Raw genomic sequence first — 72,089 nt, 5'->3', positions numbered from 1 at the left:
CCTCAACCTGCATGGGGCCTGCTCCGACTTCATGAGGGGCGGCTCCTGCGGTATGGGCTAAGAAGTGTACGAAGTGACACCTTTGCTTCTCTAACACCTGGGAGATCCAGGCGGATCTGCATTGGTCTTCCACCTTTATTTCTCGCTCGGGGGCGGATTGGGTGGGTTTTGATTTTTCCGGATCTAAGGCGGAATCTTCCTTAGGAAGTTCCTCGCATCTCGAATCGGATCTTCGCGACTGCGTCCTGCTCAGCGGCGGTCGCGTCAGCGCTACTTACCAGTGCGTTCCCGTCGGAATCGACGGTTTCGCCGATGAAGATGTGTATGCCGCCAACTGGGATGATGGAGAGCTTGACGGGGTCAGTCTTAGCCGGAATCCAGCACTCGTCCGGAGGGACGATCGGAAGATTTCCGGCGTAAAGGACGCGCCCCACAGCGATGGTGTCGTCGTAGCTTACCATGGCGGAACCCTCCCGGTTCCGGCCTCCGCACGCCGCCGGCCCCACGGTGGGCGCCAACCGTCGTTGCCTAATCGACGGTGCCTCGGAGGAGGGATCCTCACGAGGGGAGAAGAAGTAGGGGCCATAGGGCGGAGTGCACACGGGACGGTGGTACGCGATTTACCCGGCTCCAGAACACCCGCACGATGACGGGGCCTACTACGCTTGTCCGGAATTATCTAGGCGTTTTCGCGTTGTTACAATGAGTTGTGGTTGTGCCTCTAGGGCTCCCGGGATCCGGCTTATAAAGGCGCACCGGATCTAGGGTTTACATGGAGAGTCCTAGCCGGAATACAAGTTGCCTAACTACGGTACATCTGTCTTGCCGTGTACGTCAAGGATCCGCCTTCCTCTAAGAACGTGTCTGGATCCGGATACTTCATGGGCCTTCACGGATCCGGCCTCCTTCGTAGGTCGGTTGGGATCCGGCTTCTGTTCTCGGGCCGGACTTCATCCTTCAGGATCTTCAGCAACTGGGCCGTCCGATGGGCCACATGCCACATCACCGTCTGTAGGCCACCCGAGCTTGCCGGATCTAGGCCATACCGTTGATATACTCATAAAGTATACCCATATCAATTTGGGTGTCCGAAATACGTCGCGTCGCTGAAGATGTCTTGTAGCAAAGACATACTATATTACTATCACACGCACCCTAATTCAAGGCCGTGCGCGCAGGGCTTGTGCCTTTGAGGCGCGCCTCATGCCTCCGGCGTTTCTCCTCGCCACCGCACTGCGCCGCTGCCACCGTCCACGTCTCTCGCCGCCTGACGTCTGAACTTGTCGCCATCCCGGCACCGGAAACGGAAGCTTTGACACCTCTCCTCGCGCTCCTCCTCGCGAACCCCAACAAAACCCACAGCCAAAATCCACGGCCAGAATCCAAACACTCGCCTCCCAGAACCCAGATCACACCAAACCCTAGCGCCGCCTCCGCCTCCAAATCCCGACTCCCGGACGCTCCTCCTCCCCCGATGGCCGACGCCGCCCCACCCTCGCCCGCCATCCTGCCGCCGTCCGGTTCCGCCCCGCTCCTGCCTCCCGCCGACGCCCCGACCCCCGAGGCCGCCGCCAGGACCCCCAACCTCCCCGACACCCCCGCCTCCGCTGCGGATCCCGAGACCCCCTTCTCCGACGCCGCGACCCCCTCCGACGCCGACGCCTCCGCCCTCGCCCCGCCCGACGCGGCGGCCATGGACGACGCCCTCGAGGACGACGGGATCAACGACCCCTCGGGCGCCGCCAGGAAGCACATGACCCTCGCGCCGCCGGCCCCGCCGAGCAAGAAGTCCAAGAAGAAGAGCAGCTGCGTCTGGACCAGGCCCACCTCCCGCAAGGGGAAGAAGAAGGCCAAGCAGCCCAGCCACGCCGCCTCCGGCGGCGCCGGCGCCAGCTCCAGCGGGGCCGGGGGCCGCCCCAGGCCCTCCTGCGGCGAGGACGAGTTCCTCCTCACCCCGGCGCCCCGCCTCGCCGCCGACCGCAACGACGACGGGCCCGACCTGCCCATCCTCCTCTCGCGCGTCTACAGGTCCGAGAAGATCGAGCTCTCCGAGGACCGCCTCACCGCCAGCGGCACCAAGGGCTACCGCATGGTGCGTGCCACCCGCGGCGTCGCGTCCGGCGCCTGGTATTTTGAGGTCAAGGTCCTGCGCATCCCACCCATGGGCGGCACCCGCCTTGGCTGGGCCACCAGCAAGGCTGACATCCAGACACCCGTCGGAGCCGATGGGTACGGTTTCAGTTACCGCAACGTCGATGGCTCCAAGGTCACCAAGGCCTGGAGGGACGATTTCGCTAATGAACCGTATGGCGAAGGAGATGTCCTGGGCTTCTACATTTCTCTGCCTCAGGGGGAGCAGTATGAGCCCAAGCAACCTCAACTGGTTAAGTATAAGGGGATGCCTTTCCATGCACAACCTGCCAAAGATGAGAAGAAGATGGCGGATCCAGTTCCTGGTCAGTAATTCTTGTTAAGCCCCTCTCTCAAATGTTTATGTTTTTTTCTCTCAAAAAAGTTTTATGTTCTATGCTCAACTGCAGGAATGAACTATTTAGGTCTTATAAGGATAACACATTTAAGACAGTAATTCTTAAATGTACATATGGCTACTTGTTTCTGTATGTGTTTTAGTGTTAGACATACATACTAGAAAATTCTAATAAATCACTGTGTGCAGCAATTATGCACTTCGTTAGGAGAAGTCAATCGGTTCAAATCTACATTGCACATGTGGGAAATTAGTTTCATCCACTCATTCATGCTGTGATGTTTCCAAAGTATACAGAGCATCTTGCCTAGTCAATTTAGTAGGCGATATTGTTTCCTCTAAACTATGGAGGAGAGGCATTTGACGCAGAAGCATAATGATGGATGCCGCATACCGTCCATTAGCCAAAACATGAAAGGAAAAGCAATCAAGCAGAATAATTGCCATGCTCCTAAAGCGCAGCAGCTGTCAACTCTTAATATGAATTTACCTAATTGATTTCTGTTAAGCATGGTGTATAGTCTTTCAGACATAAAAAAATGTAGTCTTTTAATGACCCTTGCTCCCCTTCTGCACAAGTGCACTCCACATCACACTACTTACCACCCCTGATACATCAAAGCTATGCTGGTTGGTTGCTACTGCCCATTCTGATTTTCAAACAAAACCGTGTCTTAGTTAGCCCATTGGTGTGAATTCAAAATTTATGACGATGTAGTCTAAGTGTCTAACTTTTGTTCATGTTATTTTTGCATATCAGTCTATCGTAGCACCTTCGTGTCTTGCATGTTAGCTTCCATTATGTTATCCTGCATGGATAAAAAATATGCTTTTTCTTTTAGTGAATCAGAAATATCACCAGTAATGCTTAAAGGGATTTAGTTACCCCTATTATAGCCCTGATTGGGTATTTTTATTTCTGGGTGTTCAGCACATATACAATGATCAGCTGACCTTCTGTAAAATTGTATTGGACTGTGTTTTGCCTGCATGGGCATGGAAGATGTTTTCTTGTTTAAATAGTTGGTTTTGCATTTTGAAACCAGGAATCCTAGCTATGGTTGTATTGCACTTGCATGTCACTACCACTTACTAGCACCTGCTCTCTGAACTTCTCCAAATTCTGGCCGTTGGCTTGTTGTTGAATTACTGATTGTAATCTATAAATGCATATGTAGGAAGTGAGATTGTCTTCTTCAAGAATGGGGTATGCCAAGGCACCGCCTTTGAGGACATTCCTGGAGGACGTTACTACCCAGCTGCATCAATGTACACAATGCCTGGTGAGCCAAGTAGTGAGGTCAGGTTCAACTTTGGGCCTGATTTCGCGCTCTTCCCTGAAGACTTTGCAGGCCGCCCTGTCCCTCGGCCAATGAGTGAGGTGCCTTACCAGGCATATGAGCTGAAGAATGAAGGACCTGCTGAAAATGGTAATGTGGAAAAGGCTGGTTAGTGTAGTTATCGTGCTGTTTTCATTATTGCGTTGAACATATACCCCCTGGAGTCTGAGTAGCTATTGTTGTTGTTACTGTGTCGAAGCTTATTGATGAACTTATTTTATATCCTAGTTAAAAGTCAGCAAACAGGCTGATGGCTGTCACTGGTTTCTTGATTACCATGGAGAATTTTACTGAATATATTTTACTGCTTCCTGGTTAATTAGGAGCAGCAATCATGCTGATGGCTGTAGTCTGTTTATTAATTACATTGTGAAATTTATTCATGAACATATTACTGCTATCTGACTATAATGTGTGATACGGTGCGGTTACCAGCTCTTATTAGGATCTAAGTTACACAATATTGCTCCGCGAGATCATGAACCTCGATGGCGATTACCACCGCCCCCCTACGTGACGTTGAATATGTCATGGACGACTGTTGTTGGAACATCTCGGTGATATCATACGGCACGTCAAAGATGGGCGGTCAGCTTCTCAAGCAGGATCACCCTGCACATCTATCTTGTCCGTAAGACCATAGCAATGGCAGCTAGAGGGGATCGAGCAGTCCAAACACAGTTGATTACCTACTGAAGTTTGCAGTATGTTTTTTTTAGATTGGAGTACGAATTGACGTGTGGTGTCAGATGCAACGAGAAGATCGATCCAGTTCTTGTTCCACTTTGCAGTCCTTTGGTAAAATCTACTTACAGAATTCAATACCCGAGTGTTGCTATCTGATGTGTTATTATATAGTTATAGTCAGATTTCATATTATTCAAATATTCAGATTGTTACTTTGACTGTTTGTTGCTTCTTTGGCACGAATGCATGAGTGAACCTAGACACTGTGCACATATACCTTGCTCAGCAAAAGAGTATAGCTGCGTCAATTCATTATTGATCAAGCACTGCAAGTCACACCAGCTCTATAGATCACGGTAGGAGCAACGCCAATGTTATGGTTGTCAAGGGCACTGAAACAAGGAGCTGCCAGGGCACTCTTACACGTTTTTTGAATTCTGCAGGAGTTGAATTTTTTCCTTTGAAATTTCTGTATTCCAATTAGGCCATGCTTGTGTGAGTCAGCAAACAGTTTGCTCTGTCCATTTGTCTCTCTTAGTTTTCCACATCTTCTATCACCACTGATATGTGCTAAGGAGTGCCGCAACAATTCAAAAAGGGTGTGACTGTATTTGTATTTCTCAGTTGACTAAGAACTAACTTCGCTCTCAGTCAGATGATGTCATCAAATCTCAGTTGCAACTCATGTTTCAACTCATAACTAGCATGAATCACGATGCAAATCAAATGTTTTAGGATTTCACTAAACATGAAGTTAGTTCTCAGCTAGTTGAGAACTAGCAACTCCCATTCAAAAAATATTTTTTATTTATCTAGGTGCCGGTGCTCAGCTTTTTATCACACTAGGTCTGTGAGGTGTTTAGGTTTTAATCGCCCTAGGTTTGAGAATGCGGGTGCTCTTAGAGCGTGTCCGCTTTTTGACATGTTTTTTTTTACATGAGAGCGTGTCCTCTTAACTATTTTGTTAGCGTACCCAATTTGTTCGGGGGAAAGGGCTTTGATGTTTTTGTTGAAATTTGGAGTTCCACTTCTACTTTGTTGTTGGAATTTAGGAGTAGGTAGAACCTAAAAATGTTGAAAAATTGGAGCAACGCTTGCACAAGTTGTATCATGCCACATGTCACAATTGTTTTTAATCTAAATCAAATTTGTACATTGAGGTGAGAAATTTCTTTTTTATTTTGTAACTTTCCGTATTGATCTCTATACGATGTTGTTAGCAAACTTATCCTATCTAACCTTTACTGTTTACTATGTGCATCAACTGATGTTGAGGCTGAGGTTATCCCTTTCTAGAGAAAAAACCTCAAGGATGGATGATAACTTGATTTTAGAATAAACGCAAGCTGAACTAAGTGAAAACCAAAGCAAATGCTTTGCAGGGGTACCATGTTATTAGATATTCAACAAAAACAAGGGGTATGTGACTATTTCCGCACAAATATTGCTTCACCATGTTATGATTTGTGTGCGTGCATAATGTGACTGGTCTTGGCACCTATCTTAGGTAGTTGCTTTTGTATTTAAAATAGAAATTTGCAAAAAAAAATTTTTGGATCGTAGTCTTACTAAAACAAATAGAATAAGCTAAAGGGATTGGGGAGCAAGAACCAAACCTAAGTTAGTTGTCCTGCGTTGCTCCAATGGAGTCACTGACTAAACTGATTGGATATTCAGTTTCAGGTTTTTTGGACTATGTACAACAAGTTGGAAACTTGGAAACGAGGGGGTTGATAGACCAAGAATCCAAACATGTTTTTAACCGAAAATCATGAACCTGTTTGGCTCCACTATTTGGATTGTAGGTTTACAAAACTGGATATACAAAATACGATCTAATAATACAGAATACAAGAAGTTCGGACAAAATATGGATGGAAATTGAAGGCACGAGGTTCAAAACTGTCTTCACATAGAAATATGCATACTTGCACCAATAAAAAAATTCAATTAATAGATTTTATTGTAAAAATTGGATTGTAATAAAAATATCAATAGGAGTAAATGAAATAAAAAAAATTGGTTCAGAATTGAGGGAACATGAACTATATCTTGCCTCGGTATAGGCCATGGACAGTTGTACCTTTTGAATTTTAAATGGAAGCGTTTGCCTTTTTGGATGTTCGGATTGTTATCTACTACTTCAAACACCTAGAAATTAGAATCAAAGGATTATGGATTGAGTGTACTTGAAAACAATCAGCTTAAATTGGTGATTAGGTGTGTTTTTTTACTTTTGATTTTGTTTTTAAATTTCATGCTTTCATATTGCCATTCACAAGTACAATACATATAAGTTGGTATCATGGGGACCATGAGGGTTGAGGTGATTCGAGCTAGGGTTTGCAAATCCCTAGGTCGGTGAGAAAACCCGAGCTAAATGCTACTCCCTCCGTTTTGTACTAAATTAACAGCTAATATGAAACGGAGGGGGTCCTAAATTGTAGGAAATGTTGGGATTACAATATGAAAAATAAATACGTATTTTGCTAACAAATATAATGCAATCTTCTCTTAACATTCACTGGAAATAATAGCCAAACAATGTTCAAAGATTCAACTATTTTCAAGTTGAGCTTTATGGCTTGCATTGACATGCCCAATCCTACTTTGAACTAAAACCAAACCTACATTGACTTGATCCCAACTCAAAGCCCAAGACCTTCTGTTCTTGTAACTTAAAGCATACTAATGTTTAACTACCGATAATCGAAATTAAGAGCAGTTTTTCTTCTTCAAAAAATATAGCTCAAATTTATAGACCCAATTGAGGCAAAAACAAAACAGTGCATGACCAGTTTGGTATGTGAAAAGAGTGTTACAAATTTTTATCCAAGGCTAAATGTACACTAGGAATCAAGGTGGTAAACATCTAACTAAAATGAGCATATGGAAGATTCAATTTGTTATACAGCAAGTAAACCAGCTTGTATCAACTTTTTCCATTTTGGCATGGGCTTTATATATTGGTGAGTGGATTATAAATACGTAGGTAGGCTAGGAATCAAGGTGGTAAACATCTAACTAATTAGTGTACTTTTTCTTGAAGTTTGTTTTTTTACTTGTGTCTGTTGGACGCAATTAAACCCTTAAAAAAACTAGTCAAGCCTTTGGCTTCACCTCTCTAGTATGTTATTGTCAGAATCTTTCAACTCACTTCAAACTCATTCCCATATACTGGAGATTTTGGTTGTGGACTACAAAGATATATTGCAATATATTGCACCACAAATATATCTTTGTAGTCCACATGACACTTATGGGCTGGGCCACACACATGCTACAAATGAGCCAATGACAATGGGAGGCATGGTTGTAAGCCGAGAGAATTCATAAAGTTGTTGATCACTGATAGGTTAAGATAACATATGCAGTTTGACGTTCGCTTGTGTTGTGACAAAATTTACTGACTTGATGATTGCAAACAAGTATCGTTTACTTGATTAGGGGTCGGTTTAAGGTTGCTGAACTGAACTGTGGTGTGCAGAACTTTTTTTTTTTATCTACTGTGAGAAAATAGCCACACATAAGCAATAAGTTGGTTTGCCAGACAGGAAAATAGGCAAATGCACACTGGAAAATCTAGATTATACTCAGTGCCAAAGACAACCTAGACATGTCCCAAAATATTTGGGAATGAAACAATACACTATTTGTCACTATGTAGTTAACAGAAAAGATTGCATGGACCTGTTGTTACATGTGTAATGTGTTGTTTTCGGCACTAATCGCAGAGCATGCCAGAAACAAGAAACACCAATCGCTGGGTCTAGTTACTACATTTGTCTTATTTTTTTTTAGCATAGCAAAACTTATCTTCTGAATGTTGCATGTCCGTTCACTCTTTTATTTAATCAATCATTGCCTCTACTTTTGTGGTGCCTTTGCAGGAGCTATGCGTCGTGCTATGGTTCCTAATATCATAGTCAATTCTGACAACAGTAAACCAAATGCCGATTCATACATTGGCCGATCTATAAAAAAGGAAGAAAATGGCGATTTTGGGAGTAATGCATCAATGGACAGTGAAGGAAAAAAACCAAATGCCAGTTCTTACAATGGCCGATCTATAAAAATTGAAGAAAATGGCGCTTCTGGGAGTGATGCATTAATGGGCAGTGAAGCAAAAAAACCAAATGCCGATTCTTACATTGGCCAATCTATAAAAATTGAAGAAAATGGCGATTCTGGGAGTAATGCATCAATGGACACTGAAGGAAAAAAACCAAATGACAATTCTTACATTGGCCGATCTATAAAATTTGAAGAAAATGACGATTCTGGGAGTAATGCATCAATGGACACTGAAGCGAAAAAAATAGTCATGTCTCAAGAGCAACTAGCCAGGTAATGCAGCTATAAAATAGCCCTCTGAGCCATACTGCCTCTCCTGCATATCTCTGTACAAAATAGCATTTATCCAGAAATTGTAGATAGTCTACTCAAGTGGAAATAGCAAATCCAAAACAGAACTTCTAACGAACACATGTACAGTATATCTCAAGTGGTTGTGGAAAATAGTCAACCCCTTAATAAGTGCATTGGTTACATAATCTGACACCGTTTCTTCAAAATTCTGGCACCACCAACCCTAGCTCTTTTTCCTCCTTGTCAGAACACAAGTCTAACAACCGTTAGAACATCTTGCTATTGTAGAGTAAGCATATCTAGGTCCTCATTAATCCTGACATCACCAGATGCTATGTTTTCGCCCGCTGAAATTCAAGTGCTACAACCTACTTGTATTTTTACTTTAAAAAGGGCATGTGCTGCCCCATTTTAGTTAAATAGAAAAATGGTACTCCAATTCATATTACTTGACACTAATGTAGATGTATCTAGATACATTTTAATTGTAGATAGATCCATTTTACTGGCGAGTAATATGGGTCGGAGGGAGTACTCCATTCCTGACTATTGCATATTGTCTCTTCTGGATACTGCATTTTATTTGAAGTGCTACTGCCTATTTAACAGTACTTATGGTAGTTTCCTGTATCTGAGTAAGAGTTCATCTTACCACTAAACTGCTGTGGCCACTTTTTTTTTTACAGGAATGGACAGACTTTCATCAACCCAGCTCATGTCATTTGAACCTATCTGCCTTGCAAAATCCCTTCGAAGAAGTCGCCGCAGCTACCCAAAAGAAGATATCATGATTAATTAAATTGAATAGGGAAATAAGTTACTTAGGTTAAGTTTCTGTTACTGTTACTTCACCAAACCTGTTGCTGGAATTTGAACGATGTCAGTTTGTTTGTATTTTCGGAGCACCGCCATGTTTGGCTTCTTCCTGATGATGTAATTGGTGATGGTTACTCACTTCTACCACCTGAAAGATAATATTTTGAATTTGCATGAATCTTAAGAAGACAAAATACTCTCCGCAGGTTTTTCAGTTAAAGTTGTGAGTTCAGAGTACAATTAAATATTTCTATTTTGGCCGTATGATGGCTCTGTAGAAAATGTCAGGATTTGTTTGCCCCAGCTAGTTGGTAGAGAAATACTAAAAATCAGCATTACCCATCATACTGCTGAAGTTGTATTTCCATGTTAATGAAGTATGCCTGATGAAGAAAGTGGTTTGGTCCTTCATAAGATCAATCCTGACATTGTCTACAGAGCAACCTAAAGTTTGAGTTGTGCTAAATATTTTGGACATGGGACCTACTTGCTAAATCAATTAATTATGAAAATCAATTCAAAATCCATAAGGCTGATGAACTAAGTCTGGCAAATATAATTTAGGTTATATATTTATATTTTCGGCATGGCTGTTTGGGTAAGTGCATGCCAGTGCTTTGTTCTGTTTAGTAGGGTAATGTCAAAGATCTGTTTTATTTCCTTTGCCGTGTTGCGGTTGGAACTTGATAGGGGCAGCATTCAGGTACAGGTTTGAGTCAAAGTGGCCGAAACTGGCTGCAATGCGCTAGTTCTATTTCTTTTTATTAAATGTGACGGCAGTAGAAATGCTAGATTAAACTTTTGTACTGACTGTTTCACGGGTTGGAGCAAAGCCATTTGTGAACACCTCTGGAGGTCCATATAAAACATAATACCAAGAACCCAAGATATTGTTCTCCATTTTTAGCAAGAGAAGATGGATTCTGTGTAGCGTTCCATGAAACTTCACAGTTTAGTTCTTGAAAAATGAGATAATATAAGTGGTCCTAAATTTTGTGACTTGTGAAGCAACCCTCTATTAACATAATGTACATATGTAGCTCCAGGGAGCATTATAGAATTACAGTGCCATCATATGTGCACTCGATGCCACTGTCATAAACAACACACTGCTTTGTCGGTTTTGTGTTTGAAACTTTGAATAGGCAAAGGAAGTTTCCGATGCTACTTGTTTTCTTATCAAAGGAACTAAAAAGAACTGTCTAGTTTATCATGCTATATGTTGTTAATCGAAGTGCAATAAATGAACAGAACACTGCCTTGTGAACGTTGGTTGTGATAAATTACCTAGAGAGTGCATCAAATTCAGCAAGCGCGTATGTATGTGCACTATTGCGAAGTTGGCTATCAGATGATTCAAATGAGAGTAACGTAAGTGACCTGATAGATGCACATTGTATAAAGAAAATCCTTCATTGTCCTTCAAATAGATCACTCAACAATATCAATATGGAGAGTTGTCCATGAATTAAGGTGCCACCTTGCTGCATCTGAAAGAAAAAAAATTCAACAAAAAAATATACCAAGGGGATTTCAGAACATGATATCGTGAAGAAGACATTTCTTACAAAATGGGATACTGAACATTATCAACAGTTCAAACATCATAGAATTACGTGACACTCTTATGTGGTGCAGTAGAATTTTAACATAATAAAATTGACCATATCAAGGACTAATATTACAAAGAAAGCCTACAACAACACAAAGTACAATGAGACAAATATAGAGCAGCAGCTGCATGCCATAACCCTTTTTTGAGAAAGGTTCGGGAATTTCCGTAGGTAACAACATTTAGAATAAAATTTTCTCATTGCTTAGATACTTGTATTAATTGCAGTACCACAGTGGGCAGTGGGACCGACAAGGTTAGTGTTGGGGCTGGCAAATCTCATAGTTCCAATATGTAACAGTGAGTATTGAATTCATATTTCCATTTAAATCATTTCGAAAGGGACAAGATACCTCTTCTGTACTTCCCAATACACTCTCAATATGGTATATATGTCAAATTGGACGTAATTATTAAAACTAGGCTAGACTGGCAGTTTGGCCATAACAAACAGAAAAGAGGGAGAAATAATTCAAATCAGATGCAGAAGACAAGAATCGAACTTCTACCTATTGCTTCCCTCCATCCGCCGCAAAAGTGAAGAACAGTATGTCAGGCTTCTTTCTTTGGCATAATTTCCATCTATAGTATACTACTACAAATATTGGAGTTGGTGACGGTGTTGGTGGTTCACTCACCCATCCTGACACCAAGAATCTCTAACGAAAGACAGTAAGAAAAACACCACGCAACAACAAATAATTCGACACCAATTATGGCACGTGTCACAAGCTCTACTGGATCAAGGCCAATCACGGCAGTGGAAGCTCAATTCCAGCTAATCTGAAGGTCAATGACAAAAACTAATCGTATATGTTTCGTAATCATGCCTTAGACTAGTTTTAGTGAAAAATATGTCTTTCATATAATTGACTATGTAGTTACTTGAGAATTTTACCAAGGAAACAAAATGTTAAGATTGAATAACTAGGTAGGTAACAATTTTTTGCATCTTGTAATTTTCCCATTTATATAGTTGTTTCTTTCATACATGAGCCTTTCCTGGGCCAAACCAATGAAAATACCAGTTGCTTCAGTGCCAACCAGATAAGCCACAACCCAAACAAATAGATCAGGCAAGTTCAGTTGACGCAAGTTGAAACTCCACAGACCAAAATCAGGGACTCCGGCAATGCAAAGTCTGCTCAAGTTGACATTGTCTGTAATGAGCTTGGAGAAGCGAATGGATATTCGTCCCTATGAAAAATACTAAGTGAATACAGGTATGATTGCTCTCGAATGACCTTAAATGGTGTGTAATGGTATATCTCTAAGTATGCAAACTTCTTTGTGTTATATTTTAAATATAAAAAATAGTAACGGTGTTCCTCAAAACCATGAACTTAGAAATGACATATATCAAATTTACCCTGTAATATAAGGTTACACATGATTTGCATAAATACATAAGAGAACCCCAAAATAGCAATAACAAGATCAAAAGCTTGCAATAGGAAAAAAAAACAGTGGATTGATTTTATGTAAATAGGGAAAGAATACATATGCTTTGACAAAGGGAAAATAACAGGACTCTTGTAAAACAAAAGGTTGAAAAGAAACACGCTAACACGCTGGAATCAACACAACATATATGCTACTGGGAGTATTTAGAGGAGCATGTCATAAAGCAATAACCACCTTCAAAAGGGAACATCAAAGTTGTTCGAAAATTTTGACAAGACACCCAGAGTCAAAGGACAAAAATAGAAGATTCCAAAACTCTAGAAGAAAAATGTGCAATACAATTAGACACAACACAAATCAAATCAAGTGTTACTATGCATCTTTAACAGCATCAGAGAAAAAGAGACAACTAATCTCCGTTAGACTATGATCACCTTTAAAATGTAAAATGTCATACTGTAGCTTGTTGAAGCGTGTCAACAATTTCATTTCTTAAAAGGCAATAAACAATTACTCTCTCAACTGGGAATCAAGAAAGAACGAAACGAAGCCAGAAGCAAAGAAAAGACATGAAAAATCAGCATGCTGCAGATGTTTTGGAACTGGAAGATTTTTTTAACATGTTCTGGGCAGAAGATAAAATGTTGAAAGAGAAGTTAGGTCGATCTGTGTAAAACTCATCGTACAAAAAGGGGGAAACACATGTATTAAAATTAAAGAAACAAAATTGCCAATTTAAAAGGAGGAATATAGTACCAAATACTGTAAAATCAGTTTTGTCAATTTCTGGTGACTCCATATTTCAATTAAACAAACACAATTGCCAATTCAATCGTCCAGCTAGCAAATAGAAGTGGTATGTTTGCTACAATAAGGTGGAATACAAGGGGTTGGTTTTTATGTAACTTTGCCAGCTCAAAACCTTCTGTCAAGAAGCATATTTGCAAGGTACGCACATTAACTGGTGAGTTTTTCATTAAAAAAATGTATGTAGGGTAATAAAGACTGGGCGTATGGACTCAACACATTATTTATCTACAAGCACTATGGAGTCAACACATTTCTACGTGAAAAGAAGGTAATAAAAACTGGACACTGGGCTTATGCAAAATGATTAGTTAGCCGACAAACCTTGATTAAATGACTAGAGAAGGTAGGTCAACTATTGAAATCATACATCCAGATCATGAATCATGATGCTTCTTTACTTGATATGGTTAATCAACACAGCTTCTAGTAATAGCAAAAGATGAGGGACAAATTTCCTTGCGCTACAAGTAAATTTCAATAGCTGACGCTCAAAGCCAAGTTGCGCATACAAGCTAAAACATGTGGAATTTGAGTAACAGCTCAGTCTGAAATCGAAGAATTATGATGGTTACAGCTACTAACTGAGTAACTGTCACGTGTATTGACAAAATCTTTGATAAGTCATGTGAGATAAAATGGCCTCCTCACAAAGGACTCTCTGGCACCTCCTTCTATCTTGTCAAGCCGTCATTATGGAGTCTTAGAAAGAAAAAGCCCCTTTCAGTAACATGGAAATACAACTGCGATGCAGTATGATAAAGGCTGTTTGAATTTCTTTTCGTCTACATATATTCTAATCGTATTCACCAACAATAACACCTTTTTTTCATACGCAATCATGTACACTCTACAAGCCTGAGAATATCAGGTCAGCTAATTCAAGACAACTAATACTGTTCGGGGAAAAATGGACCATACAATATAACAACATAAACCAAGTATAAAGAGCTTCCTTTATAGATCACCACAAAGCAAGCACATAGACATACCACCATGCATAATGAAGCCAAGTGGGACAGCAAATAACAGCTCAATAACTCATAATGCCACCACACATGTCTAGTATAATTGGATTGAGCGAACATGTGTTAAAATACCTGTTATTAATTTCTTTACCAAAGGTGCTTACAAATCAGATCTTCTCTTGCTCTCCCAAAAATCACCAACTGATACTAAATAGTTAAGTTGCAGTCTTGTAACTAGATCCCAAGCAAACGTCGGCATGAATATAGGTCAACTCCGCCTTCCCCGAGTCAATCACTAAATGAACTCGGGTGATTTCGCCTAATGTTAAACCTAAACCTAGGTACCACTGCCCAGAACTATAACCGGGACGGGAAAGATAACGGCGAGGAAGGAGAGGGGAATCACCGGCGATGGAAGGTCCTTCTTTAGGGAGCCTCATTTTAACTTGCCAAGCCGCCATTATGGTGTCTTAAGCAAGAAAGAAAAGGCTCATGCCGTTAACATGGAAACACAACTTCAATGCAGTATGATAAAAGTTGTTTTAGTTTCTTCTCATCCACATATACTCTAACCGTATTCACCAACAATAACACCTGTTTTTTTCATATGCAATTCAAGCATGTATACTCTACAAGCCTGAGAAAAACAGGATGGATACTTCAAGACACCTAATATTGTTCAGGGAAATGGCCCATATGATAATTGAGCTGTTATTGTTGGTGAATACGGTTAAAGTATATCAATATATGCCAAGTATAAAACAGTTCCGATGTAGATCACCGCAACGCAGGCACATAGAGACACGATGCGACCTTGCATGGTGAAGCCAAGCAGGTGACAGCAAATAACAACTCAATTACGCATAATGCCGCCACACGTGTCTAGTACGTATGATTGGATTGAGCAAACATGTGTTTATTTAATACCACCTGTTATTAAATTCTTTACCAGAGGTGCCTACTGCTTACAAATCAGATCTCCTCTTGTTCTCCGCAGAATCACCAACACACACTAACTTAAACTGCGGAAGCAAGAGAGCCTCATTCCCAGGATAATTAGGTTGCAGTCAATCACTAACCGAACTCTGGTGGTTTCGCCTAATGCTAAACCTAGACATAACCTAGGCGCCACCGCCCAGAACTATAACCTAGGCGCGGGGAAGGTAACCGCGAGGAAGGATAGGGGAATCACCGGCGATGGAATTCGGTGGTGAAGAATACGTAGTCGCGTAGGATCGGAGTCTCCGAGATGAGGCGACGAGGTAGACGCCCCACCCGGAGCCGCCGCCTCCTTCTTCGCGGACCGGCGGCTACGGCTTCCCCAACGCCCCGGCCCCCACAGCCGCAGCCGCCGGCGAGGAATCGGCGGGGCTGGCCTCTCGGGATCTGGGAGGACGAGCGCCGCGCGGGGTATTGCCGCCGATAGGGGCTCGTCTCGCAACTCGCCGGAAGTGGCCTCGCTACCCCGACATCCCTTCACGGACGAAATTACCTTTTTTTTCTCTTGAGACTACAAAACAAATTACGAATTGGACTATAAGCCACGTCATTAACAGGCCGTGCTGGGCCGCGGATGATCATGCCGCTTAATGGGCCCCCAGCGTGGGTCCAATTATTCGGCAGCTGGTTGGTGATCCTCTTTTTTTTAACAGGGATAGGGTCAGAAGACCCTAGATGTTGCTGGTATTATCAAAGCGGCGAGTACATTTTACATAGAAGCCCCTACAGAACAGGGGAATTCTGTTTGCAGAAAAGATCCTAGAAAGATTAAGAAAAAAGCAATCAGGTCCTTCCAACTGAGCGCCGCATCTGATGGATGTCGTCGTCGACTTGCTCCGCCACAAAACTGACACCGGCGCCGGGGACGAACACTTGGTCCGGCGTCGTGGCTGGAGGAGTTGATCTTCCCCTCGGACTGCTTGGTCTCTGGGAAGTAGAGGTTGAGGAGGGTCGCCTTTCGACCGTAGGATGGAGAGGCAGGGCGGTGGAAGCCGCCGGCGTCGGTCCTCCGCTGAAGAGCTCCTGAGACGAGAGCACAGAGGCTCACAGTAGTAGCACCAATATCCCATCTCCACCACCCTTCACCCGATGAGTTGAAGCCGCCTCCCAACTTTCCCTCGCCGCCACGGCCGGTCGAGAGTAGAGAGGCATCAACAACATCTGGGAGAGGGCGACAAGGACAACGCTTATTGAGGGGATTCGCCATCGGGACGCCATCCAGCCCCTTCCACCTTGGAAGCAGGAGCATGGCCTCCATGAGCGCCCATCCCGGGCCGCGCCAAAGCACCAGGAGGGAGAAGCATCCCCGCACTCCTCCAGATCCCGCCGTCACGGAGCTACCTTTCTCCTCCCCCTCGCCTCCACGGCCGGCCAGGAGAAGAAGAAGCAGCACCGAGAAACAGCAGATCAAGAGGCAACAACATCGGGCCTTATTAGCGGAGATCCTCGAAGAAGACAGCACCACCACCCACTCCGGCCGCCGGAGCAGAGAAGAAGTGGAGCCGCATCTCGAGCTGCTCGGGGTCTGGCCAGAAGAACCCGAAGCCCTACTCCAAACTACCGGCATATAGCCGAAAACTAAAAAACTAAGCCTACTATCTACTCCGGCACCCCTCCTCCGCCATCTCTGGCCGGCAAAGCCGCCGGAGAAGGCTCGGGAGCGGCCCGGCCTCTCTCTAGAAGCTGTCAAGGAAGGGGAGAGGAGAGAGAGAGGAAAGGGGAAAAATGAGAGACCGTGTGCCGGTTGGTGATCCTGCAGCCCTTGGAATTTGAGCCTGGAATTCTGGATGAATTCCCTCCTTTTTTCCTTGTCCACGTCACTAAAATATTGACATGGATTTTTGAAGATGCTCTTACATACGCGCTCGTAGTGATATGCTTGGAACAGTAATACTAGTGGTACGAGACCGGTTAAAACTCGAGTTCGGTTCTTGGTGGGCATGATCACAACACTTGCCATTCGATAAATAAATTATTTATTCTCGTGGTTTCGAAGCTCTTCACAGGGGCACGACTGTTCCTTTAATGTTTGGTTGGATTATATTGTTTAAGTTAGTATGCCATGTGTCAAAACACAACTCTCATCGAGAGTAAAGTCTAAAATAATCTTGGAGTTATAGAACCATAAACTTAAAATTCCTGAAATCAGCACCAAACTCACTGATCCCGATCTAGTGTTGAATTTAGGCCGTTCCTAAGAATTGCAGATGTGCTAACGGTTCCATCATCTCTCTTTATACATACGTGGCTATCCTTTTTTCTCTCTATATATCTCTCCCTGACCTGACCTATCTCATAACGCCGATAATAATAAGCAGAAGAAAGGATAATGCGCCTTCTCCCCTACCGCTGCCTCCACCTCCCTTGATGGGTCTCTCCTTGGGGCCACCGCGCTACCAGGGTTCCTATGCCAACGTGCTGAGTTCCACTAGCATGGAGCGCTTGCTCGGGCAAGTGCTCTGGCTGGTGTTCGGCGGCCATGCGGCCAAGAATATCGTTGTCGATCTATTGTGGCTCATGCAGAAGATAGCCGCATGCGGGTGCGGCATAAAGCGCGAGGCCGATGTGCAAATCGGCAACCACGTGCTCATCATTGAGCTCACGTTCCAGGTTGCGCTGCTCCGACTAGCAGTGTTGGTGATTTTTTTAAGGACTTGAATCAATCTTGCTAATTCAGGGATTAGATCAATTAAATTAAAATTTAGTGGGGGCTTCGGACGTGGTGTTCATGGATAGGTAGAGGTGGTGGAGGCCCTTTCCTACCCTCCAATCTGATTTTCCTTATGGAATTTCCAACTTATGCTTCTTCCCGTGCTTTGCATGAAGTAGAACAAGTATGTCGATTTGCTTTGATTTATCTTCACCAAGGAGGTGGCATGGGAGGGCCTCGCGGGTAGACGCCATGACACACGTTGTCACCTCAATGTGTGTCGAAGCGAAGCTCGCAACGCCTACCATCACCAGCTGCAGCGCTATGGAGGCCGACATGTGTGGAGTGTCAGCCGAAGCCGTGGTGGCCGCAGCGTGCACGTCCTGGGTGACGACGAACACAGCAGAGCGAACGCTTTGCTAGAAGGACCACATTGAAGTATTGAACTCTTTTATCCAAAGTTGAGGTCCTTTGTGTAAACTGTACGTAATGTTTTGCACATTTATACAATTGTGAGGGTGTTGTTTGCATGGCATATATACTAGACTCACTCCTATGTGGCATGTTTAGTCATTTTCCAGTGTTGACTAGTGCCACATCAGCAATCCGGTCTGGAAACATGATTTCAACATCTTTAGACCGGGATTCATGAGTTTAGTGAGTCAGAGTTTAGAAGTTAAGGGTTTGATTCCAGCAGGTTCTATGAGTTCAAGGTTTATTTCAGACTTTACTATCATATATACCTAAGCTAACAAAGGTTGCCAATACTTGCCAGTACAGGAAATAAGATGCTCGTCCATGTGCTTATCATGCAAAATGCAACAGTGCTAAGCTAACTAACAGTTGCGCTGTAACATTCTCAACCACAAGATATGATTAATCATAGGATCTCAAGTGCTAAGATCAGTCCTAAGACTACAGCATTTGGTTGGCAACCAATCCCAAATTAAGACGAGGACACTGGGAGCCCTGCAAATATTACCCGAATTGCAGCAAGCAGCTCTGCCACGGAAGACTGATCACCTGCCAACTTCCCGCCGTTTTCAAATCCAAGAACGCCGCTGCTAGCTAGGTTCCCTGCATTCTCATCCATGCTCCCTGCCATGCATATATAAACATGGATGAATACTCGGAATTGTCAAGTCGATCGGGAAGCTGAGAGACATACCACGAGCTGAGCTGCTTGATCATGGCTGCTTCCATCTCGGGAACGCATGCTTGCTACCCTAGCGTCGCACTTAATAACGCCACTGGCAACCGCCGCCGCGGCGCCGAAAAGAACTCCTTCGCGCCTCCTCTGCCGGCGTCCAGGCCGTCGTCGTCGACGCTGCGCATCGGCGAGCAGTGGCCGGAGCTCCAGGGCGCCCGCGACTGGGACGGCCTTCTGAGCCCGCTGGACGGCGCGCTCCGGGGCGAGCTCGTCCGGTACGGGGAGTTCGTCCGCGCCGCGTATGCAAGCTTCGACTTCCAAGGACGTGGCGCGCCGACCTCCTACGGGTCCTGCCGGTTCCCAACCCGCTCCCTGCTTCGTCGGTCTGGCATCCCGGAGACCGGCTACACGGTCACCGGCCTCCTCCACGCGGCGTCTAGCTCGGCGCCGAGCTGGCTGCCGTCGTCGTGCACGTGCAGCTCGAGCTACATCGGCTACGTGGCGGTGTGCGTTGACGAGGGCGAGATGGAACGGCTCGGGCGCCGCGACGTGGTCATCGCATACCGCGGCACGGCGACCTGCAGCGAGTGGCTGGACAACTTCCACTCCACTCTCACCTGCCTCCCGACCACCACCACGGCCCCGCGATCCAGGGAGGAGGAGGAGGAGCCGATGGTGGAGAGCGGGTTCTGGAGGCTCTTCACCACCCCCGGTGAGGCGCATGGCAGCCTGCAGCACCAGGTGCGCGGCGAGGTGCAGAGGATCGTCGGCGAGTACAGCGGCAAGGGCATGCCGCCGCTGAGCATCACCGTTACCGGCCACAGCCTCGGCGCGGCGCTGGCGGTGCTCACCGCCTACGAGATCGCGGCTGCAACGCGAGACGCGGACGATGAGGCGCCGATGGTGACGGCCGTGTCGTTCGGTTGCCCGCGCGTGGGCAACGCGGCGTTCCGGCGCAGGCTGGAGGCGAGCGGCGGCAAGGTTCTCCGCGTGGCTAACTCGAACGACCTCGTGACCAAGGTGCCTGGGCTATGGGTCGACGAGTACGGGTCGGTGAAGAGGTGGATGGCCTCGAAGATTGGGTGGGCGTACAGCGACGTCGGCCGGGAGCTGCTGCTCTCCGGCCATGATTTGCCGCGCAACGTGGTCGCGTCGCATCACCTCGACTTGTACCTCAAGCTCGTGGCTGCATGCACATATTGAGTACTAGCCCCTTTTCTCGAAAGAGAACTAAAGCCCTACACTAACAAACGTGGTGATTCTTTTGTACAGGAAAATATCAAGAAGACATTAGTTGCCAGTCTATTTTGCATCAAGTTTGCCGCGTGGTATAGGACAAATATAGTGGCAGCTTTGAAGACAAAAAAATAGAGTACAAACATACCAATAACCCAAGTATAGTCTTGAAGATCTCGTCGGGGAAAACCCAAATGAATAGTCAATCGAATTTGCAGTTTGGGAGATACAATGTTTTCATTTATAAAGATCATAGATGTGTCAACATTATTGTCATATAGATGGATGCAAGATTGTCACCCTATCCCGTTGTTTACACACTCGTTCCGTCTACACACACAAAAAGCGCCACATTGTTGATATCTTGTAGCCGGTTGTTTTTCAGTTCAGCAACAATCAAATTTTCCTTCCATCGATTGTCTTTGGAATCGATCGATGGTCCTTATCTATTTTACTCGTCTTTTCCCAATTTCAGAACTTCAAAAACACCCAAAGGTACAGGAGCAGAGAAGAGAGAAGGTGGAAGGGAAGAAGTCGTTGCTGTCAGTCGGAGGTCGGCAGAAACACCCAAAGGCAGTTCGTTGCACACCTTCTCTGCATTGTGCGGGAGGGGGGATACAGTCGTTGCAAGGGGTACATATGTCTAAGAAGCAAGCAGATTATCCTGGTTTCTATTATTCATTTGAGTTAGATAGTCAAGACAAAGTTAGAAGCCTATTCTAGACAGGCAAGAAACCAAGGTTATATTGTGAGAACTGTGGTGATTGCCTAAATTTGACACAACTTTTCCGACAAACATATATATTCTTCCATGCATTTGTGTTATTTGTAGTTGTTTCACCTCATAGGAGCACATTTTTTCCCACGCTTTCATTGTCAATGAAACCACAAACACTTTAAAGTGGTTGTTTAACTAGTTTTTAACAGTTATGGATGGTGTTCCACTAGTGCCAGTCATACCAGATGGAGACAGAGCTATGAAAATTGCTATAAACATTATTTTTCCAAATGCTTTCCAATCATGGTGCCTTTTTCTCATTAAAAAGAAGACATAAGAGAAAGTAACTACATTATTTCAAGCAAACCAAGGTTTGTACGAGAAATTTTAGGACATCATTAACAATTTTGACGTTGAAGAATCTGAGACAGTTTGGTAGGAAACGATTCAGAATCATGGAGGGTAACATGTTGAATATTTTGCAACACTTTGGGATAAAAAGTGACATTGGGCACATGTGTATTTTGAAGTTTTTTCATGCATTAAGACAACTAATAGAAGTGAGGGTAGTAATGCACTTTTTTTCAAAAGAGAGGTTGCGGCAATGTTTAGTGCGAAAAGTTTCATGAAGGGGTACCAAAGAATTTTGGACACCATACATGACAACGTGGATGAATGCGATCACAGATGAAGGAATAAAATATGCATGAAGATAAATATTGATATAAGTTATACATTGAAAGGCAAGCACACCACTTTTATCACATTGGGATTTCCTGAAAATTTTGGTGGAAACTCTAGGATATAACAAGGTTGCTGCTCCATGAGCAAGAAAATGAAAAATGATACATGGTCTCTCGGGCACCAAACTATCCTATGAAAGAACACATTCGAAAGACATATTTGGTGCTTGTTATCCTTTTAGCACGAGATTACTCATGTATATGCCGCACATTTTAGAAAGATATCATTCTTTATGCACATATTCTGAAAGTCATGGTTCATTTAAAATTCCTTAGAAGTACTTCATTGACCGGTGGAGAAAGAAGGAAAAGAAGTTCTAGTTGATTAGAGATCCAGAGATACATGGAGATAACCCTGCACTGATGTTTAATGTTCTCTCGAAGAGGCTTTTTAGGACAATTTCTACTGGTTTTAAAAACAAAAGAAAGTATCACTATCTCCGGCAAGAAATATACATAGTAGATCAAGAGAGCAATGGATGAAATGGGCAATGAATATGTGCAAATAGCGGAACCAATCAGTATCTCGACAGGAACAATAACTAGTGTGAACTCAAGGAATCATGGATATGCTATCTCTTCAAACATTGAACTACTAGATCCTCAAGTCGTTAACACAAAAGGGAGACCTCGAATGCTAATAATAATGGAGGCAGTCAAGAAATATAGGTTTTACACTTGTAGCCATTGTGGTTCTATAGAGCACATTATCAAGAATTGCCCCAACAAGCACATACACTATGATCCTCATGTCGTTCAACAACAACACCGAAAACGAAATGGTTTTGCTCTCTTTATTGGACGTTGTTATTTTCAATGTAGCTTGGATTGGTTATTCACATATCCAATAGTACTAATAAATGCAACACTAGTTTATCTCATTTTTTCTAGAATGTAGATTAAATTATAACAGAGGGAGTATGTATATTAATTTTGAACTGGAAATAAATGAGGCATATATTTATTACCTTTACCTCTTTGATTTGTGTAGGAGTTTGATGATAATGTTGCATCTTAGGAACCACATTCTTCCTAGTAGGTAACACAAACTCTCAGAGTACTCATGAACAAGCTAGAGTTGCCGATACACCTGAAAACAAATGGTTCACGTGGGAAAGAAATGCTATCAAAACGGGATATTGAGATTTCCCTTGAAGATGAAAGAAGGGCAGCAGAAGATTTTTTTGAAACAAACATAGAAGAAGAGTTGAAACCTTGTTGGGGATAAAATTCGGTTGCAAAGAACATGGCCATAACTTCTTCAATTTCCATTCAAGTGTTGTTGGGTTTTGAGTAGCTGTTGTCGGTTGCTACAAGACAACAAGAAAAATAAACAATGTGATAAAAAAGTTTTTATGAAATGCAACAAGCATGACATGACATAAGTTCAGAGAGAGAGAGAGAGAGAGAGAGAGAGAGTAGTTGGTGCCTCAAAGGAGAAACACAATTATAAAATCATATTGCAAGGTGGAAATGAGGATTACCATGGAAAAAAAATGTTTGGCAAGTTACCTAGTTAAATCTGGAGAACAATCATGTCTTGACACGAAATAGCAGCCTCTTCATATCTCAAAAATATATATGTCGCTAGAAGAAAAAGATATGATAAGGACACTGAACTACACGATCACATCTACGAGAAAGATTGTTGATATCTTGGCATATGTGAGAGGTGGAATTGGTTACCTGCCATACAAAAAAAAGTTGATTAGCAACTATGGCACATAAATCAACAAGGATTTGTAAAACACTAACGTGATGGAGGTTGTACATATGTCTAACAAGAAGCAAGCAGATGATCGTGGTTTGTATATTCATTTGAGTTAGATAGTGAAGACAAAGTTAGAAGCCTATTCTAGAGGGACAAGAAATTACTGTGAGAGGTGTGGTGATTGACTAAATTTGACACAATTTTTCCGACAAACATATACATTCTTCCATGCATTTGTGTCATTTATAGCTGTTTCACCTCGCGGGAACACATATTTGTTTTCCCACACTTTCATTGTCAATGAAACCACAAACACTTTAAAGTGGTTGTTTAACTATTTTTCAACAGTTATGGATGGTGTTCCACTAGTGCCTGTCATAATAGATGGAGACAGAGCTATGGAAATTGCAATAGATACTATGTTTTCCACTCATGGTGCCTTTTCAACATTAAAAAGAAGGCATACGAGAAAGTAACTACCTTCTTTCAAGCAAACCAAGGTTTGTATGAGGAATTTCAGGACATCATTAGCAATTTTGACGTTAAAGAATTTGAGACACTTTGATAGGAGATGATTCAGACTCATGGTGGGTAACATGTTGAATATTTTGCACACTATAGGAAATCCGGTCTAGTGCAACAATAATTATTGCAATGATCAATTTTCTGAGATGTATATGTGGCATGGAAAACATTTAAATAGAGTTTATTAAAGTGACGTGCATGCTTTTTCTTATTACTACGATGGCATGGCCTAGGTTACTAATCATAGATATTTCGTTACATTATTTTATCAGCTTGTTGACAGAACCTGGCTTGCCTTTTCATTTTCCGATTGTAGGATCCAAAGAATTAGCTGGACATGATAGAAGTAATGGGGAAACACACCTACTTTAGAGATTTCAACTACCGCGATAGCAATGGACTGAACTTTGCAGGATGGCTACATTTTACTTGAGTTGCATTTGATGGATATTTGCTATGAGAATTATGATTTATATGAACCTACATATTATACGTATGGTTTTGAATTTTTTAATTGAATAGCTGTATTTTTTATGGTTGAGATAAGCTATTGCCACAACTCATTTTCCGTTTCCTTAGGCTAGCACCACGAAAATATAGTGTTGCGTCAAATCCTAGTCACCACGACTACATGCTTTGTTGCGCTAGGATGTAGCAACAAAGAACTTTATATTATTGCAATAACTTGTCACCAAATTTTTTGTGCATGTTGTGATAACTTTTTGGCGCCACGGAAAAAACTTTGTTAAAATAGAGTATCGTTACAAAAACTTCAAATTGTGGCATTAGGTTGTTGCTACAAAGAAAATTGCCGCTGCAATAAGTATGTAATGCCACAATACTGCATTTTGTTGAAATAGAGTGTCTCCACAAAACGTTCATATTGTGATAATTATTTGGCACCACGAAACTAGATTTGTTGAAATAGAGTATCGCCATGGAATGTTCAAATTATCGCAATACCTTCCCGCCACAAAAAAATAACCGTTGCCGTACCTATTTATCGCCACGAGTGAAATCTTTGTCACCATAAGTTAATGTCACGATCGTAGCGGTCCGTGGCAAATAGCTAATGCTACAAACCCGGATATGTTGCCAAAGGTTATCCCACGATTCGCTATTGCCACGAAAGAGCGTGTGCCACGAAACGTAGGTCATTGGCATATGTTATTGCTATTAATGTCTATCACCACAAATTGTTAAATGCCACGATTCGGTTGCATGTTGCGTTAAGCTATCTCCACAAACCAAATTGTGGAGATAAGTGAGTTTTGCCACGGGAAAAAATGTGGCAACTTTCCACATGGTTGTTGCAATAGGACACGTTGTTGCCACGATTGCTTTTTCGTTGCAGCAGTCTATTACCATATGTTTAATTGCAACGCTTGCTAACAAACGCCATTTCGTGGCAATAGGTGCATATTGCCACAAAACGGCATCTATCGCGACAATTTTTTGTTGCAATAGACCTGATTCCTTGTAGTGGCAGCACTGTGGGACAAAAGGTGATATTGGGCACCTGTGTATTTCGAATCAATGATTTTCCATGCATTAAGACAACTAATAGAAGTGAGGGTACTAATGTTGTTTTTCAAAGGAGGAGTTGGGGCAATGTTTAGTGTGAAAATTTCATGAGGGGGTACCAAAGAATTTTGGACACCATACATACTGAGGATGAATGCGATCACAGATCAAGGAATAAAATATGTATGCAGACAAAGATCGATCTAAGTTATACATTGAAAGGCAAGCACGCCACTTTTATAACACTAGGATTTTCAAAAAAAATAGTGGAAACTCCAGGATATAACAAGGTTGCTGCTCCATGAGCAAGAAAACGAAAAAAAGTCACTCCGGCACCAAACTATCTTATGAAAGAACACATGCCAAGGACATATTTGGGGCTTGTTATCCTTTAGCATGAGATTGTTAAGTAGTCTAGCCTATTGTACAAATATGTGTATACGTGTATTGTACCTGTACTGATCCTTATGTATAGTGGAAAGACGTGAGGGCTGTTTACCCCACGCAAAACCCTAAACCACTTCGTTTATCTTGGTATCAGAGCACCGCCGCCGCGAGCCCCTCTCCGCGTCGCGCGGCTGCAGATCCGATCGGAGCCTGCCTCCGCTCCACTCTCACCGCGAGCACCTCTCCGCGGCATCATCATGTCGTCGTCTACACTCACGACGACGGACATCGGCGCCCTCACCTCGTCATCGACGGCCTCAACTCCTGCCGCGATCTCGCTCTCCGTTCCTGTTCGTCTCGACCATGGCAACTTCCTGCTGTGGAAGGGCCTCCTCCTGCCCAACCTCTCCGGCGCCGATCTTCACGGTCATCTCGATGGGACCAAGCCCGCGCCGGCGACGGAGATCACCACGGGGGAGGGAGACAAGGCGGTGACCATCCCTAACTCCGCTTACCACCACTGGTGGACTCAGGATCAGAAGGTTCTGGGCTTTCTTCTCGGAGCTATGGAGCCATCCATCTCGTGCCAGCTGATTGGCTACAAGACGGCGGCTGCAGCGTGGACATCCGTTCACGCCATGTTCGGCGCCCACATCCGCGCCAACGTCCGGAATATCCGACGTCAACTTCAGAGCCTGCGGAAGGAGGATCGATCCGCAACTGATTACATGCACATGATGAAGTCTCTGGCGGACTCCATGGCCGCCGCCGGATCGCCCATCTCCGACGACGACCTTGTCGATTACATCATCACCGGGCTTGGCTCTGCGTACAACGGCATCGCAGCATCACTCACCGTTGGTAACAAGTCTGTGCCCTATGTTGATTTCTATGCTCACATCCTCTCCTTCGAGGCACTCCAGGCGCAGCAGGCCCAAGTCGAAGGATGGACCTCGTCGGCCAACATCGCCTCAAGACCAGCACCTCCGGCCGATCATCGCCCTCGTGCGCCTGACTACTATATGCACCGCCCGCTCCGGGTGCATATCGCCCCAATGGCGGGGGCAACCCGTACGGTGGTGGAGGTGGCAACCCCTACGGGGGGCATAACCCCTACGGGGGGCACAACGCCTATGGAGGCGGCAACACCTTCGACAACCGTGGAGGCGGGAACGGTGGCGGTGGTCGCAACGGTCGCGCCGGTGGTCGCGGCGGAGGTGGACGCAACGGAGGAGGAGGATGCCAGCGCTAGCGTCCACGCTGTGACTATTGCGACTATTGGGGGCATCTTGCCGCCGATTGCCGTCGTTCTGGGAGGACCAGCGCGCCAACAACAACTTCACCAACCAGCGCTCCGGCAACGCAGCCTCGACTAGTGGTGGTGGCAATCCTCAGTGGCACCTGGACAGCGGCGCCACGGACCACCTGACGAGTGAACTTGAGCGCCTTCAGTTCTATGAACGATATGGTGGCAAGGATCAAGTGCAAGTGGCAAATGGCTCAGGTTTGTCAATTTTGCATATTGGCTATTCGAATCTAGCTGGTTCATCACTTCATCTTAAAAACATTCTCCATGTCCCTTACATTAGCAAAAATCTCCTTTCCGTTTTTCGCCTTGTTTCCGATAATGACGTGTTCGTTGAATTTCACCGTCATGCTTTCTTTGTAAAGGACAAGGTCACGAGGAGAATCGTCCTGCAAGGTAGAAGTCATGGAGGGTTCTATCCTATTCCATTCGCCAAAGCGACGGCAGCTGATACGTCACAAACGTATCTATAATTTCTTATGTTCCATGCTACTTTTATGATGATACTCACATGTTTTATACACATTATATGTTATTATTATGCATTTTCCGGCACTAACCTATTGACGAGATGCCGAAGAGCCAGTTGCTGTTTTCTGCTGTTTTTGGTTTCAGAAATCCTAGTAAGGAAATATTCTCGGAATTGGACGAAATCAACGCCCAGGGGCCTATTTTTCCACGAAGCTTCCAGAAGTCCGAGGGAGAGACGAAGTGGGGCCACGGGGCGCCGACACAATAAGGCGGCGCGGGCCCCCCCTTATTCATGAGTGCTAACCCACAACCAGATCTTATTCAAGATCTAGCAAATCATCACCCTGCAATCCAAGCAACTAGTAAAGCATCTGAATCCAGCAAGAGGAGCATCTCTTCTTATCTATTTATTTATATAGCACTAGATCTACCCAAGGGCTGGACAAAGCTTCGTGTAGCCAACAACCGACTTCCATGATCAAATCATGTATGCACATGATTCAGTAAGTACCAGCAACACCCATAAGATATAAAAACATCCAAATAGCCATAGATCTAATATATATTGTATCTGTTCTTATCAAGTATACACTGCAGCAGTGCATAAGCCTGGATGAATAACTCATCCAAACAGGGGCATCACAGATAAATAGCAACTGGTAGAGCATCCAGTTATTAAGCAACTTAATTCATGAAGCTACTTAGGGTCCAGGAAACTAATCCCAGGCCAACCAAGTAGTAACCTAGCAGCAGCAAAACAACTATAAATATGTATGCATACAAGCCCACCAATAAGCCATCAAGAAAATTATTAACAGTTAACCTCCCAGAGCACATAGCCTCGCCGAAATTATCAGGACCTTGACCCATTTTACATATAGATGGATTATGGTACCAAAATAACATCTGGGGCACATCAATATCAACAATTATTGTGCGGCTCAATATATAACAGGAACACTAGACCTTTAAGTGTAAACCTTCCACCACATGATTCCCAATGCATGGTCATGGGCAATATAGAGAAGAGAGAGGATTTAGCTCACAGTGAGTGGAGTAGAGAGTTGATGCAGTAGGCGATGCCGGGGTTGCGTCGGCGACACCGTCCAACCGGCGTCGAGAATGAAGTAGTTGTCACCGCAGCACCACACCACCAGTACATCAACCACCACCAGCACGACCACGCTGTCAATCACACCACCACCATCATCACATCTCCTGTACCAAGATCACAACGGCCAGGGGCCAGAGAGTGGGGGCGCGGTTGCGCGGCAGTGGGAGAGCGCGTAGCGGAGGCAGAAAGTGGGGAGGACGGAGAACATCAGGGCGGAGCTATGCCTCTGCCAGCGCCGGCAGGCAAGGCCGGCGATGGCCGGGCTAGCCGGGGTTGCAGTTAGGGTTAGCCAAAGGGCCGTGTGCGAGCGCAGGACAGCGTCGTGGCGGCGGGTGTTGGCGGAGGAGTTCATTGCGGACCTGGGCCGGTCGTCGGCGGCGGCGGATGCGACCGGCAGAGCCGTACGGCGGCGCGTGCGTCGGCGACGCGCAGGCGCAGGGCGCACAAGAGGAGCTGGGGAAATCAAATCGAAGAGGGGGAGGTGGTAGAGCACGTCAAGGGGAACCAGAACCCATCTCGCCGGCGCCGGAGTTGGTCGGGGATGGCCGGGGCAAGCGGCGACACGGCAGCGCCGTGGAGGTCGAGAGCAGAGAAAGGAAAGAGAGGGGAAAAGCGTGTCTGCGTGCGCGCTCGTGAGAGAACGAGAGAGTTGTGCTATGCTGGACTCGTACACGTATTTCATATACACCATCGTGTGTGTACGTTGGTGCTAATGGAACAACATCTGATCCACTAGTGTGTGCATGTATGCGAATTTGCCCAATTAGCTCAAGGTCTAATAGCTAATCCACTAGGTGTGTACGTGTGTGAATCCATCAAATTAATCTGGCCAATCAAATATTCACTAGTGTGTATGTATTTGCTAATTAGCTCATTCTGCTTGAGGGCATACAAGTTACATAGTTAATACTAGAGTATAAAATAATTTTTAAAAGATAAAATATGTAACAATTAAATAAACTCTTAAAAGAATCCAATCCAATTCTAACTACTTTCAAATTCTTAGAACAATATTTTATGAGCAATAAATGTAAATAGAATTTCTAAATGTTTGAAATATTATTTCAACCTTAACCTTGTAAAAAAATACATTTCTGTTATGGTTTAATAAATAAAACTTAGTATTTGATTTTAAATTAATAAAAAATAGAGTTAACATAAATGAATTATAATTTACATTTAGCACTTGGTTATATGTTTTTTGAATATTTTAAAGTAGTTAGAACATTAAAAATAAATTCCATAAACCTAAATATGATATGATGTGATGTACCCTTACTTTCTAAAACCAATAATATTAGGAGATTCCAATCACATCTAAAATCATGAAAACTCCAACAACACACAAAATCATATGCTTGCACAAACTCAACTCACAATAAATTGTTTGACTTGCTTTACATGTCCATGTCCTCATAAAATAATAGAAGCCTTATTACTAATAAGTTTATATTTCATGTATTCATAAAACCTAGATGATCAAGTAGGACCAACTAAACATAAACCCTAGTCCACTAAACCCTACAAGTACTTCACAATTATGACCCATCCTATTAAGGAGCCAATTATTCATTACTTAGGGGAATTCAATAGCAAACCTAGACAACCTCAACCTTAATTGAAATACTTCTTATTATCTAAGAAGTATGTTCTTCAAAAGTTATTCTTTTGAAGTAAATTAAGAATCATCATCAATCCTGCCTAATAGGACCTATAACCAATAGTCAACTATCACCAGCAAGATATACCAATCTTGATAGCAACCATGTGTAAGCAATTACTTAAGATGTGTTTCACTAAAACCATATAATCTCAAGATGTTGATGAATCCAACTTTGTTGGGATCCATCTACTACTTACTCCAGAAACTAATTGGAACCATAGTAAACCATAGAACTCCACAACCCTAATTATCATACCTGTTCTTTATCAAAGAACATGTTCTTCAAAAGTTATTCTTTTGAAGTATATGATAATTAATCATCAACCATACACTATAGGACTTAAAATTGACAACTGCTCTTTACTTATTATACAAGTACTATCCCTTGGTATATATGATTGTTATCATGCATTTTACCACTTGTTTATGATTCTAAGACAACAAAACCCTAATAAGAACCTTGTTTGTGAATCACTCTAAAAGTGCAACACACCTTGAACTAATCATTACAACTCACTAATCCTAAATCATCTGGGTTAGGTCAGGCTTAGAGCGATTGCATCTCATATTTATGCATTATTGCATCCTTGCCAATCTTTTAAACATCGTCCTTACCGGACGATGATGCTATTTCAGAATTTGGAGTTATTGCGTATCGAAGACCTTGTCTGCATAATCTTGCAGACAAGAAAGGCAAGTTCATCGCTTGCTCATGTCATTTGAGTATCTTTATCAAATTACTTGCAAAGTACTATGATTATCACTATTGCATAAAAACCAAAACCACTACTTTCATAACTATGAATATGACTATGTGGTGGGCAATGGAACCATGGAATGTGTTGATATGGTGGAGGTTCCATTGCACGGGTTTATATCCATCTAGGATTAAACAACAAATGTCGCCGATGATTCTTGTGCCGTAATACCCGTGTTAACCATAAGATCCGGAGTGGGACCGAGTAGTCAAAAGTGTTTCCACCTCTCGTTCATCAACGGATGCGCTTTACCGTAGACACTTGTCTCTGTCGGCGGCAAGCGGTAGGCTGGGGAAGCCTTAAGTCCCCACGGCACAGTCCGTAGACACTTGTCGTTCGAAGAACAAGCGGTAGGCTGGGGAAGCCTTAAGTCCCCACGGTATTGCGGTCTATGATGGGTTGCAGCCACCGGCGTAGGAGTGTATGGTAGAGCCCAGCACTGTTGTCGTGGTCGGGGTCCACCTTGAAATCTACAGGAATAATGGGACCGACGTGGACCCAGGGTCGGCGCATGCAACAACGGGTGGGTGTTCGAGGTAGCGGAGGAACATGATTGGCTAGACCTTATACCGGGCCTCACACCAAAGGAAGTGTGGACGAGAACATGACTCGGTTGGCACCAAGGTTAAGATCTCTTATGGGTAAAGCAACACACCTCTGCAGAGTGTAAAGAACCGTGACCTATCACTCCCTGTTCCGGGATATGGAACTGCGAACGCGGCCGGAAAGGAGCTCCATGAAGTTCTAGTAAACCGGTGAAGGCTGACGGACATAGTTCTTCGGAATAAAAGCAACCTTTTGAAGAAATGGTTATGAAAACTTGCATTGGTATTAGACTTTCTGGTCTAATGTTGTAGCTAGTGCATTAAACACCTCTTTCCTATAATGAACTTGTTGAGTACGCTCGTACTCATCCCACTCTTAAATCCCCTGCTTAGATATGGAGGCATCGAAGGAGGATCTACAGTGCAACTCGAAGGCCGAGGAGTCAACAACTACTTCAAGAGACAGAACCCTGTCAGAGGAGTCAGATACCACATCCAACAAGGAGAAAACCTAGTTTAGTCATAGAAGGGAACTAGCTTCCTAAACCTAGCTCCTATTTAGCTAGAGTCTATTCTTAGCCTCTGTAGTTAGTGAAGTACTCTACAAATAGAGTTCGTGAAAAGACTAGACTACGAGTCGTTCTTCTGGAGTTATCTGCAGTTTTACCTCATTATAAAGTAGGAGGCTGTGCTGATCTTATGTAATAGAGTCAATGTTGTAATTCTATAGACATACCTTGGACCCGCATATGTTTCGTTGTACCACTACGAGCGATATAATACTAGTGGAACGAGTGTTTCATTGGTGTTATATCGGACTTGCATACTACACCATGCGGTGGTATGCCGGGTCTCCACGGTTGGTATCGAGCAAATGCTTTGACCCTAGGATTAAAACCCTTTAAAGGAGACCTATAGGATTGGTAGTGTCTATAGGAAGTTGTCTTAGCTAAATCAAATCTTCTTATGACTTGAGATGGATATTCACTTGAGAATAATCCTGACACACTTGAGTCAAATTTTCTTACTTATCTTTGATAAGTGAAGTTAGTTAGCTAATTCCAAACATGTAGGACGACACCATTAAGTCCTTATAACAATAGATGAGTAGATCACAGTTGGTATACAATACATGGTAGTCCAAAGAGAGGATACAACCATAAGGAAGCTATCCTATTGGAAGATGTGTACCAACATATGTTATGATTAAGTAAAAGTTATCCAGACTCGTAATAGGAGTAATATCAAGTGATGAAGGTAATTAAGATATCCTAATAGAAGTTGTAGACCAAGTTAAGTAATGAGTAAGTAAAATTATCTAGACATGTGAAACAATTGATAGTAAGTGATAACTATGAGTTATATGAGGTAGTATAGACCATGATGAGTCAATCATGAGAGGTAAGTAAGAGAGATAGAAATAAAACATGTCTACTTACAGAGTAGTGATAGTAATCATATATGATTCACCTGAGAATCATTATGTGATGGACTAGAACCTCATAATTATTTAAGAGGGGTACAATAAGAAGCCAAGTGCAAAACAATAGTGCAAGAATTGTGTTCCAAAAATATGGGAAGTGTGCCAAGCACATCATGATCATATGCTTATGGTAGAAACACTTAGAAGTATAGGAACTATATCCTAATAAATATGTATTCAGAGTAACCATATTAGAACTAGTGGTATCATACAAAATAGTCCTCAATAGCACTTATATATGGTATAATACTAAGTTAAGTAGTACTTCCAAAGAAAATTAGGTTAACCTTAACCATCCCAAACCACTTTGTTTCAAGTTTATCTCATTGCAAATGTGCAATTAAGGTAAAAGTTGAGACAAATAGTAGAATCCCATCTATTCGTGCTAAGTATCACGATATAAACCTATCTTATGTTTAGAGATGTCATACTCAACTAGTATATTCAGGCTTATGATGATGTGTATTATAAAAGCACAAAGCTGGATTTTCTTGGATTTTATTGAATTTTCATTGATTGACTAGATCCATACATGAAGTTTGACTTTGATATGCAAATGCATGTTGCAATATCAAGTTCTTACTTGGTGCTATAGATCTAGAGGGTAATGGTAAACGTGTGAGGAAGTGACGAATTGTGAAGATTCCAAAGACAAGATGAAGTTGCATCAGAAAAAGGAAGTAAAGTTGTGGGAAGCAACCACAATCTTTGGAAGGAAGTACCAATCAAAACTCATGCTTAGCCTCAACAGAGGAGTACTTTAGTACGGAAGAAGCATGAAAGTGAGAAATCTGGTGATTATGGCGAAGCTCAAGCAGAACCATAGTCATCATAGAAGAGGGAATGCACGGGAAATCACTCAAGATACTATATTCATAGTGTTAGCTTGTGGTTTTCTTGCAAAATAAACCCTGAATGAAGGAAGGTGATATATGAAATCATAGCAGACATAAGAAGACCATAGTCGATATCAGAAGACCACAATTGGTATAATATCAATACTGCGAGATAAAGTAGAAGATGTCTCGTCCGAGTTGATCGGAACCTATAATAGAATCCATTTTTAGATATCAAATAGCCACGGTTGGTATAATAACCACAGATTTGGTATCAGTTGGTATTACAAATAGTCCATGATTTAATTAGTTGTAACAAAAGTTTGTGAACAAATAAAAATCTTGTCAGCCAAATAGCTAGATCTATAAACATTTAGTCAAAGGTTTCACATTGGATGTCCACAATTGAGTGGATACACCACAAAGTTTCTTCGCAAAACCTTAGAGGAATATAAATTATAAACAAGACCTATACCAATATTCTAATCATAAGTCCAATAGTTGAAAGAAAAGGAGTTGAAGACCATAAGAAAACTATAAGGGGTAGAGTAAAAATTGAGTTGGATATACAAAACTCAGTATTTTGAGCAAGATAGAAGAATAAGGTCTGAACTGAGAGGAAGTCGATCTTATTTTTATAAGATTGTGGAACTCTACTTTCAGAAAGATGTCAGACCGAAGCCGAGGTTTATACCTCGAGAAAGTAAGAAATTGGACTATAACTTGAGAAAGTGAGTAATATTTACTCAGAAGTACGGAAGCTCAAGTAAGCCAAGGATAATAAAGTTGGATAAAGGAAATATTGGAGACCAAATATAGCTCAAAAAAGTCCAAGACCGAAGGAGTTTGACCATACCAGAATCAAAGACCAGTTGAAAGATTCCTTTCATGAACCTAAAGAACCCAAAATAGTTATAGGTATCAACTATAATCCATGATTGGATGGACTAAGTGAGTCTAATCCATTCTTATTGAAATAAACCATCAAGACCATTTCCATGGCAAATACCATACTAAGTACCATTACTGTAGATTTAGCTGGTAATGGGAAACAGAACCTACATTAAACAAATCTTGTAGAACCAAGTTTTTGGACAACGAATTAAGAGTATGTTATCAAATTAGTCTTCAGTTAAGACTATCAGCACCACAAGAAGTCTTAATCATTGAATCTTCAAAGAGAAGGGAAACAAGCTTATAGAGTTGGAAGAAATCAAAGTTAAAGTAAGAAGCCACTGTTCAGAGGCAGACACTGATGGATTCCAGGAAGAATCTGGACTAAGGATATATTCAAATATATCCCGAAAGATCATCACGGAGTTTGAGAAAAGATGTAGTCGCACAAGTCATATCAACACTCTGAAACGTGAGAGAGTTCAAACTTCGAGGACGAAGTTTAGTTTAAGGGGTAGAGACTGTAATATCCCAGGAATTGGGGTTACAAAAAGAGAGGAAACATATGTGTGCATTGCATTCATGCATAGAAAATCCGGGGAATTTTCGCGCTTTCAAGTAAAACTTGTCACAGTAATCGAAGTTTCACTTGACTTGCTGGAATTGAAGTAGATCATCAAGTTAAGCGTTATAAATTTCACTGTGATCTTCTCTTAAACCCATCAAGGTGATCGAGGTTTCTCTTACGTCGGTGGAATTGAGTTAGTACTCGACGTGAGTGCAATAAACTTCGACATGACCTTTGTTGAACTATTTAATTTTGGGGAACACAATTTGAATTCAATTCAAATATGAGTGATAAGAATTGAAATTGAAATTGAAATTGAAATTTGAATTCTAGACCATTATATAACATACAACATGTTTAATCAAACAAAATATAAAACTCAAAACAAATAAAGTATTTAACATTTAATTACATCATCCAATATTACAAGGTTTATAAAGACAAGCAATTCATGATTAAGGATATTCTACAACAAGGAAAATATTTCTTTATTGATATTCACACAATAATACAATGTCTTTACAAATGAATAAAAGAATATTACAAATATAAATTCAAGTTTTGAAAAAGAAAAGAAAAGTCTAAAATAAGTCTTGATCATCTTCTTCTCCAATTGATCACCTGCAAAACAAACAGGGAAGAATAGAAAGAAAAGAAATGTCAAAGGGCAGGGTTAAAATAGTGATAAGAAGTGGCAGATCTTTTCATCTGCCGAGCATATCCACTAGGGGAAATGTGTATCAGTGTTGAAACTTGAACCATGCAAGCAGGCAGCTCACAGCACACATGCATGTGCATAGGTGTCGGCCAAGCACACCTCCAGGACACCATATAAAAGGGGATTTCGTTGCACCACCACAACTGCTTAGCCAGCACAAGACCAATCCCTCGACAGTGGTAGTAGGTAGCCAAACAACATGTCACAAACTAGCAATTTCATTCAGAAATAGAAATAGCACCAGTAGTAGCAGTGATCTATCAGCAAGAACAGCTCCATATCTCTAGCCAGATCTTAGGAAATACTCAATCAGCAAGGAGGTGCAGGATACCACAAGAAGGAGGTTTGTTTCAGTATCTAGAATCCAGGATACCAAGAGCAGCAGGTATACACCATAAACACAAGTATTTGATCCTAGCCTTTGCATGGTAGCATCAGGGGATAAAAAGGGGAAGTTGAGAGTGAGAGGGATTTCTCTCAGTATTGCATAGAGGTGCTATGCAAGAATCATCACAGAGAACAAAAGCAACAACATAGTATCTATTCTTATTTTAAATCTATGCCTCAGCCTTTGCATCATCGGCTAGGTCAAGCATGGATCTGTCCATTTAATTTAACTCAAGCATCATAGTGTCTAAACCAAATATCTTACCAAACAGAAATCGTTTGAAGACGATTTTAACATCATTTGGATCTAGTCTCAAACTCCCTGGCAACTTTAATCATAACAAAGTTTGTCCAGCACATCATCTAGGTAATCAAAATCAGCAGCTATGCATCCTTTTAGCAAGGTACCACAACACAGTTTTAATTTAACAAGACAAGCACATAGACAACTTTGTATAGAAAAAGCTACCTAAAAGGAATATAAGACTATACCATCAGTTTCAGGTTCAGGAACTCAAAAGTTCCTATATGAACCTATCATGGTATCTTTTCATCAAGCAACGGTGGCAACCAGTTAAGTTCATCTACTATCACTCTATTTTCAAACCCCACAAATATAAAGCATCCATGAGTGCTAACCCACAACCAGATCTTATTCAAGATCTAGCAAATCATCACCCTGCAATCCAAGCAACTAGTAAAGCATCTGAATCCAGCAAGAGGAGCATCTCTTCTTATCTATTTATTTATATAGCACTAGATCTACCCAAGGGCTGGACAAAGCTTCCTGTAGCCAACAACCGACTTCCATGATCAAATCATGTATGCAGATGATTCAGTAAGTACCAGCAACACCCATAAGATATAAAAACATCCAAACAGCCATAGATCTAATATATATTGTATCTGTTCTTATCAAGTATACACTGCAGCAGTGCATAAGCCTGGATGAATAACTCATCCAAACAGGAGCATCACAGATAAATAGCAACTGGTAGAGCATCCAGTTATTAAGCAACTTAATTCATGAAGCTACTTAGGGTCCAGGAAACTAATCCCAGGCCAACCAAGTAGTAACCTAGCAGCAGCAAAACAATTATAAATATGTATGCATACAAGCCCACCAATAAGCCATCAAGGAAATTATTAACAGTTAACCTCCCAGAGCACATAGCCTCACCGAAATTATCAGGACCTTGACCCATTACATATAGATGGATTATGGCACCACAATAACATCTGGGGCACATCAATATCAACAATTATTGTGCGGCTCAATATATAACAGGAACACTAGACCTTTAAGTGTAAACCTTCCAGCACATGATTCCCAATGCATGGTCATGGGCAATATAGAGAAGAGAGAGGATTTAGCTCACGGTGAGTGGAGTAGAGAGTTGATACAGTAGGCGATGCCGGGGTTGCGTCGGCGACACCGTCCAACCGGCGTCGAGAATGAAGTAGTTGTCACCGCAGGACCACACCACCAGTACATCAACCACCACCAGCACGACCACGCTGTCAATCACACCACCACCATCATCACATCTCATGTACCAAGATTACAACGGCCAGGGGCCAGAGAGGGGGGCGCGGTTGCGCGGCAGTGGGAGAGCGCGTAGCGGAGGCAGAAAGTGGGGAGGATGGAGAACATCAGGGCGGAGCTATGCCGCTGACAGCGCCGGCAGGCAAGGCCGGCGATGGCCGGGCTAGCCGGGGGTGCAGCTAGGGTTAGCCAAAGGGCCGTGTGCGAGCGCAGGACAGCGTCGTGGCGGCGGGTGTTGGCGGAGGAGTTCATTGCGGACCTGGGCCGGTCGTCGGCGGCGGCGGATGCGACCGGCAGAGCCGTACGGCGGCGCGTGCGTCGGCGACGCGCAGGCGCAGGGCGCACAAGAGGAGCTGGGGAAATCAAATCGAAGAGGGGGAGGTGGTAGAGCACGTCAAGGGGAACCAGAACCCATCTCGCCGGCGCCGGAGTTGGTCGGGGATGGCCGGGGCAAGCGGCGACACGGCAGCGCCGTGGAGGTCGAGTGCAGAGAAAGGAAAGAGAGGGAAAAAGCGTGTCTGCGTGCGCGCTCGTGAGAGAACGAGAGAGTTGTGCTATGCTGGGCTCGTACACGTATTTCATATACACCATCGTGTGTGTACGTTGGTGCTAATGGAACAACATCTGATCCACTAGTGTGTGCATGTATGCGAATTTGCCCAATTAGCTCAAGGTCTAATAGCTAATCCACTAGGTGTGTACGTGTGTGAATCCATCAAATTAATCTGGCCAATCAAATATTCACTAGTGTGTATGTATTTGCTAATTAGCTCATTCTGCTTGAGGGCATACAAGTTACATAGTTAATACTAGAGTATAAAATAATTTTTAAAAGATAAAATATGTAACAATTAAATAAACTCTTAAAAGAATCCAATCCAATTCTAACTACTTTCAAATTCTTAGAACAATATTTTATGAGCAATAAATGTAAATAGAATTTCTAAATGTTTGAAATATTATTTCAACCTTAACCTTGTAAAAAAATACATTTCTGTTATGGTTTAATAAATAAAACTTAGTATTTGATTTTAAATTAATAAAAAATAGAGTTAACATAAATGAATTATAATTTACATTTAGCACTTGGTTATATGTTTTTTTGAATATTTTAAAGTAGTTAGAACATTAAAAATAAATTCCATAAACCTAAATATGATATGATGTGATGTACCCTTACTTTCTAAAACCAATAATATTAGGAGATTCCAATCACATCTAAAATCATGAAAACTCCAACAACACACAAAATCATATGCTTGCACAAACTCAACTCACAATAAATTGTTTGACTTGCTTTACATGTCCATGTCCTCATAAAATAATAGAAGCCTTATTACTAATAAGTTTATATTTCATGTATTCATAAAACCTAGATGATCAAGTAGGACCAACTAAACATAAACCCTAGTCCACTAAACCCTACAAGTACTTCACAATTATGACCCATCCTATTAAGGAGCCAATTATTCATTACTTAGGGGAATTCAATAGCAAACCTAGACAACCTCAACCTTAATTGAAATACTTCTTATTATCTAAGAAGTATGTTCTTCAAAAGTTATTCTTTTAAAGTAAATTAAGAACCATCATCAATCCTGCCTAATAGGACCTATAACCAATAGTCAACTATCACCAGCAAGATATACCAATCTTGATAGCAACCATGTGTAAGCAATTACTTAAGATGTGTTTCACTAAAACCATATAATCTCAAAATGCTGATGAATCCAACTTTGTTGGGATCCATCTACTACTTACTCCAGAAACTAATTGGAACCATAGTAAACCATAGAACTCCACAACCCTAATTATCATACCTGTTCTTTATCAAAGAACATGTTCTTCAAAAGTTATTCTTTTGAAGTATATGATAATTAATCATCAACCATACACTATAAGACTTAAAATTGACAACTGCTCTTTACTTATTATACAAGTACTATCCCTTGGTATATATGATCGTTATCATGCATTTTACCACTTGTTTATGATTCTAAGACAACAAAACCCTAATAAGAACCTTGTTTGTGAATCACTCTAAAAGTGCAACACACCTTGAACTAATCATTACAACTCACTAATCCTAAATCATCTGGGTTAGGTCAGGCTTAGAGCGATTGCATCTCATATTTATGCATTATTGCATCCTTGTCAATCTTTTAAACATCGTCCTTACCGGACGATGATGCTATTTCAGAATTTGGAGTTATTGCGTATCGAAGACCTTGTCTGCATAATGTTGCAGACAAGAAAGGCAAGTTCATCGCTTGCTCATGTCATTTGAGTATCTTTATCAAATTACTTGCAAAGTACTATGATTATCACTATTGCATAAAAACCAAAACCACTACTTTCATAACTATGAATATGACTATGTGGTGGGAAATGGAACCATGGAATGTGTTGATATGGTGGAGGTTCCATTGCACGGGTTTATATCCATCTAGGATTAAACAACAAATGTCGCCGAGTGATTCTTGTGCCGTAATACCCGTGTTAACCATAAGATCCGGAGTGGGACGGAGTAGTCAAAAGTGTTTCCACCTCTCGTTCATCAACGGATGCGCTTTACCGTAGACACTTGTATCCGTCGGCGGCAAGCGGTAGGCTGGGGAAGCCTTAAGTCCCCACGGCACAGTCCGTAGACACTTGTCGTTCGAAGAACAAGCGGTAGGCTGGGGAAGCCTTAAGTCCCCACGGTATTGCGGTCTATGATGGGTTGCAGCCACCGGCGTAGGAGTGTATGGTAGAGCCCAGCAGATCGTTGTCGTGGTCGGGGTCCACCTTGAAATCTACAGGAATAATGGGACCGACGTGGACCCAGGGTCGGCGCATGCAACAACGGGTGGATGTTCGAGGTAGCGGAGGAACATGATTGGCTAGACCTTATACCGGGCCTCACACCAAAGGAAGTGTGGACGAGAACATGACTCGGTTGGCACCAAGGTTAAGATCTCTTATGGGTAAAGCAACACACCTCTGCAGAGTGTAAAGAACCGTGACCTGTCACTCCTCGTTCCGAGATATGGAACTGCGAACGCGGCCGGAAAGGAGCTCCATGAAGTTCTAGTAAACCGGTGAAGGCTGACGGACATAGTTCTTCTGAATAAAAGCAACCTTTTGAAGAAATGGTTATGAAAACTTGCATTGGTATTAGACTTTCTCGGTCTAATGCTCGTAGCTAGTGCATTAAACACCTCTTTCCTATAATGAACTTGTTGAGTACGCTCGTACTCATCCCACTCTTAAATCCCTGCTTAGATATGGAGGCATCGAAGGAGGATCTACGAGTGCAACTCGAAAGCCGAGGAGTCAACAACTACTTCAAGAGACGAACCCCGTCGGAGGAGTCGGATACCACATCCAACAAGGAGAAAACCTAGTTTAGTCATAGAAGGGAACTAGCTTCCTAAACCTAGCTCCTATTTAGCTAGAGTCTATTCTTAGCCTCCGTAGTTAGTGAAGTACTCTACAAATAGAGTTCGTGAAAAGACTAGACTACGAGTCGTTCTTCCGGAGTTATCTGCAGTTTTACCTCATTGTAAAGTAGGAGGCTGTGCTGATCTTATGTAATAGAGTCAATGTTGTAATTCTATAGACATACCTTGGACCCGCATATGTTTCTGTTGCACTCTGAGCGATATAATACTAGTGGAACGGTGTTTCATTGGTGTTATATCAGACTTGCATACTACACCATGCAGTGGTATGCCGGGTCTCCACAGGACTACTCACACATCGATCCGGAGGCGATCATGGCGATGAAGAGACTTCCGGGAGATGATTCCCCTCTCCGGCAGGGTGCCGGAGGCGATCTCCTGAATCCCCCGAGATGGGATTGGCGGCGGCGGCGTCTCTGGAAGGTTTTCCGTATCGTGGCTCTCGGTACTGGGGGTTTCGCGACGAAGGCTTTAAGTAGGCGGAAGGGCAGGTCAAGGGGTGTCACGAGGGGCCCACACAGTAGGCCGGCGCGGCCAGGGCTTGGGCCGCGCTGCCCTAGTGTGGCGCCACCTCGTGGCCCCACTTCGTTTCCTCTTCGGACTTCTGGAAGCTTCGTGGAAAAATAGGCCCCTAGGCGTTAATTTCGTCCAATTCCGAGAATATTTCCTTACTAGGATTTCTGAAACCAAAAACAGCGAAAACAAAGCAATCGGCTCTTCGGCATCTCGTCAATAGGTTAGTGCCGGAAAATGCATAATAATGACATATAATGTGTATAAAACATGTGAGTATCATCATAAAAGTAGCATGGAACATAAGAAATTATAGATACGTTTGAGACGTATCAAGCATCCCCAAGCTTAGTTCCTACTCGCCCTCGAGTAGGTAAACGATAACAAAGATAATTTCTGAAGTGACATGCTATCATAATCTTGATCATACTATTGTAAAGCATATAAGATGAATGCAGCGATTCGAAACAATGATGAAGATAATGAGTAAACAAATGAATCATATAGCAAAGACTTTTCGGGGATGAAGTTTTGGCTCCCGGGTTCAGATGGACTCGATATCTGGACCAATGTTTCCTTCCCCGAGATTGCTGAGCGAGAGGAAAATTGAGCAGTTACGATTGTCAACAAATCCAGAATACGTCCAGGTGGGTGTACGGTTGGTAGCAGGGGCCCGCATTGTTAAGGCTGCTCATAGTGGGGAGTAACTTAGACTAGTAACATATGCCATGTTACTAGTCTAGGTTACTACCTTCATAGTGGGTAGTAACTTATATGTGGTGTTATGCATTGTGTCATTTATTATGTTGTAGACTCATTTTGCCTTGGGATGTGTGATGTTATGGTAACATAGCTAGTTACCACCTCATTCTCTTTCTTCATTTATTCGCATGTCATGTCACCAAAATACCTTGAGATGTGTGATGTTACTAGCTATGTTACTCCCACTATGAGGCTGCTCATAGTGGGGAGTAACATAAGGTGGTGTCATGCATAAGTTACTAGTCCATGTTACTACCTTCATAGTGGAAAATAACTTAGAGATGGTATCATGCAAAGTCTCATTTAATAGTTTGTAGACTCATTTTATCTTGGGGTGTGTGATGTTATGGTAACATAGCTAGTTACCACCTTCCTCTTTTTCTTCATTTATTGCTATGCCATGTCACCAAAACACCTTGAAATGTGTGATGTTACTACCTATAAGTTACTCCCACTATGAGCAGTCTGAGCAGTCTAACGTTGCGCGTGGGGGCGAGAAAACGGGAGCGAAACGGGGGAGATCTGGACGCGCGGTACATGTCGGTGGGGGCGTTGTAGACCACAGGTCCAAGGCGCGTGGCTCCTAGATCTCACCGAGCAAAAAGTTGGGCGCACCGTCCGACAGAAAATTCGGCGCGTCGAGAGCGGGAGGAAACGGGCGCGCGAGAATTTGACGGCGGTGGCTGCTGGGAGTGGAGCAATGATTTCACCGGCGACCAGAATCGACGACATGGACTTCCCGCTAGATCTGTTGAGCAGCCGAGCAGGTCCGTCTGTTGAGCCTTCTTCCGTGTGAGGCATGGCGCAATTTAGGTGCTTGATCTGACCTGCAAGCCGTATGTCTTCCATGTTGCAGCGTTCCTATCTAAGGAGGACGCAGCGGACGCTGCAGTGGATGCTACGGAGGCAAAGCAAGACGGTGAGTGCAGCCATGTCCGCCCCTCATCATCAATCGCAATGGGCATCGTGCAAATATATTGTCGGATATGGTGAGTAGGACGCTGACGGGCAAGCCGACTCCACAGTCTCAACGGAAAATGGATCCGCAATCTCGGGGTGAACAAAATGGTATGGATTTGTGGTGTGATTACTACACCTTGTCTTGCTATGCTTATTTCGAAGAACAGAAAATTGGAAATTCAGGAAGCAAGCATTGATGTATTTACTATTTAGTCGTCAGTACATACGCATGGAGCTTAGGACAGTCCATATGGAAAATAATCTCTGCACATCTGAGTAATCACAGAGATTAAATTAGAGTAGGTTAATACATTTGGGTGATGCAATGGTCATGTGGATTCAGTTAATAGTGGTGAAAAATTGTGGAATTAAATTTTTTGGGGCTACATAATCTGCACGATGCCCTGGTGTTTGCCATGGTCCAATTATGGTGCTGATTTTGTTCACCCTCAAAAAGATTACATAGGCAGTACAGAATTGACTAGTGACACTCTGTGCTACCCATCTAGTTGACATCGTAACTCAATGGTTGTTGGACTGAAAAGTGCGATTGCATTTGTCCGTTCGGCATGGACTTAAAAGAAACGGGTTCAGAGCATTGCGAGGCAGGGACTAACTTCCATTTCATTTCAGATGCAGAATTTGTCATTTTTCTAGTTCGGGATTGCATGTTTTCTATATAAGCAAAAGAGAGTTCTGCTGTGAAATGATTCTGTCCTTGCAGGTTATGGATTATGTAGGTGTCACGCAGATACCAAGTAAGCACATACCTAAACGATGGACACAAGATGCTAGAGATATTCTGCGAGAACACCTAAGACATTATCAGAAGGATGAATCACAGGTTAAAGCAGTGACCTATAGGCACTCAAACATGTACATACTTGCTATAGAGCTTGTCAGTCTCGAAGATGCTAGCTCAGAAGATTATGAGAAGCATATGTCCATGTTCAAGGAAAACCTTGCAGTCATGGCACCATTTGACGAAGCTAGAGATGGCCTTGGCCTTGAGGATAGAACGACAGTTAGGAAGCGAAAGGAAATTCCTGTGGATTGTTCTGAAGATGACCTAGCTTTGCTGTTGGATAACGGCAAACCGTTGGTTGAGCTTACAGCTCCTTGTAAGAAGGTGAAGGCAGGTAGGCCTAGTATGAGCAGGAAGAAACCACCTTACAAAGAGGCGGGTAGAAGATCAAGATTTTGCAGCATATGCAAGAAATCTGGGCACAAAAAAACAACATGTCCTGAAAGAGGAGACATGCCAAAGCAGCCAAGAAAGGAAGCTAGATGCAGGCGATGTGGTGTAACTGATCATCGAAAGAGCACATATATTAAACCTATGGGTTTTAGTGATATCACCACTGCGTGAGTTAATGCATCCCCTCCTTGTAACCGACGAGATGTATGCTCGTAGGAAAATGGTTTTAGAACTAATTTTTGTACTCAAATTTCAGATTTGTTGTATGCAACAATGGCAAAACGGTGTACTGATATGTGAATCAGTGTGCATCTGGAAGGAATTATTAAGAGAACCGTCCATAAAAAACAGTTGTTAGAAACTCATTGCTTCAAAATTGTTTGAAACCTGAAGTAAATAAGTAGGTATGGGCAAGTGTTCTTTCAGGTGTACACCTGGATGGCATGCCACACCCATTGTCTTCAAAGTTTGAAATCCATCGGCAGGGCAGAGTATAGTGTGTAAGAGCATTTCCAACGGGGCGACATAAATCGGACACCAAAATCTACCGGCTGCGTCCGTTTTCGTTGGCCCACGGACACTGAAATGGTGGCCATGCCAAGCTTGTTTGTTTGTGTCGGGGCAGCCCCAGTGACCCGACGCATTTTGTCCGGCGAGGCCAGCCATGTGCTCTTTTTTTATAGTTCCACATCATGTAGAAACGACTGAGATTTTGAAACTCAAACTAGTGCAATGTTTTGAAACACATTTAACATACAAAGTGCGAAAAAGATGTTCAAACTAATTTTTAAACTAAGCTACTTCTTAGAAGGCCATGCCTCGTCACCCTCACGGAGGCGCTTCCTGCTCATCACCTCATCAGAAGAGCTCGTGGCGTCTGACGCGTCCGAGTAGCTTGTGTCCCCCTCAGTCCTTGGTGTCTTCCTTGTCGTCAGTGCACGCCGGTTGTGCTTCCTTCTTTGCTGCTGCCACCTCCTCGGTTGCCTCCTCCACCTCCAGCCGTGTCCACGTGGCCTCTTCATCCTCATCCTCCTCCTCGTCATGGCCTTCGTCGGCGACGGCGTCCCCCTCCTCCTCCTGGCTATCTGTCGGTGGGGAGTTAGAGCTGATCGGCGCGGCAGTTCTATCCCACCAATGTTGCCATCCCGGCGGCTTTCCCTCGCTATCGGAGTCAATGGCAAAGAGAGGTTGCTCATGGCGCCGTCAGTTAGAGATGACTGGCAGCGGCCGTTGGAGATCCGAATGTGCATACGTAAGGGTCCTATTGAGCGGGGATGAATGGTGGAGTAGAAATCGAAGAGGGCTGCGGTTGCTCTTCCATGGCGGTTTATGAGTTCGCGTTCCATTCCGGTGGTTCGCGCGTCGATCGAAGCGGTTGCCCTTCCCGACAGTTGATGTGCTTAAAGCCGCGTTGGCTAAGAAGACGCACTAAGCCAGGGTCGCTGCCAGGTGGGCCCGTGAAAGAGACGAGCGGTCGCGCGACGTGATCGCGCAGACACAAACGTGCCGCATATTTGAGCCACGTTTGCATCTGGACGGACGGGTCGGACACTATCTGTCGGGCCTGGATATATTCGCATTTTTCGATCGCACGATCGCAAATAATTGCTCAACGTCTATTTACATCGCCCCGTTGGAGATGCATAAATGATCAGAGCTTTAGGTAGCTGCCATTACGAGGGTGACCTCTCCTCACGTAACTTTTTTTTTGAACAAGGGTAGGGTAAAAAGACCCTAGAAGCTGCTAGCATTACGGTGGGTACAAATTGCAGAAAAGCCCCTACAGCTCAGGGGATTTCTGGATAAGGACCAAACTATTACATAGAAGACCTCGCAAAAAGATTGGAAAACGCGATCAGGTCCTCGATGCTCAGCACCGCAAAAGGGATTCGCCGTCGAGTTGCTCCGCCGAACGAACACCGGCGCCGGGGACAAACCAGTCGTTCCAGCGTCGTGGCGGAAGCGGTAGCTCTTCCCATTGGACTGATTGGTCCGTGGGAAATTAGATCTCCAGGAGAAGGGCCGCCAATCGGCCAAATGAGGCAGGGGCAGGGCGGTGACGCCGGCATATGTCCCCCATTGGTGTGCTTCCCTGGAAGAACACCGCGCCAGCAACAGCATCGATGAAGAGGACGCAGCTCCAAAGCACCACTTGGGCATGCACTTGTGTCGCCGCTTCAAGTGTGTGGAAGCAGTAGCATCCTTGCCGTCCTCGCTCTCGCCTCCATGGTCGGCCGAGAGGAACAGCATCGATGTGCTACCTCCACTCCAGAAGTAGCAGAGATACACCCTCCAAGAAGCAGAGAGGATGGTGACGACGTGGTTGTGCTCCTCCTCGCCTCCACGGCCGGCCAGGAGCTCATCGACGTCGATGTTCCCCGGTAGGTGCACCTTTTCCCCCTCGCCTCCGAGGCCGGCCAGGAGAAGGCGCCGCCCGCCGCTTCCGCACTGCAGCAGGAAGAAGTCCGCCGTATCTTTATTGAAGGAAGCGTCGGTCTCCTGCTCCCCTTTCCCCTCCGACCACCGGAGAAGGAGAAGGAACCATAACGACCCTAAAAATGGTGAGATCCAGGCGGCTAGATCTCGCCCATCGCTTCCACTACCGGGCAAACAGCCCACTACCAGCAAGCTGCCGCTAACCCTAACAAACATACCTACTCCGGCGCCATCTCCCCTCCATCTCCGGCAGGCTACTCCGGCGGAGAGGGGGGGGGGGGGGGAGAGGCCCGGCGAGAGAGAAGAAAAGGTCAGGTACTGTAGATAGAGGAGAGCGAGGTGGGGGTGGGAAAGAGGGCCAAAAAAGGGATTCACTCCCAATCAGGCAGGCTCCTCACATAACTCAAGCAGTTGTAGAAAACGAAGGAAGGGCATGAAGAAGGAGACATCGCCGCATGCGGTCCAGCTCGCTAGTGCAGGACGTAGTCAAATTGTTGTTCCGATACATCCACAGCCTGCCGTCGCACTGAATGCATCCACAACGGTTACATAGGGCACTGTACCATATTCCACCTGCTTCTCCATATACGATCAGAAATACAATGTTTGCCACTGATCTGTCCAAGTCTGGTTGGTGCACATATAGAGATCATCTGGACCCGGGAGCCAAGGTGGATTTCCGAGACTTTTCATGAATAATACTTTCAAGACAAGCATCAATATGACTTGCATAAGAGTTACTCATAAAGCAATAGATTCAAAGTAAAGGTATTGAAGCAACACAAAGGAAGATATAAGTTTCAGCAGTTGCTTTCAACTTCAACATATTTATCTCATGGATAATTGTCAACACAAAGTAATATAACAAGTGCAATAAGTAAACATGTAAAAATCAATGCACACAGTTGATACAAGTGTTTACTTCTGGGATAGAAAGAATAGGCAAACTGACTCAACAATAAAGTAGAAGATAGGCCCTTCACAGAGGGAAGCATTGATTACTATATTTGTGCTAGAGCTTTTCATTTTGAAAACATGAAACAATTTTGTCAACGGTAGTAATAAAGCATATGTGTTATGTATAAGATATCTTATAAGTTGCAAGCCTCATGCATAGTATACCAATAGTGCTCGCACCTTGTCCTAATTAGCTTGGATTAACATGGATTATCATTGCATAGCATATGTTTCAACCAAGTGTCACAAAGGGGTACCTCTATGCCGCTTTGTACAAAGGTCTAAGGAGAAAGCTCGCATTGGATTTCTCGCTTTTGATTATTCTCAACTTAGACATCCATACCGGGACAGACATAGACAACGAGATAATGGACTCCTCTTTAATGCATAAGCATTCAACAACGAGTTAATATTCTCATAAGAGATTGAGGATTGATTGTCCAAACTGAAACTTCCACCATGAATCATGACTTTAGTTAGCGGCCCAATGTTCTTCTCTAACGGTATGCATACTCAAACCATTTGATCATGAAAATCGCCCTTACTTCGAGACAAGACGAACATGCATAGCAACTCACATGATATTCAACAAAGGTAAAAGTTGATGGCGTCCCAGAAACATGGTTACCGCTCAACAAGCAACTTATTAAGAAATAAGACACATAAGTACATATTCTTCACCACAATAGTTTTTAAGCTATTTTTCCCATGAGCTATATATTGCAAAGACAAAGAATAGAATTTTAAAGGTAGCACTCAAGTAATTTACTTTGGAATGGCAGAGAAATACCATGTGGTAGGTAGGTATGATGGACACAAATGGCATGGTTATTGGCTCAAGGATTTGGATGCACGAGAAGAATTCCTCTCAATACAAGGCTAGGCTAGCAAGGTTGTTTGAAGCAAACTCAAGTATAAAAGGTGCAGCAAAGCTCACATATGAACATATTGTAACTATTATAAGACTTTACATTGTCTCCTTGTTGTTCAAACACCTCAACCAGAAAATATCTAGACTCTAGAGATCAATCATGCAAACCAAATTTTAACAAGATCTATGTAGTTATTCATTAATGGGTACAAGGTACATGATGCAAGAGCTTAAACATGATCTATATGAGCACAACAATTGCCAAGTATCACATTATTCAAGACATTATACCATTTACCACATGCGGCATTTTCCGTTTCCAACCATATAACAATGAATGAAGTAGTTCAACTTTCGCAATGAACATTGAAGATAAAGCTAAGAACATATGTGTTCATACGAAACAACGGAGCGTGTCTCTCTCCCAAACAAAGAATGCTAGGATCCGATTTTATTCAAACAAAAACAAAAACAAAAACAAACGAGACGCTCCAAGTAAAGCACATAAGATGTGACGGAATAAAAATATAGTTTCACTAGAGGTGACCTGATAAGTTGTCGATGAAGAAGGGATGCCTTGGGCATCCCCAAGCTTAGACGCTTGGGTCTTCTTAAAATATGCGGGGATGAACCACGGGGGCATCCCCAAGCTTAGACTTTTCACTCTTCTTGATCATATTGTATCATCCTCCTCTCTTGACCCTTGAAAACTTCCTCCACACCAAACTCAAAACAAACTCATTAGAGGGTCGAGTGCATAATTCATATATTCAGAGGTGACATAATCATTCTTAACACTTCTGGACATTGCTCAAAGCTACTGAAAGTTAATGGAACAAAGAAATCCATCAAACATAGCAAAACAGGCAATGCGAAATAAAAGGCAGAATCTGTCAAAACAGAACAGCCCGTAAAGACGAATTTTAAAGAGGCACCATACTTGCTCAGATGAAAATGCCTAAATTGAATGAAAGTTGCGTACATATCTGAGGATCACGCACGTAAATTGGCAGATTTTTATAAATTTTCTACAGAGACTACTGCTCAAATTCGTGACAGCAAGAAATCTGTTCTCGCTAGATAATCCAAATCTAGTATTGACTTTACTATCAAAGACTTTACTTGGCACAACAATGCAATAAAATAAAGATAAGGAGAGATTGCTACAGTAATAACAACTTCCAAGACTCAAATATAAAATAAAGTGCAGAAGTAAAATAATGGGTTGTCTCCCATAAGCGATTTTCTTTAACGCCTTTCAGCTAGGCGCAGAAAGTGTGAATCAAGTATTGTCAAGAGATGAAGCATCAACAATGCATTTTATCTTATCTATGTAAGTTTCAGAGGCTCCTTTTTCATTATTCTTAGGCTTGCTATCCTCGTCAAACAAATTTTCAGGAACAAGCCAACCATAGTTATTTTCTAGAGCGTCATGCATTCCTAGGAGCTTACTAGGTATCAGTACTTTAATCACCCCTCCATCATTAACATTATTAGTGTACCTTATTCTCTCCATGTCCATCTTTTCAAGGGTACTAGCAAAATTGGTATAAGAGCCAAGCATCTTATATTTAATAAAGACCTTTCTAGCCTCTCTTGCTACACCACCAAATTCTTTAAGAAGGGTTTCTAAGACAAAATCTTTCTTTTCTCCTTCCTCCATATCACAAAGTGTAAGAAACATGTGTTGAATTATAGGATTGAGATTAACAAATTTAGTTTCCAACATTTGTACTAAAGAAGCAACAACAATTTCATAAGTAGGAGCAAGTTCTACCAAGTGTCTATCTTCAAAATCTTCAATTTGTACTAACATGAGTGAAAAAATCTTCTATATTATCTCTCCCAATTATAGTCCCTCGTCCTACCGGTATGTCTTTCAGAGTGAACTTAGGAGGAAACATGATGAAATAAACGAAAGGTAAATAAAGTAAATGCAAGTAACTAATTTTTTTGTGTGTTTTCAATATAGAGAACAAGACAGTAAATAAAGTAAAACTAGCAACTAATTTTTGTGTGTTTTTGATATAAAGAGCAAGACAGTAAATAAAGTAAAACTAGCAACTAATTTTTTTGTGTTTTTGGTATAGAGAGCAAACAAAGCAGTAAATAAAGTAAAGTAAAGAAAGACAAAAACAAAGTAAAGAGATTGGATGTGAGAGACTCCCCTTGCAGCGTGTCTTGATCTCCCCGGCAACGGCGCCAGCAAAAATGCTTGATGGCGTGCAATTGACACACGTCCGTTGGGAACCCCAAGTGGAAGGTGTGATGCATATAGTAGCAAGTTTTCCCTCAGAAAGAAACCAAGGTTTATCGAACCAGTAGGAGTCAAGAAGCACGTTGAAGGTTGATGGCGGAGGAGTGTAATGCGGCGCAACACCAGGGATTCCGGCGCCAACGTGGAACCCGCACAACACAATCACAGAACTTTGCCCCGACGTAACAGTGAGGTTGTCAATCTCACCGGCTTGCTGTAAACAAAGGATTAAACGTATTGTGTGGAAGATGATGATTGTTTGCCAAGAACAGTAAAGAACAATTGCAGTAAATTGTATTTCAGATGTAAAGAATAGGACCGGGGTCCACAGTTCACTAGTGGTGTCTCTCCCATAAGATAAACAAATGTTGGGTGAATAAATTACAGTTGGGCAATTGACAAATAAAGAAGGCATAACAATGCACATACATATATCATGATGAGTACTATGAGATTTAATCAGGGCATTACGACAAAGTACATAGACCGCTATCCAGCATGCATCTATGCCTAAAAATTCCACCTTCAGGTTATCGTCCGAACCCCCTCCAGTATTAAGTTGCAAACAACAGACAATTGCATTAAGTATGGTGCATAATGTAATCATCACAAATATCCTTAGACAAAACATCGATGTTTTATCCCTAGTGGCAACAGCACATCCAAAACCTTAGAACTTTCTGTCACTGTCCCAGATTTAATGGAGGCATGAACCCACTATCGAGCATAAATACCCCCTCTTGGAGTCACAAGTATCAACTTGGCCAGAGCCTCTAATAGCAACGGAGAGCATGCAAGAACATAAATAACATATATGATAGATTGATAATCAACTTGACATAGTATTCAATATTCATCGGATCCCAACAAACACAACATGTAGAATTACAAATAGATGATCTTGATCATGATAGGAAGCTCACAAGATCTAACATGATAGCACAATGAGGAGAAGACAACCATCTAGCTACTGCTATGGACCCATAGTCCAGGGGTGGACTACTCACACATCGATCCGGAGGCGATCATGGCGATGAAGAGACCTCCGGGAGATGATTTCCCTCTCCGGCGAGGGTGCCGGAGGCGATCTCTCGAATCCCCCGAGATGGGATTGGCGGCGGCGGCTTCTCCGGAAGGTTTTCCGTATCGTGGCTCTCGGTATCGGGGGTTTCGCGACGAAGGCTTTAAGTAGGCGGAAGGGCAGGTCAAGGGGCGTCACGAGGGGCCCACACGGTAGGCCGGCGCGGCCGGGGCTTGGGCCGCGCCGCCCTAGTGTGGCGCCACCTCGTGGCCCCACTTCGTTTCCTCTTCGGACTTCTGGAAGCTTCGTGGAAAAATAGGCCCCTGGGCGTTGATTTCGTCCAATTCCGAGAAGATTTCCTTACTAGGATTTCTGAAACCAAAAACAGCGTAAAACAGACAAGCGGCTCTTCGGCATCTCGTCAATAGGTTAGTGCCGGAAAATGCATAATAATGACATATAATGTGTATAAAACATGTGAGTATCATCATAAAAGTAGCATGGAACATAAGAAATTATAGATACGTTTGAGACGTATCACCTGTCCACACACATCTCAGCAGAACGGTATTGCGGAGCGTAAACACCGTCATCTAGTGGAAACGGGTCTTGCCCTGCTCGCTCATTCTTCACTTCCTCTCCACTATTGGGATGAAGCCTTCCTTACGGCGTGCTACCTTATAAATCGTATGCCTACACCCGTTCTTAAGAATGAGACGCCCATGTTCCGACTCCTCCAAGTTCAGCCAAACTATTCTTCTCTTCGCATCTTTGGATGCGCATGTTGGCCAAGTCTCCGCAAATACAACTCCCATAAACTAGATTTTCGATCTAGGATGTGTGTCTTTCTCGGGTACAGCCCGATGCACAAAGGGTACAAGTGCTTGGATAAATCGACGGGGCGCATCTATATTTCTCGTGATGTAGTGTTTGATGAATCAGTGTTTCCCTTCGCCACACCCGGAGTCTCTGTTGATGTTTCTACTTTAGAGCAATCCATCACATTCCCCTCCGATGAACCGGTTACGAGTACGCCAATACGAAATTATGACCTAACCCTTTTGTCCACTAATGCTCCTGTTTCAGATGCCATTTGTTCTCAGGTGCCAGGTCCTGAAGTCGACGCCACTCCAGCGTCGCCGAGAGCCGCCTCGCCAGCGTCGCCGATCGACGTGCATGGCACGGCCATGCAGGGCACGCCACGCGCGGCTTCTGCCTCGCCCCCGTCTGGGGCCGGCCCAGCTTCTAATGTCCCCAGAACGGCTCCCATCACCCCTGCACCGCCGATGGCATCGGGGCAGTCCGTGCCGCCTACTGCAAATACATTGGCCGCGGCACCTTCGGCTGCCCCTCCCACTGGTTCCACGCATGCTATGGTGACACGTGCGCGCGATCACACCAGGACGGATAAGGTTTACGCCGATGGGACGGTTCGTTATGATCCACGTCGACGAGCATTTTTTGCTGCACCATCATCTCACCGGGAAGCATTGGAGGAGCCTGCCTGGTCTGCAGCCATGGCAGATGAGTTCGCTGCACTCACACAGACAGGCACGTGGAAATTGGTCCCGCGCCCTCCTGGAGTTAACATTGTTGGCAGTAAGTGGATTTTTAAAACTAAACACCATCCTGATGGTAGCATTGGCAAACACAAGGCTCGTTTAGTCGCGCGAGGTTTCACTCAGCAGCATGGCATCGATTATGGTGACACATTTAGTCCGGTTGTGAAGCCCGCGACAGTCCGACTTGTGCTCTCTCTTGTAGTATCTCGCGGCTGGTGTCTTCGTCAAGTGGATGTTAGCAATGCATTTCTTCATGGTTTTCTGAATGAAGATGTTTATATGCAGCAACCCAGGTTTTGAGGATGCACGATATCCTTCACATGTATGCAAGCTCCAACGGTATATTTATGGTCTGAAGCAGTCGCCACGTGCCTGGTATGCTCGTCTGAGTCAGCGTCTGTATGAGCTTGGGTTTTCGGCGTCCAAGGCGGATACATCTCTGTTTATCTTCTCTCGAGATGGTGTTGAGATTTACATGTTGGCTTATGTTGACGACATTGTTATCTCTGGCTCTACATCTGAGGCGGTGGATCGCTTGGTACATGCTCTTGCTGCTTCGTTTCCCATTAAGGATATGGGCAAGCTGGACTATTTTCTTGGATTAGAAGCATCTTACAATTCAGGGGGCATGACATTGACTCAGCGGAAGTATGCACTTGACCTCTTCATCGAGTCAATATGGAGAATTGTAATTCAGCTCCTACTCCTCTGATGACATCAGAGAGGTTAGCTCGTGATACAGGTACTGCTCTTAGTACTGATGATGCTTTCAGGTACCACAGTGTTGTGGAAGGCTTACAGTATCTGACCTTGACACGCCCAGATATTTCATTTGCTGTGAATAAGGTGTGTCAGTATCTCTCTCAGCCTACTGACGCTCATTGGGAAGCAGTGAAGCGAATTTTGCGATATGTCAAAGGGACTCTCCAAGTTGGCTTGCAGACTCGGATATCTCCATCATCCATCATTAGTATTTTTACTGATGCAGATTGGGCTGGCTGTGTGGATGATCGCCGTAGCACGAGCGGATTCGCCGTGTTTGTTGGTTCGAACATTATCTCGTGGAGTTCGAAGAAACAGCCAACTGTTTCGAGGTCCAGCACCGAGGCAGAGTACAAAGCCTTGGCAAATGGCGCTGCTGAAGCATTGTGGGTTGATTCACTTCTTAGAGAGTTTTGTGCGTGAACGTGTTGCAGCGGGCCTATTGGATGTCAGGTTTATTTCCACTAAAGATCAGCTGGCCGATGTGTTTACTAAACCGGCCACAAGATAGATGCTAGACAGATTCAAGAACAATCTTAACCTAGTTAGCAGAGGTTTAGATTAAGGGGGAGTGTTAAGTAGTCTAGCCTATTGTACAAATATGTGTATACATGTATTGTACCTGTACTGATCCTTATATATAGTGGAAAGACGTGAGGGCTGTTTACCCCACGCAAAACCCTAAACCACTTTGTTTATCTGAGATTACTCATGTATGTGCCGCACATTCCAGAAAGACGTCATTCTTTGTGCACATATTCTGAAAATTATGGTTCATCTAAAATTCCTTAGAAGTACTTCATTGACCAGTGGAGAAAGAAAGACAAGAAGTTACAGTTAATCATAGATCTAGAGATACATGGAGATAACCATGCACTGTTGTTTAATGTTCTCTCGAAGAGGCTTTGTAGAACAACTTCTACTGGTTTTAAAAACAAAAGAATGTAAAACTACCTTCAGCAAGAAGTAGACATAGTAGACCGAGAGAGCAATGGATGAAATTGACAATGAATACATGCAAATAGAGGAATCAATCAGTATCTCGACAGGAACAATAACTAGTGTGAACTCATGGAATGATGGATATGCTACCTCTTCAAACATTGAACTTCTAGATCCTCACGTCGTTAATGCAAAATTGAGACCTCAAATCCTAATAATAATGGAGGCAGACAAGAATGTAGATTTTATACTTGCAGCCATTGTGGTTCTATAGAGCACATTATCAAGAATTGCCCCAACAAACACATACACTATGATCCGCGTAGACGCAAAAGGAAAATTTGAAACCAAGCTATAAGAAAAGGAGTAATATTTAGAAAATACTAGTTTGTTCATTTTTATATATGTGGAGTTTGCAGCATTAATAGTTTTTGTGTGTTTTCGTTGCATATGCTATTAAAAAGTGGGAAATAACACACGGATTAGTTCATTTGTTTGCAGGTAAAGCAAGCTGTAAAAGCAAGAGCAACAAGGCTAATAACATCAGTAGACAGTCAAAATCGAAAAATAAGGAAAGAAGTAGCAAGCCAAAGTAGTGGAGACAGTGGCTAATGATGTGAGTTTGAAAGAATGAAGCAAATAAAAGTGAGGTAGATTTAAAAAGTGTGGGGAGTGCATATCCATTTGATATAATGTGTCAAAAATGTGCTACCTACATGTACTAAGTAGTGCTGAAAAATTCAGTGGCTACCCCTAGCCACTCGAGGATCTTATCTGGACCAAACAACCCCTAAAGAATCCAAGAAGCACTGGACTACAACACTGTGATGGCACACACACTAGTGAGACCACGGATTTTATCAAGGAAAAAATGCAGCACAAAAATACCAGAAGCATCCGCGAAAAATCCCCCGGTTCACCAAACCCCAGAGGGTGAAAATTCCAGGCGAGAAAGCTACACGTGGGTCTCCTAACACTCATTGCATTGTCTTTTATGCGTGGCCATGGATGAAGATCGAGATTGCCTTCAAAAATTGTAGCGGAACTCGGCGATTTATGATGGAGAAAGTTCGGTGAACTGATGCACCCATCGCCACCACTTGCTCCCATGAACGATGCAAATTGCACGCTAACCACAAAGCGTGGGCTCCTCTTGACCTCCGACTAACGGAGGCGACTTCTTTCCTTCCAGCGCCTCTCTTCTCCGCTCATGCCTCTGGGTGCTTATGATGTGCTAATTGGAAGGAGGCGAGGGAAATAGATAAAATTTGGGGAAACAACGGGGAAATTGGCCAACACGTTAAAGAAAAGTAAAAAATGTTGATGGGGCCCTGCGGGCCTCGTAGTTCTTCCCTTCACCCTCCTGCTCTAGAAAAATAAAATCGGAGAAAACCAACAACAGTCGAATCCAAAGACAATCACGCGGAACAAGGATGAGTGCGACTAGAAATCGAATCCAAAGACAATCGACGGACAGAAAATTCAATTGTTGCCGAACTGAAGAACATCGGGCTCAAGCTAGCAAAAGTGTAACTTTTTTTTTACCGGAACACGTGCATTCTATTAAGGCACGGCAATATCGCCGGCACGAGACATATTACATCATCTGGATATTCTAACAACCACATAGTGTGATTGTTCTGGTCCATGCCTACACCCAAAGCTGCTAACACATGACCAGGCTTATTACATAGCCCAGGGCATAACTCAATACTCAAATCTATAAATTCAGTAGCTACATGAAACTTGATGTCCAAAAACAATTGTCCCAGACGAGCTTGGTCATATGTAGAAAATTGTTATATGCAAGTTTTGATATTTATTTAAGTTAGATATGTTGATAAATTGTGCTATCATATGCTCAGCATGGTAATGAAATGAATTGAATGTGCAGTAACAAATATACATATGGTGGATCCTTACTTTGTCAATTTTCACTTGTCATATTGTTGCTGATCATAAAAGGCCCTTTTTGTATTGCAAACACCGGTTCTTACTAACAAAAACAAACATGTTTTTATAATCAGCCATTGATGATCATAATCATGATACACATAGGGAAAACACAGATATTGTCGAGAGCATTGTCCATTATCATAGTTCAAAAACTGTAAATGTAAAAAAAAGAACAACACATGAACGACAACATATGCCATTTTCTACCGGAGGAGACTTCTTTCCTTCCACCCCATCTCTTCTCCGCTCCTATGTCTTTGGATGCTTATGATGTGCTAATTGGAAGGAGACGAAGAAAATAGATAAAATTGGGGGAAAAGATGGGGAAAATGGCCGACATACCAGAGAAAAGGAAGAAAAAAAGTGTTGTTGGGCCCCTATGGGCCTCATATTTCTTCCCATTCGCCCTCTCACGCTAGAAAAAGAAATTCGGAGAAAACCAGTAGCAATCAAATCCAAAGACAATCATGCAGAATATGGATGAGTGCGACTAGCAATCGAATCCAAAGACAATCGGCGGACAAAAAACTCAATTGTTGCCGAAATGAAAAACAACAGGCTGCAAGATAGCATAAGTGCAATTTTTTCGCATGTATTCCATTAAGGCACGGCAATATCGTCGACCACAAGACGGGTTGCACCATCTGGATATTCTGGCAACCAGATAGTGTGATTGTTGTGGCCCATATCTATACCCAAAGCTGCTAACACATGATCAGGCTTATAACATACCCGAGGGCAAAACTCAATACTGAAATCTATAAATTCAGTAGCTACATGAAAAACGTTGTCCAAAAACAATTGTCCCAGACGAGCTTGGTCATATGTAGACGATACAAGTGCTTGCTTCAGAATTGCAAAAGTGTAATTCTTATCCTTAAACCTAATCGTTTTAAGTAAACTTCTTATTGATCCGATCAACTCTGCGATTTAACTCATGGCCACCTGGCAGCATATAGTATCGGTGATGTTGATCGATGACGCTAAATTTCCTCCTTTGACAAAATCGGTTCCGACATGGTTGGTGACATCGAATCCTTCGTGCAAGCTTTGACGAAGCTTCGGAGGCTTCTCTCCGCAGGCCCGCCAGAAGCGGCTGCCCGTCGCGCCATCCCTTTCAGAGCCTCCACTCTTTCCCTGATCTCCACGGCCCTCGCGTCACTGCCCATGACCATCTCGACGCACCTTGCGAGCTCCGCGCCGGTGAAGACGCCCTCGCCGTTGCGCTCCCCTCTGACGCCGCCAGCCCACTCTTCCTCTATCAAGAAGGCGTTCGTCGGCTGATCGAACATGCTCGGCGCGGCGACGACCGGCACGCCTAGGGCCATGGCCTCCACCGTCGAGTTCCAGCCGCAGTGCGTGATGAAGCATCCCACGGACGGGTGCGACAGGACTGCCTGTTGGTCACACCACTCCACCACCATCCCCTGCCCCTCCCGAATGACGTCGTCGAGGCAGCGGCTCACGTCCTCTTGCCGCCCGTCCTTGCGCACGACGAGCAGGTACGGCCGGCCGCACCGCCGCAGCCCGTGCACGATCTCCTCAATCTGCTGCTTGACGTACGTCGATATGCTGCCGAACGAGACGTACACCACCGACTTCTCCGGCTGGGCCCCGAGCCAATCCATGTACCTCTTGCTGTCGGCGTTGGCGTGGTCGAACAGGTGGATCCGTGCGTCGGCCGAGGACCCTAGCACGGGCCCGACGGCGAACACGTCCAGGTGCTGCCTCACGGCTGCAAGTGCCGCCGGCTCCAGCTCGTCGAATGTGTTGACGAGGTACTTATTGGCACTTTGCCCCTGTGCTTCCATGAACTCGAACTGTTCGCGGAACATTTCGATGACGAACTTGGCCACCTCGCCGCCGGTGGTGTCGACGTAGAACGACGGGAAATCGCGGATCCGGAGAGGCCGGCCCAGCCCTGGCAGGGCCACCTCGTACGCGTGGTCGGCGGCGTGGGACGCGATGAGCTCGCCGTAGCCGTGGAAGTAGTGGTAGTGGGCGGCGAGGACCGTGGCCGGCTGGATCCAGAACACGGCCATGGGGATGGCGTGCTCCCGCGCGACGTCCAGTACACAGGGGAGGATAAGGCTGCACACGATACACGTAACGGGCCGGCCGCGTGCTGCGAGGCGCGCGACGACGGCGGAGAGGCTCTGGGAGCTCGCGCGGCGGATGCGCGCCCTCCCATCGGCGTCCTTGGCGTCGGTGCCGTCGTCGAAGCCGTCGGAGTAGGGAGCGTATGAGATGACGCCGTCTGTGGCCTCCTCCTCGTCCAACACACCGTCGCCGGACGAAGGGAACATGCGGCGGTGGGTGAACAACGGGACGGAGAGCGTGGCGAGGACGGGGCTAGAGCCGTCTTCATCTTGGAGCTGCGCGAGCCTGCGCGCGAGGACGCGACACGGGTTGATGTGGCTCTGGACTCCGAAGGCCACGATGAGGAAGTGGCGGCGCACGGCGTCGCCACGGCCGTGCGGCAGGAATTCCGCTTCGGCCATGACAAGATGGATCGGCTCGTTTGTGTTTGTGCGTAATTTAGCTTCAGTATAGAAGGACGAGGAAATGGCCGAGCTGGAAAGAGTCAATGAGTGTGACTGAGAGTGCGCTTGAAGGCGAAGCTCACTAATCACTAATCAGTAATCACCACCAGGTCGCTGGATTTCTTGCATCCAGCCAACAAATGTGAGGCCAGATCGGGCGGTAGAATATGACAGGTGACCTGACAGCCCGAGTACTATATCACTCGATCCGGGGACTAAATCAATATTTATCGGAACAGTTGGTGAGAATCATGCAAGTGCAAAATAACTTATTGTATTTTCAGCCGGCTAAAACTGTCAATCCACTATAGACGGGCTACTTAGAGCATCTCCACCGACGGCAGCCCCCAAATAGGTGCCGGCAGGAGGCGCCGGCACTATGAGAGCCACCGGCACAACATTCTCTATTTGGGGATGCTGTTTCCACACCGACGCCCCCATACGTCAGTCCCGATAGATTTTGAAATTTAAAATGACAATTAAAAACCGTAATTCATTTGAAATTTATACAAAAGTAACTTGAATTTAAATATAACTAAAACTTAAACTTAATTCTGATCTAGTCGCCGTCGGTTGGGGCGCTCGACGGCCCTGCCTCGTCGTCGTTCTTTGCCTTTGCCGCCTGCGTCCGTACCCGCTTCTCGTCCCTTGCTTCGTGCATCTGGTGGTGGAGCATGGCGGCCGGTGTCGCAGGAGCTTGATGGCGGCACTGTCCCCGCGCTTCCAGACTTTCCCGAGAATCTTCGATCTCGGCGCGCCTCGCCTGCTCGCGGGCGAACGCCTCGTAGTGGCGATGAGCGTTGAGCTCTTCGAGCTTCTGTCGCTCCGCCTCCATGAGGAGGCGTCCCGCCTCCTCCGTGGCCGCTCGCTAGCGCGAGATCTCGAGGGCGTGCTCGAGGTTCGCATCGTTGACGAACTCCTGCTCCTCCTCCTTCAACCGCTGGTAGTGTTGCGCGTTCAGCGACGCGAGGATCGCCGCCTGCTCCGGGTGGGCGGGGGCCTGCGGCGGCTCGGCCCACTGCGCCGCCTCCTCCGCCGCCTCTACTTCCACGTCTGCGACGTAGGCCTCGTGCCACGCCACGAACCGTGGGTCCTCGTCCTCGTCGGAGTTGTACTCCGCGTCGGGCTGCGGCTCCGGCTGCGGCTGCGGTGGTGGAGGAGGCAGCGCGCGGCCGTTGAGGCCAAGATTGGAGTAGGTGGTCTTTAGACGACACGGCATTTTGAGGTGGAGAGGAGAGAATGGAGCGGCGGCGATATGAGAGGATAGCACCATGGTGGTGGACGGCGTACTATATAGCGGTGGCAACTACCTGCATTTACGGCGACGTAGGCGACTGAACGCCGCGTATCTTTCACATGTTATTATTTTGCATCTCCATATCTCATTGATGAATTGTTATTGTTCACTACAATTTAAAAGAGAGAATAGTCAAGTGAACTCATGAATCCCGATCCACTTTTTATCATAAGAAACACCTTTATATAGTTATTTATTTGGTGCACTATTTTAATTACAAAATATTTACTTTTCTTATTTGCATTCAAAACACCAAAAACAATCAACCATTTTTAATGTTTTTTACTTAATTATTTTATTCTATCTAGTTTTACTTGCTTTATTACCACTTGTGTTTTATTTACTTACGCGAAACCTTGTGCTTGACAACCACACGGTGGAGTTGGGGACACAAGGCTTTTATTTTACTTTGCAGGATTGCTAGAAGAAGAGAGGGAGAGAACGCTCTTTCCTTAGTTCCTCGAGAGTTCGATATAAACCTTCGAGTTACTCCTGTGGGGAAAATACTCTGCTGACACAACAGTCTGCACTTGGAGTCCTAACTTCATCAGCTGCCCTTGACCTCAACTCTGGGCGCCGAACATGGCGCCACGCTGCCGTCGCCGACCTCTGGCCTTGGCGTGACCCCGCTAGTCCACGTGACTCTGCCATCGTCTGTACCCGACGCGACCTACTCACTCTCTTGCACGATGGGGACCATCCTCTCGGACGCCACCATCTACTCCGACGCCATCGCTGCAACCATGACACAGTCGCCGGTGATCTCTCTTATGGACGGATATCTAGGGTATCAACACATGGTTGGGTATCCCATGTACTCAACCCCAGACATGTTCCCTCTAGCGCTAGGGTTTAGACCGTAATCAACGATGAGGGTTCCTCTGTCGTCATACGACTCTGGTCTTCACGCGTCGTCATACGTCTCCGGCACCATCTCTTCCAGACTACTTCCAGATCAGCAAAACAGGACTCCATACACTGCCGGCTTATTCCCCAACCATCCCAAACGTACGCGTAGGCTATTACTATCAAGCTGACAAGCGACAACTACACGCTCTAGCGTGCACAAGTTGGTCCGCTGCTTCGTAGTCATCTACTTATTGCATATGTTGATTGGATCCTTTGTCTGCCCCGACCCACATTGTCGTCAATCATGATGGAAATCTACATCAACAGGCGAATCCGGCCACCAGCATTGGAGTCAACAAGGCAAGGTTATCCTTTCAGTCTTCGTTTCCTCCATGACTGAAGGTATTCGTAGCATGATCATGTTTCTTGGCACCTCACGTGAAGCTTGGGAGCCTCTCAGTGGAGTGTTTGCCTCCACGTCCATCGCACGAGCCTCGACAATCAGGCAGGAGATGGCTGAGTTGAAGAAGGAGAACAAGACAATCAATGTATATTTTCATTAGATGAAGGCACTGTCGGACTCACTGGCTAGTATTGGGATGCCTCTTCGCGATGAAGAGTCCATATCCTCCATCCTCGCCGGCCTAGGTGATGAGTATGATGCTCTGTTTGAGGTGGTGAACACTCGTACCGCTCCCATGTAGATTCGTGACTTATTTTCGTAGCTCCAGGCTACAGAACAACGCAGACTAGGGCAGCGCCACACACAAGGAAGAAGTGCTCTCTATCCAACTGCCCATGTTGTTGCTCCCGTCGTTCCTATCGCCGCCATTGGAGCCTCTCGCGATGGACCACGGCCTCCAGCGCCATCTCCATCGCCCAAGCCGACGCCTTCATCCACATCGCCCAAGCCTAATAGAGGGCGTGGCATCGTTGTGTGTCAACTGTGTGGAGGTGCCCGCCACATGACGTCTAAGTGCTGCAAGCGGTTCAATCGCGAATTTCTATGGCAATGATGGGAGCAACACCGAGAAGCAAATTTCCATGACGATGACTGCTTCTCAAGGATCTCATGGTGCTCCTTAGACCGTAGACCCGACGTGATATGCGGACTCCGGCGCTACGCACCACATCACTCATGAGTTGGACAAGCTCACTACACATGAGCCCTACCGCATCATGGACTAGGTCCACACAGCTAATGGAGAAGGTATGTGATACGTCCCAAATGTATCTATAATTTTTGATGCTCCATGCTTGTTTTGTTACAATTATTATATGTTTTATGTGCTCTTTTCCACACTTTTTAGCATTTTCTGGGACTAACCTATTAACGCAGTGCCGCAGTGCCAGTTCCTATTTTCTGTTGTTTTTGTGTTTCAGAAAAGTTGTACATGAAAGTTTCTCGGAATTGGACGAAACAAAAGCCCAGAGGCTTATTTTTCCGGGAAGACGGAGACAGAAGGACACACGCATGAGAGCTGCCACGTGGCAGTACACAAGGCATGCGCGGCCCCACCCTTGGCCGCGCCTGGCCCATGTACTGGCGCCTCGTCGACTCGTTTGCTCCGCCCTTCAGCATATTAATACCTCGTATCGGGAAAACCCCAGGGACCGGAGCCTCCATCCACGAAAAGTTTCGACACCGCCGTCAATCGAAACCCTAGTTCGGGAGGGTTCTGCAGTCCATCCCGGCACCCTGCCGGAGTGGGAAATCACCGCCGGAGGCCTCTACATCGCCATGTCTTCATCCGATGTGATGCGTGAGTAGTCCTCCATGGGACCATGGGTCCATAGCAGTAGCTAGATGGCTATCCTCTCCTTGTTGTGCTTCATGTATAGATCTTGTGAGCTGCCTAACATGATCAAGATCATCTATTTGTAATTGCTACATGTTGGTTTGATGTGGATCCGATTTATAGAGAGATTGCTTTGGTTGAGATTATGTATTATGTTATTATGATCTTGCATGCTCTCCGTTTCTAGTTGATGCTCTGGCCAAGTAGATGCTAGCGACTCCAAGAGGGAGTATTTATGCTCGATAGTGGGTTCATGCCTCTATTTAACCACGGGAAGTGACCTTGTTCTCTACGGTTGTAGATGTGTTGTTGCTACTAGGGAGAAAACAGCGGTGTTCTATTCAAGGGTAGTTTCATCGTTTACTTTACACACATTGCTTAAAGCGATAGTCCGTTGCTTGCAACTTAATACCGAAGGGTGTCGCGGATGCAATCCCGAAGGTGGATTATTAGTCATAGATGCAGTTGGATTACGGTCTATGTATTTTGTTGTAATGCCCGCATACTTTCATAGCATGTATTCTGCACCAACCATTAGCGTAGAATCTCTGTTTGTCAATTGCCCATCTGTAATTTGTTTACCCAGCATATTTATTTATTAGGGAGGTGCCTCTAGTGAACTGTGGACCCCGGTCCTTCTTATTTTAATTGCAACCTGATGGGATTCGTAGCATAGAAAACAAAAAAATTCCTACCGCAAGAACGAATAACAAGCCAAGATGCAATCTAGAAGATGGTAGCAACGAGAAGATCATGAGACTAACCCTCGAAGATTTCCAAAGCCTACGAGATTAGATCTCGTTGTTGCGAGAAGATGATCACTTGCCGCTTTCAAAAGCGCGTAGAAGATCTTGACGGTGCCACGGTCGGGCAGCACCTCCGTACTCGGTCACACGTACGGTGTTGATGACGACGTCCTTCTCCCCGTTCCAGCGGGCAGCAGAAGTAGTAGATCCTCCTCGGAATCCCGACAGCACGATGGCGTGGTGGCGGTGGTGGTGGAGTTCTCCGGCAGGGCTTCGCCTAAGCACTACAGGAGGTATATGAGGAGGGGGCGGCTAGGGTTTGGGGAGAGGGGGCAGCTGGGGCGCCGGCCTTGGTGCCTCTGGTTGGTGCGGCCAAAGTGGTGGCCAGCCCCTCCCTCTCTCCCTCATTATATAGGTGGAACCCCAAGGGTTTGCCCAAAGTGTTCGAATAAGACCCCAATTCAAAAACTGCCATATGGACGAAACCTAGAGGGACAGGGACTCTCCCTTTCCCCCCTGTTGGCCGGTGATGTCTACGGGTGCTTCTATTCTTGTAGACAGTGTTGGGCCTCCAAGAGCAGAGGTTTGTAGAACAGCAGCAAGTTTCCCTTAAGTGGATCACCCAAGGTTTATCGAACTCAGGGAGGAAGAGGTCAAAGATATCCCTCTCATGCAACCCCGCAACCACAAAGCAAGAAGTCTCTTGTGTCCCCAACACACCTAATAGGTGCACTAGTTCGGCGAAGAGATAGTGAAATACGGGTGGTATGAATAAATGCGAGCAGGTAGCAACGGCACCGGAAAAGTGCTTTGCCCAGGACAAGTAAACAAGCGTAGTAACGCAAGTAAAACGAGTAAACAAACAGCGATAGCGATATTTAGGAACAAGGCCTAGGGATTAGACTTTCACTAGTGGACACTCTCAACTTGGATCACATAACGAGAATAGATAAATGCATACTCTACACTCTTTTGTTGGATGATGAACACCATTGCGTAGGATTACACGAACCCTCAATGCCGGAGTTAACAAGCTCCACAATTCAATGTTCATATTTAAATAACCTTAGAGTGCATGAAAGATCAACACGACTAAACCCAAGTACTAACATGGCATGCACACTGTCACCTTCACACTATGTAGGAGGAATAGATCACATCAATACCATCATAGCAATAGTTAACTTCATAATCTACAAGAGATCACAATCATAGCCTACGCCAAGTACTAACACGGATGCACACACACTGTCACCATTACACCGTGCAGGAGGAATAAAACTACTTTAATAACATCACTAGAGTAGCACATAGATAAATTGTGACACAAAACACATTGCAATCAAAAAGAGATATAAATAAGCACTTCACTATGCCATTCATAACAGTGAATAAGTATTCCGTGAAATATAGCCTAAGAGACCCACACGGTGCACACACTTTCACCTTTACACACGTGGGACATGGAGTCTCCGGAGATCACATAAGTAAAACCCACTTGACTAGCATAATGACATCTAGATTACAAGCATCATCATATGAATCTCAATCATGTAAGGCAGCTCATGAGATTATTGTATTGAAGCACATAGGAGAGAGATTAACCACATAGCTACCGGTACAGCCCCGAGCCTCGATGGAGAACTACTCCATCCTCATGGGAGACAGTAGCGTTGATGAAGATGGCGGTGGTGTCGATGGAGGAGCCTTCCGGGGGCACTTCCCCGTCCCGGCGGCGTTCCGGAACAGAGAGTCCTGTCCCCCAGATCTTGGCTTCGCGATGGCGGCGGCTCCGGAAGGTTTCTCGTACCGTGGCTTTTCCGTATCGAAGTTTTAGGTCCGGGGGCTTTATATAGGCGAAGAGGCGGCGTCGGAAGGTCGAAGGGGCGCCGACACTATAGGGGGCGCGGGCCCCCTTGGCCGCGCCGGCCTAGGGTTTGGTGGGCTCGTGCCCCCTCTGCGCGGTTCTCGTGTGTTCTGGATGCTTCCGGGCAAAATAGGAACCCGGGTGTTGATTTCGTCCAATTCCGAGAATATTTCGTTACTAGGATTTACGAAACCAAAAACAGCGAGAAACAAAGAACCGGCCTTTCGGCATCTCGTCAATAGGTTAGTTCCGGAAAACGCATAAATATGACATAAAATGTGCATATAACATGTAGATATCATCAATAATGTGGCATGGAACATAAGAAATTATCGATACGTCGGAGACGTATCGGCATCCCCAAGCTTAGTTTCGCTCGTCCCGAGCGGTGTAAACGATAAACAAAGATAATTTCCGGAGTGACATGCCATCATAAACTTGATCATATTGTAAACATATGTAATGAATGTAGCGATCAAAACAATGGTAATGACATGAGTAAACAAGCTGAATCATAAAGCAATGACTTTTCATGAATAGCACTTTCAAGACAGGCATCAATAAGTCTTGCATAAGAGTTAACTCATAAAGCAATAATTTAAAGTAAAGACATTGAAGCAACACAATGGAAGATTAAGTTTCAGCGGTTGCTTTCAACTTGTAACATGTATATCTCATGGATAATTGTCAATGCAAAGCAATATAACAAGTGCAATAAGCAAGTATGTAAGAATCAATGCACAGTTCACACAAGTGTTTGCTTCTTGGGATGGATAGAAATAGGTGAACTGACTCAACATAAAAGTAAAAGAATGGTCCTTCAAAGAGGAAAGCATCGATTGCTATATTTGTGCTAGAGCTTTGGTTTTGAAAACATAAAGAGAGCATAAAAGTAAAATTTTGAGAGGTGTTTGTTGTTGTCAACGAATGGTAGTGGGCACTCTAACTACCTCATCAACCAGACTTTCAAGAGCGGCTCCCATGAAGGACGTTGTCTCTACCAGCAAGGTAGATCATCCCTCTTCTCTTTTGTTTACACATGTACTTTAGTTTAGTTTTTCTTTATTTATGGATGACACTCCTCCCAACCTTTTGCTTACACAAGCCATGGCTAACCGAATCCTCGGGTGCCTTCCAACATTCACATACCATGGAGGAGTGTCTATTTGCAAAATTAAGTCGCTTACTGATGAATCGAGCAAAACATGTGAAGAGAATTATTAATGCAAGTTAATTAATCGGGTCGGGAACCCCATTGCCGGCTCTTTTTGCAAAATTATTGGATAAGCGGATGAAGCCACTAGTCCATTGTGAAAGTCTGTCAGAAGTAAATGACAAGATCGAAAGATAAAACACCACATACTTCCTCATGAGCTATAAAACATTGACACAAATCAGAGGTGATAAATTTGAATTATTTAAAGGTAGCACTCAAGAAATTTACTTTGGAATGGCGGAGAAATACCATGTAGTAGGTAGGTATGGTGGACACAAATGGCATAGTGGTTGGCTCAAGGATTTTGGATGCATGAGAAGTATTCCCTCTCGATACAAGGTTTAGGCTAGCAAGGCTATTTGAAACAAACACAAGGATGAACCGGTGCAGCAAAACTCACATAAAAGACATATTGTAAACATTATAAGACTCTACACCGTCTTCCTTGTTGTTCAAAACTCAATACTAGAAATTATCTAGACTTTAGAGAGACCAAATATGCAAACCAAATTAGCAAGCTCTAGGTGTTTCTTCATTAATGGGTGCAAAGTATATGATGCAAGAGCTTAAACATGAGCACAACAATTGCCAAGTATCAAATTATCCAAGACATTCTACCAATTACTACATGTAGCATTTTCCGTTTCCAACCATATAACAATTAACGAAGCAGTTTCAACCTTCGCCATGAACATTAAAAGCTAAGAACACATGTGTTCATATGCAACAGCGGAGCGTGTCTCTCTCCCACACAAGCATTTATTCAAGCAAAAACAAAAACAAACAGACGCTCCAAGTAAAGTACATAAGATGTGACCGAATAAAAATATAGTTTCAAGAGAAGGAACCTGATAATTTGTCGATGAAGAAGGGGATGCCTTGGGCATCCCCAAGCTTAGATGCTTGAGTCTTCTTGAAATATGCAGGGGTGAACCACCGGGACATCTCCAAGCTTAGACTTTTCACTCTTCTTGATCATAGTATATCATCCTCCTCTCTTGACCCTTGAAAACTTCCTCCACACCAAACTCGAAACAACTCATTAGAGGGTTAGTGGACAATAAAATTAACATGTTCAGAGGTGACACAATCATTCTTAACACTTCTGGACATTGCATAAAGCTACTCGGACATTAATGGATCAAAGAAATTCATCCAACATAGCAAAAGAGGCAATGCGAAATAAAAGGCAGAATCTGTCAAAACAGAACAGTCCGTAAAGATGGATTTTATTGAGGCACCAGACTTGCTCAAATGAAAATGCCCAAATTGAATGAAAGTTGCGTACATATCTGAGGATCACGCACGTAAATTGGCTTAATTTTCTGAGCTACCTACAGGGAGGCAGGTCGAAATTCGTGACAGCAAAGAAATCTGAAACTGCGCAGTAATCCAAATCTAGTATCAATCTTTCTATCAACGACTTTACTTGGCACAACAAAACACAAAACTAAGATAAGGAGAGGTTGCTACAGTAGTAAACAACTTCCAAGACACAAATATAAAACAAAGTACTGTAGCAAAATAACACATGGGTTATCTCCCAAAAAGTTCTTTCTTTATAGCCGTTAAGATGGGCTCAGCAGTTTTAATGATGCGCTCGCAAGAAATAGTATTTGAAGTAAAAGAGAGCATAAAGAGGCAAATTCAAAACAAATTTAAGTCTAACATGCTTCCTATGCATAGGAATCTTGTAAATAAACAAGTTCATGAAGAGCAAAGTAACAAGCATAGGAAGATAAAACAAGTGTAGCTTCAAAAATTTCAGCACATAGAGAGGCATTTTAGTAACATGAAAATTTCTACAACCATATTTTCCTCTCTCATAATATCTTTCAGTAGCATCATGAGCAAACTCAACAATATAACTATCACATAAAGCATTCTTATCATGAGTCTCATGCATAAAATTATTACTACTCCCAACATAAGCATAATCATTCTTATTAATTGTAGTGGGAGCAAATTCAACAAAGTAGCTATCATTATTATTCTCATCAAGTGTAGGAGCCATAGTATAATCATAATAAAATTCACTCTCCATAGTAGGCGGCAACAAAAGACCACTATCATTATAATCATCATAAATAGGAGGCAAAGTATCATCAAAGTAAATTTTCTCCTCAATGCTTGGGGGACTAAAAAGATCATGAAAACCAGCTTCCCCAAGCTTAGAATTTTCTATATCATTATCAACAATGGTGTTCAAAGCGTTCATACTAATATTACTACCAGCATGCAAATAAGGTTCCATAGGTTTTTTAATTTTCGCATCAAACCATCCATGTCTTAAATCAGGAAATAGAATAAGAAGCTCATTGTCGTCCATTATGCCAAACTAGTGTAAACAAGAAACAAAAAGATGCAATTGCAGGATCTAAAGGAAATAGCTTCGAGTACTTACAACGGCGAAAATAGCTTAGTAGCCGAGATCCGGAGTGTGAGTACCTTTTACCTTTCCTCCCGGCAACGGCGCCGTGAAAATAGCTTGTTGCCGGGGTTGCCGGTGTGTGAGTGCCGTTTACCTTTCCTCCCCGGCAACGGCGCCGGAAAATAGCTTGATGTCTACGGGTGCTTCTATTCTTGTAGACGTGTGTTGGGCCTCCAAGAGCAGAGGTTTGTAGAACAGCGAGCAAGTTTCCCTTAAGTGGATCACCCAAGGTTTATCGAACTCGGGGAGGAAGAGGTCAAAGATATCCCTCTCATGCAACCCCGCAACCACAAAGCAAGAAGTCTCTTGTGTCCCCAACACACCTAATAGGTGCACTAGTTCGGCGAAGAGATAGTGAAATACAGGTGGTATGAATAAATGCGAGCAGTAGCAACGGCACCGGAAAAGTGCTTTGCCCAGGACAAGTAAACAAGCAGTAGTAACGCAGCAGTAGTAACGCAAAGAAACAAGTAAACAAACAAGCGATAGCGATATTTAGGAACAAGGCCTAGGGATTAGACTTTCACTAGTGGACACTCTCAACTTGGATCACATAACAGAATAGATAAATGCATACTCTACACTCTTTTGTTGGATGATGAACACCATTGCGTAGGATTACACGAACCCTCAATGCCGGAGTTAACAAGCTCCACAATTCAATGTTCATATTTAAATAACCTTAGAGTGCATGAAAGATCAACACGACTAAACCAAGTACTAACATGGCATGCACACTGTCACCTTCACACTGTGTAGGAGGAATAGATCACATCAATACCATCATAGCAATAGTTAACTTCATAATCTACAAGAGATCACAATCATAGCCTACGCCAAGTACTAACACGGATGCACACCCTGTCACCATTACACCGTGCAGGAGGAATAAAACTACTTTAATAACATCACTAGAGTAGCACATAGATAAATTGTGATACAAAACACATTGCAATCAAAAAGAGATATAAATAAGCACTTCACTATGCCATTCATAACAGTGAATAAGTATTCTGTGAAATATAGCCTAAGAGACCCACACGGTGCACCCACTTTCACCTTTACACACGTGGGACAAGGAGTCTCCGGAGATCACATAAGTAAAACCCACTTGACTAGCATAATGACATCTAGATTACAAGCATCATCATATGAATCTCAATCATGTAAGGCAGCTCATGAGATTATTGTATTGAAGCACATAGGAGAGAGATTAACCACATAGCTACCGGTACAGCCCCGAGCCTCGATGGAGAACTACTCCCTCCTCATGGGAGAC

The 72,089-nt window shown here is 44.0% G+C and overlaps 3 protein-coding genes and 1 long non-coding RNA gene across 6 annotated transcripts; 2 read left to right on the top strand and 2 right to left on the bottom strand.

The window, feature by feature from the left end:
- Nucleotides 1-1,193: 1,193 nt before the first annotated feature.
- On the top strand, nucleotides 1,194-4,163 carry LOC124652671 (protein TRAUCO). The gene is made up of 2 exons (XM_047191710.1): nucleotides 1,194-2,456; nucleotides 3,667-4,163. Exons 1-2 carry the CDS (start codon nucleotides 1,475-1,477, stop codon nucleotides 3,939-3,941), a joined length of 1,257 nt encoding a protein of 418 aa, XP_047047666.1. The 5' UTR covers nucleotides 1,194-1,474; the 3' UTR covers nucleotides 3,942-4,163.
- Nucleotides 4,164-8,866: 4,703 nt separating this feature from the next.
- On the bottom strand, nucleotides 8,867-15,799 carry LOC124652372. Of its 3 annotated transcripts, XR_006987692.1 has the most exons (4): nucleotides 15,683-15,799; nucleotides 11,080-11,189; nucleotides 9,741-9,847; nucleotides 8,867-9,651 (listed from the first exon to the last, which is right to left on the bottom strand). It is a non-coding gene; the product is annotated as an uncharacterized LOC124652372 (long non-coding RNA). The 3 variants fall into 3 exon arrangements; XR_006987691.1 differs by having other exon boundaries at nucleotides 9,741-11,189; XR_006987693.1 differs by lacking the exon at nucleotides 15,683-15,799 and adding an exon at nucleotides 11,821-15,673 and having other exon boundaries at nucleotides 9,741-11,189.
- A 3,529-nt stretch (nucleotides 15,800-19,328) lies between these two features.
- LOC124656323 (phospholipase A(1) DAD1, chloroplastic-like) lies at nucleotides 19,329-20,492 on the top strand. The gene has a single exon (XM_047195088.1). The coding sequence runs from the start codon at nucleotides 19,329-19,331 to the stop codon at nucleotides 20,490-20,492; it is 1,164 nt and encodes a 387-aa protein (XP_047051044.1).
- Nucleotides 20,493-58,730: 38,238 nt separating this feature from the next.
- On the bottom strand, nucleotides 58,731-60,640 carry LOC124654961 (cyanidin 3-O-rutinoside 5-O-glucosyltransferase-like). The gene has a single exon (XM_047193934.1). It carries the CDS (start codon nucleotides 60,561-60,563, stop codon nucleotides 59,046-59,048), a length of 1,518 nt encoding a protein of 505 aa, XP_047049890.1. The 5' UTR covers nucleotides 60,564-60,640; the 3' UTR covers nucleotides 58,731-59,045.
- Between the last annotated feature and the right edge of the window lie 11,449 nt (nucleotides 60,641-72,089).

This window comes from Lolium rigidum, chromosome 5 (assembly GCF_022539505.1).
Source record: "Lolium rigidum isolate FL_2022 chromosome 5, APGP_CSIRO_Lrig_0.1, whole genome shotgun sequence".
NCBI lineage: Eukaryota > Viridiplantae > Streptophyta > Magnoliopsida > Poales > Poaceae > Lolium > Lolium rigidum.
Note: the sequence above shows the minus strand (reverse complement) of the source record. Positions and strands in the feature narration are given on the sequence as shown.

Coding starts and splice junctions, on each gene's coding strand:
- LOC124652671 (XM_047191710.1), top strand. CDS start 1,475: ATGGCCGACGCCGCCCCACCCTCGCCCGCCATCCTGCCGCCGTCCGGT. Junction 2,457..3,666: donor GATGGCGGATCCAGTTCCTG/GTCAGTAATTCT, acceptor ATGCATATGTAG/GAAGTGAGATTGTCTTCTTC.
- LOC124656323 (XM_047195088.1), top strand. CDS start 19,329: ATGGCTGCTTCCATCTCGGGAACGCATGCTTGCTACCCTAGCGTCGCA.
- LOC124654961 (XM_047193934.1), bottom strand. CDS start 60,563: ATGGCCGAAGCGGAATTCCTGCCGCACGGCCGTGGCGACGCCGTGCGC.